Source organism: Drosophila obscura, unplaced genomic scaffold (assembly GCF_018151105.1).
Source record: "Drosophila obscura isolate BZ-5 IFL unplaced genomic scaffold, ASM1815110v1 contig_186, whole genome shotgun sequence".
Lineage (NCBI taxonomy): Eukaryota > Metazoa > Arthropoda > Insecta > Diptera > Drosophilidae > Drosophila > Drosophila obscura.
Window position 1 is genome coordinate 6,500,523 of NW_024542774.1, and position 64,725 is coordinate 6,565,247.

Here is a 64,725-nt window from a genome sequence, read left to right on the forward strand (position 1 = left end):
ACCTCAACCCATTAGTGGGATTCGTTGCTCGATTGAACACATTGTTACACGTTTATTCCGCTGATCTATTACACAGGCCATTTGTCTTGGCCAGAGGCTCGGACTCTCGAGACAATTCGAACAAATCCCGGTTCGAAGAACCCATTTTCAGTGGCACCCCACAGCGCGAACAAAAGGTAAACGAAGAAGGCAAAGGAGAGATGGGAAAACTGTGTCCAACTGAATGGAGTTTTTCCGAATAGCGGCGGCGGCGACGGCAGTGAACGCGAAATAACCTGCGACCTGAGCGCATTTAATGAGGGTCATAAAACCAAGCGCCAGGCCTGGAAAAACAGAGAGCAGAGCCCAATCCGTTCCAATCCACCTCCAGACAGACGGCAACGTGTAACCCGAACTAAACTCTGGGCTTAAGGAGCACGTAACAGGTGCGATGTCTGTCTGGCAATGAAATTATAATGCAGATTATAGCTAGGTAGCCATCGGCGTAGCCGGTGGAAAGAAAAGGACACCTTAATGGCCTAAAAGCTGACGACATTTCTGTTACAGTTTTACCAGTTTTCACCCGCTTTGATACTCCGCCATAGAAAACAAGAAACAGATCCAGAAACAGAACGGCACTCATTGAATCGTTTGTTTTTGGGAATTAGAGACTCAAGATTTCAAGATTTCTTTTGTGTGTTCCTATGCAAATGCCTGGGCGTGTCAACTTCTGACCCCAAAGCGAGGCATAATCCAAGAAAATACTACCAGGGAGAATACACAAAAAAAAAAAGAAGAACCTCCTCAACCCAGAGAGCAGTAGCGGACAGATGATGCGGCGGCGGCGGCACAACAATGAGAGGCAACAATGGAAATGCAGAGAGATTTTCTCTCGTACAATTTAAGCAGAGCTGCCTGAAATGCTCGACTTTCGACTCCTCTCGCCATAATCCAAACTAAATGTCTGACTTAATTTTGTTGTTCTACTGTCGGGGGGACTCAGGACGCAGGACTCAGGACTCGGCACTCGGGTTGTCATTGCTTATTCTCTATGCACTGAGAGGAATATATTTTGTGGAGCGTTGAAGTTGGAACAGAAAATTCAGATAAAAAGTGTTTTTTTATCCATTCAAATGGATTATAGGATAATCATGGAATAATATTTTATTTATGCTTTAAACTAGAATTATCTTGACTTCGCTTAAATTTAAATAAAATAAGTAAGTTTTCCACCTCACTGCGATGGTTCTTTAGGATCTTTCAATTGATGTAAATAATCTTTAAACATCAGATCTGCTGATGCCTGATATACCTCTCCTGATCTTGTCCTGGCCTTCCCTCATATTTCTCTTGTCATTTCTTTGATGACAGGACAACTTTTATCAAGCCTGCATTCCTCTCTCTCTCTCTTTCTCTCTCTCTCTCTATTTCTCTATACAGAATTCTTGTATCCCTTTCCTCCATCTATAGAAAGATATATTTTTGTGTATAGTTCGTTGACCTTTCCATCGTCTATTCAGGGGTTCCGTGTCGACTCTCTCCATCACTCCGCAAACTGTTTTGTGCCGTGTAATGGACCCGCTTGCCCACTGATGAATGACCGCCCAGCCGTGCCCCGTGTGCCCATCATAGGGCGTCATTCTCTATTCTCTGTTCAGTGAGCATTTGTCCTGCTGCTCCTACTCGGAAGTACTGCAGTGCCTCATCTTCTCTCCATTCTCCCCCCTGCACCCTCAATTGTGTCTACAATTCAACTTCAACTTTTTGATACTCATCTGAATTTGCATTATTTTCTCTCTCCCAACTGCTGTTTACGCTGATTCTGATTTTAATCTTTCAACTGCTATGCTGTGATGCTGTGATGCTGTGATGCTGTGACGCTGCCACTGCCTCCTGCCACTGGTTTTTCATCTTCTTTTCTTTATTTAGTTTTAATTTTTGTATATCCTGTACCCAGGGAGGTTTTGGGTATATTCGATATAAAAGATTATTTAAAAGTAAGAAAAAGTAAGTAAATATTAAATATTCACAAAAGCAATAGTGCTTTTAGCTACATATTTTAAGTTTAAATAAAGATACAACTTTTTTCTATACGGGGTATCCGTTTGACTTTAGAACCCTCCCTGGTCTTCTGCCTTGCCACCAAAGAGAGAGCTTCAATAATGGGTATCTTATAGCCCACTATAGTTTTCTCTCTTCTTTTCTTCTACCTGTCCCTGGACCTATACCAGTAACCTGTGCCTGCCGCATGCCTCATGCCCTCTGTCCAGGTGAACAGGTTCCATTTCTTTTGTTTGGTCTCCTTCACTTTCCGCACTACTTTTGCCTTAATTCATGACACTCATTCGCATTCGCATTGCGTTCTCCTGCAAAAAATGTATCCTAATTGGTTTTAAAATGTGATGTTACGGAGGTTTTTTTGTCCATTCCTGCTGCATTCCCATTGTATTTTGATGCTAGAACGAGTGGCATTTAGCTTTGTTCTGGTCCGGTCTTTGGCCCTTATTCAGATTAAATTTGAAAACAAAAAGGCGAATTCGAATTGATATGATCATGATCTCTGACCGTACGAGAAGTGCTTTGGTCAGATTTCATTGGCTTTTGGCGATTAAAATCAACCAAAGAAAAAAAAGAGCGCACTCACTCGCTTTTGTCTGCTCTACTGATTTTAATGTTCGATATTTTCCGGTTTTTTGTTTTGTTTTGTTTGCATCGGTTGTTTTTTTTTTTTAGCTTTTTTTATAAAGAATTAATTCCCCTGTCGCCTCAGTGGTTTACGGGGATTACCTTTAAATGTGAATACTTTTCCCCCGTAATTAACTTTATTTCCACTCATTTTCTGGCATATATGTATGCATTCAAGTGTTTAACTTAAACTTAAACATTATTAAAATTAAACAGAAATTTCTTTAGACTGATTCATTTTCATTTACCAAACCAATCTTTTTGGTGGAAATTCAGTTTTCCGTTGGGCATTTTCATTGGTTCTCTTTGAGTTTTGCGTTAACGTTTCATTGATTGTTGTTGTGTAGGTCAGTTTTGATGGTTTTAAGGTTTTTCGTTCTCTGGTATTAAATGATGCGGTTTACAGTACGCGATACTCCGAATAATTTTTAGAGAGAATGCTGGACTTCCCCTCTCCTTTACACATGCTCTCACGCGACGCTCGCTTGTGGATTGCTTTACTCCGAAATTAAACATTTAGCAGTTTTCTTTCAATGTTGCCCCTTTCTGTTAGCAATGTTTAACAGCGGAACAGCCAGAGAGAGCAGAGAGCCAAAAAAGAAGTCAGAGAGAGGGAGAGCGACTTTTGTTTGTGGAACCCATTTGAAATGTGTGTCATATGTTGGCCCAATGGTAGGTACTATGTAGTATGGGGCCAACAGCAAGAACCCATTCTATGTTAAAAGATGTTTCTACATGCACTTGAAACGAAAAAAAATGCACAAAGAATTGGTAATTTTCAACGGAGGAAATATACTCAAAACTCTTGAACATTTCTCCATAATAAAACCCACAAAATAAAATGAATTAATTAACAAAAGATTTAAAATTTAACGGCGACTCCGAATTGTTAACAGCAAAAATGCGCATGCGCACGCTCTCTCTCTCTCTCTTCGCTCTCTTCGCTGCTGCTCGTTTCGTTCCACACATGATGACATCCACAATCCACAAAACGTTGCATGGATTCGTACCTCGGAAAACGATTCATGAATTCTGTCGATTCAAACGTTTGCGGTACTTTGAAGCGGTGCGAAGCGCGCGACAGTTCCGTTCAGTTCCCGTAAAAGCGTCAGAGTCGCGTTCGTTACGTACGTGCTGGTGCGTGCCGTGCCTCATCGGTCTTTGTTGCAAGTGTTGTGGCAAGTGTTGCAAGTAAAGAGTGTGTGGCACAAATAAGCATCTGAATGAGAAAACCATAGATTGACCCCAGAAGCTCATGCTAGGCCCACTTTCTGATTGATGGTTAAGCGACAAAATCGTTGTGTTCTTTCGCGTTGGTCGTGCCACCATCGTCGTCGTCGCCATCATCATCGTCGGTGTCATCGTGTTGCGCCTCCGAGCCATCGTCGCGAGTTTGTTGTCCACATCTTCGTGAAGAGAAACAAAAAGCCAAATCTTTGTGGCAGTTCCGAGTGTCCCTTCTCCTGGCTGTTCCAAGTGTGATATGGCTGCAGCAGCAGCAGCAGCGTAGTGTGACTGAGTGTTAGTGTGAAAAAAAAGAGCATCAATTGAATTGGTTAGCTACAATCCCTTTGGGACATGCCACAGTGCCCAGGATCAAACAGGATGCCCAGCGGATTACACAAAGGGATTAAATAACAAAGTAATTTGCATACACCATACACCCGCAAATAAATTAAAATCCCGACAGGAGCCCGCCCGGCGGCACAAAACAAAACTAAGCATTAATTTATGTATGAAACTCTGAAGCCATACCCTGCCCCAAGGACCTGCCCCGTGCCCTGTGCCCTGTGGCCCTGCCCTGATACCTGCCGCCATTTGCCTCTCTGCTCTGAGCGGATGTCCGCTCATGTCCATGTTGCGAGTCAATGAAATTTTTAATTGTGCACGCGCGTCCAGGGAGAGTCCCTCTCCCGATTAACCACCCCAACACTCCTCCCCCCGCACACCTCTGTGGGTTGGTGGGGGCATGGAGCCTGCCTGTCGTGTCCAATGGGTCCGCCCCTTGGCAGCTCCATGTTCATGTTTCCCGCATATTTGTCATGCGTTTGGTTGAACGGATGATATGTTAGCCCGTTTCCTGCGGCTGCCTCCTTCTCTGTGGAAAGGTGTAGCCACAGGGGGGGCACCCAAATGTAACCCCAAAGTGCAACAACTGAAACGACTTTTCTTGTGCGGATTATGATTATATAATTATGACTTATGAGAGAGCGAAAATTCCAATTTCTGGACGTGAAAAGTGTCTCCAATACGATGTGAAAACTCTAGCAATTGAAACCATCTACAAATATGTCAGAAATATGCAGACAATCTTTGAGAATTTCCGCGAAAATAAATGAAATGAACAAACCATTTCCCATGTATACATTTAGCTCAAAGGCTTTAAGGAGAAACTAGAATCAAAACTTTAAAAAAGAAACCACCAAAAAGCCATTCTAGAAATCTTAAACTTAAAACCATTCCAGATCCTTATCCTTGCTATAAGCGGACTCATTCCTCTCCCTCTTCTCACAACAGCAGCATTCATTGTCCCCCACCCACCCTCTCTGCACTGAATCTTTGCTGCTTAGATAACTTTATTTACCAGAAAGTGGATTTCTTGTCTGCTCTTGTTTCGGCCCTTAAGCTCTTCCCAAATCTCGAACTTATTTTCAATTATCATGTCATCTTCCCCTCTGTTCCCCCACTCCCCCCTCCACCACTCTCCTCACGCATCTCCCTGCCACTGCTCGTGACTGCACTTGAACTCCGCTTTGGATTGTGGGGTGTAGTAAATTCGTACATCCCCCATGCCCCTTCTACCAAAAAACAAAAACAGAAAAAAAAAAAAAATTTACTATCGCCAGCGAACGACGCCAATTGAACCACTTGTCCGCATTCTCCCCCACCAGTCCACTGCTCTGTCTCTCTCTCCCGCGCCCTCGCACCCACTGTAACGGTTTGCCCACTCCTTCTGTATCCCACACCATCTCTTGTCCTGCTTGCTCTCTCGTTATGTCGTTGCGGTCAGTGGAGTGCCCGCTCGCCCGTGTGCCCTTTTGTGTGGTTTGTGTTTGTGTTCTTTTCTTTTTTATATTTTGGCTTGCACGCAAAAAGGAGACAGAGAAGTGGCCTCATGCGTGTGTCAAAGAGCAGTGGAGGGGGCTGGGTGGGTGGTAAAGAATACAAGGAGCAGCAGCAAAAAACAAGAAAAACAGCGGTTCCGGTGGCAAAGAGCAGTGGCAGTGGCAGGAGGTGGAGGTGGATGGAGGGAGACACATTGACCTCGCGCTTGCCGCCTGCAGCCTTAATTTATAATTTACTCTCAGCCTAGAACCCCTCACCTCCCCCCTCTTGCTCACGTACTTCCTTGGGCTTCCACTTTTTATTATTGTTATTATTATTTCTGTGCGTTTCCACGCGCTTTTCCTTTTCCCCCAACAACAACAGAAACAGAAACAACCACAAAAGGCCTCAGAGTCCTCTGCTCACTTCATCCTCTCTCGCCCGCCTCACCACTGGCTGCCATCGTCAACTTTTTGCCACTTTTGACTTTTTACACTTGCCGTCGGGGCCTCCAATGCGTCTACTTCGCTCAGCATACGTACACCCTGTCTGCGTAGAGGGTATGACTGTTTTCAGTCAGCATTCAGGCCCATCAGTCGTTACCTACCTCTCAAGATCGGACCATGGAGCCTTCAATGGAAAGGCGCTCTTAAGTTTTAAAGAATTTATGCACAGTTCTGTTAAATGAGCGATGGGATCTGCAAGGGTGTCAAAAGTTTTGGACAACCGAAATAATCATTTATTCCTTGCTTTCGCTTTTGTTGTTGCTGGAATGGAATCCTCTCCCTGGGATGGATCTACGCTCTTCCTAAAGCTCCCAAACGCTCTCCCTCTCCCATTCCATCACTATCATCATATTCCTCTTGTTGTTGTTTTTGCCTTTTCAACTACTTTTTTTGTGTTTGCGTTTTTTGCCTGACATTTGTTGTTTTTGCGGGGTTTTTGCTTTTGCTTTTGTTAGCTCCTGTTTTAAGTGCCTTTTTTTTGTTGTTCTTCCTTTTTTTTTACTGTCTGTGTGTGTGTGTGTTGGTTTATCATTGTTGTTTTTATTGTGGGTTTTTTCCTTTCGGGAATTTCTTCTGCTCGTGTTTCTTTTTCCCTTTCCGCTTTTGCTTTCTGCTTTTTAAATATTGGTGACTTTTGGCCCAGCGACTGTTGCTCATCCTCGTCCTGCTCCTCCTTCTCTCTCCCTTGTCCGTTTAGCGCGTTTCGTCTTTTTGTTTGTTTGTTGTTTTAATTAATTTGTAAATTTACTCGAAAAGATTTAAAGCAAAAGAGAAGCAAATTAGCCTGCGACCCCTACCCATCTTTGCCGCAAAAGAATGCAGATGTATGGCAGATGTCACTGGTGGAGAAGGATGAGGAGACAGGAGTTTAATGAGATGCGGGAGGGGCACATAATTGAAAGAAACAGGGAAATTAATTTACATTGGGAGACGTTTTGTGGTTCAAGTTTTTCTCATAGTTATTTTTCGACCAAATCCAAATGTTGAAGTTAAAATGTATCTTTACAAATTCTAAAAATTATTAAAAATGTAGAAAATATAAAAATCAAAATACAAATCCCCTACAAATGTGAAAAAAACTGAACTAACAAATATTTCCCATCAAAACCTGTATGGAAGAAATTACCTGCGCTATAAACCAACATTCTTTATAGACAGATAATATCAAATTTCCTTGCCAATCTCCGCTTACATATCGAGAAATGAAATGCGCCCAAGCAGAACTCGAGATACTTTCTTTCTACAGAAAATTCCAAGGTGGAAACACACACACACACACTCTGCCCCAGTTGGGTGCCAATTGATTGCTCCGATCCCAGTCACAGCAAAGACACAAAGACTGAAATTACTTTTGCAAACGAAATTTATTTGCAGCTGTTTTTCCGCTGTTTTTCTTAAGTATTTAACTTTTGAATTTCATAACCACAATTGAGGCAAAACTTTGTCATTCTCGGATTTGTGTCTGAAATATTGACAAATTTATGGTAACGATTGAAGGGTCGGGTGGGTCCCCCCCCCTGTAATGGAAAGGCATGGCAGCCAAGAGGAAGGCCAGGAGCAGAGGAGCCAAGAAGAAGCTCAGGGAAAAGCTGTGGAAAGCTTCGTCTGAGCAAAAAACAAAAACAAAAAACAAATTTCTGAATTAAATAAACAAAAATAAACTCCCAAATGTGCAATTAAAAAATTTTACAGTCATAACTTTTTATTATGGAGCATAATTCAGACTTTTTATGGAACGGCCCTGAGAACGTCGTGAGCAGGGGAGAGGAAGCAGAGGGGAGCTCCTCGTTTCGTGTTTAATTCCGTTTTTCGTCCTATTTCCCTCCCCCCACCGCCAATAAATTGTTCTTCCCTTTGGCACGCAATTTTCCCCACTCAAATTTGTTTCACTCGTTTCTACTCCGATTTCGTAGGATATATAATTGCATTAAAGCCCGCAACAGACCCGACTTTTATGTGTCTGCGTTTCATCATATTTTTGGTTTTTCGGTTTTCGGTTTTCGCCTTTTGGTTTTTATTTAGGTATTTTGGGGTTCCGTAGTTTGGGGTTATTCTAACTTTAGATTTTATCGCGACACGATTTCTGGTTTCGTTTCATATTTTTTTTTATTGCTGCTAAATGTCCGACACGTGGATGGATAGTGTACACTAAACTGTAGTTGGTTTTAGGATGCATCTTAATTGGAATTTTTACTGGGGACTTGGGCAATAGCTTTTGTGTTTTGGGGCTAAAAATGGTGTCACGTACCATGGATTGAATTTTCTTTTTTTTATGGAATGGAAAACTGATTAAAAGAATTTTCTATACTCGAAAGATTTTAATAGGAAAAATCTAAAAGTAAGGGAAAATTATAGAGAGAGGCTAGTCCTATCCCTATCCCAAAGATCCCTGCAATCCATTAATCAATTAACTGTGGGAATATTTCTCCATTGGTGAGTGAATTCTACTAAATTAAAAATTCGTTCCTTCGGGCTTCAATCTCATCTACCATCCTCTATAAGAACCACACTGCTCTTTTTCGTAATCCTCGGGACCGGGGTGCAGTTCTTTTCCTGGGTTTATTATATGTATAAACAACCAACTTGAGTGCTACGTTTTCCCCCCTCGGATATTGGTTCTTTGGCGCCACCAGAACACCCACGTGCACCCCTTTTTTGCTTTGTGCCTCCCTGCAGAGGCAAGGCGGTGGCGACTAGGCGTGAATTATGACCTATTGAAACCTCAAACAAGGCCCCAGCAGACCTAACAACACTCACACTCTCCCCTGCCTTCCACCACACACACACACACAAACACAATCATTTGCCACAGGACGCTATCCGTGCCTCTCCCTGTAACCCTTTCCCCCCACCACTACTCTCGTTGGCTGTCTACAATTTTTTACTTTATGACTTTATTCTGTCCTCGTTTTATGCATTTTTTATGCCGCTCCGTTGCGGTTTTCTCACTTTGTTGGTCGACAAATCCACTTCTACTCTACCCCCTTTGGTATCCCCTGCTAGCAGTCATCAGGGATGATGGCATGGCATGGCTTAATATACCCCATATTTCCCATTTCAGCCCCTCTATCGCTTAGTGTCTTTGTTTCTGCATTATTTATGCATTATTCAGTTGAAGCGACAATTATTGGATGTCCGTTGGGTGGGTGTAGGTTAATGTCTGTTGCAACATGTGGCAGCAAAAGAGCTAGTTGCAGAGGGAGTGAAGAAGATGCAAATGGTAGTGAAATCACCTATAGATGATGGACTGAAGTGAATGGTTGATCTCTGAATGGGTTGCCATTCATTTTATTTGATAATTTTTTTTTAATTTTGCATCTTCCTTTTGCACTATTTTGCTCTCCTTCTTCCCCTTTGTCACCACTTCTTCTTGGGCATTGTGCAAATTTGTTTAGGGACGCTTCTCTGACCATTGCCTGCATTGGTTGTTGTTTTGTTTGCTTTTTGCATTGGACTGCTTGCTGGTCACTCGGTGGATAACAGCAGAGAAAAAGAGGCAGGAGCACCAGAAAGGAACAGCAGCAGGTACAATGGGAAGTAGAGTGGGAGTAGGATGGTTGGGAAAGGCAAAAGGTGTACAATGATGCGAGGGGTTTTTCTTGTCGGCGTTTTGGTCTTCTTTATGGGGCGGCGGCTCCTCTAACGATGAAAAATGTTTTTGCCCTGTGCGTGTCCCAGAGCCTGCTGTGTGTGTGTGCTGTGCTCACTCTTTGCACACTCGCATACCACATCTACCCCACCCCGCCTGCTTGCACGTACGGCCTTTTGTGCATATGTCAGGAGCCTCACTTAGGAGCCACAAAAAAAAAAAACACACACACACACAAAAACAGGAAAGTAAAAAAACAAAAAGTTGTTTTGGTTAAAGTTAATCCCCATTAGAGGAGGGAGGGGTCAGGCGGCGAAGGAGAGTAGTGATGTAGTGGGTGTGGCCATCAGCAGGTGCGACGACAAATAGGCAGAGGGGGAGGAAGCGAGTGAAGCGACACTCAATGGCACTTTCCGTTATGGCCATAAAGTGCCTGGCTGGCTGTGCCCTCCCCCTTTGCCGCAAAAGTGGTCTACGGTCTGCGCCGCGTGGTGTCTGCTGCTGCTGCCACTTCTCTGCCACTTCTATTGGTGGGGCTTACGCAACGCTATTCTCTCACCCTTCTGACAGAAACAGAGAGAAAGAGTGAGAGAGACTATACATAATTAAGATCGCGTGCTATGTTTATTACGCCTAACTAACCCTAGATACTAAATCTAGAGAAATTTACATTTGTCGGTGGACAGCTGGACTTAGAGTGGAGAGAGAGAGAGAGAGAGAGAGTGGAAGAGATATAACGTCCCTCCGTGGTCTGCCTTGCCTCGCCTGGTTATATTAATACGGGGTACAAAAATAAGGAAAGCACAACATAGGTATAGGTATGTATGTAGGTAGTTACATATTTAATCTCTGCTCTAAATAAATCTGGTTTATGTTTTGATACCAAATAAAGTTTTGAAATGAGTTGAAAAGTAACAAAACAGAGAAAAAAAAATCCAATTAAATGCAACAACTTCTGCAAAAGATAAACTTTTCGTTAAGAAAAGATGAGAAAAATCATAATTTTGTACATGCGAGATTGCAGCTTCAATTTAAAGTTTAGCTTTTATGGTAATTAAAAAACTATGTAATAATAAGAGGTAAGCAAAAAAAAGTAATGAAAATGCAAAGATAAAGTGCGAAGAAATCCAATTAATTTCGCGGCATAGCCAGTTAACGTGACAGGTGTCTGCCACGGGGGAGGGAAACACAGAAGGAGAGAAATGTGGTTTGAGGAAGCGGAAGAAGACCAAGAAATCCTGTTGCTCCTTCCCACTGACTTCCATCAGCTGTGTAAATACACAGATCCATCTGCATAAACGCATAGACCGCCAATTAACACAGAAACACACACACACACACACATAGGGAGTGAGAGACAGAGACCAAGAAAAGAAAAGGACTACAGAGAGCCATGAAGACGCAACAAAACGCTTCCCCTCGTTATTGCTCCCACTCCCCACTGTCTTCCCTTTTTACTCCCTCGCTTTAAACCAGAATAAAAGGCGCCGCATCAAAGTAAACTTCACACTCTCCCTCGCTCGACCCCCCCGCTTTTAACCCCCACACAGCATCATTTTGGGCCAATAAAACATGCCCTAGCCCTCGTGTGGGCGTCTGGGGCAACAATGTCCCTGCCACTGCTGCTGCCTGAAATTGGAAGGGGGAGTCGGTCGCACAGCAGCAGCCGTGCAGCCAGCCTCGCTCCAGACTCTTTGCCTCCTACGCTCACTGGTGGCACATTTGAAAATAATTTTCCCGGCATTTGTTATCCGTACGAAATGTGCCAAGGATATGTGGCAAAAGGGGTTGGGGGGAGAACAGACCTCCTCTGTGGCTCTGGCTGTATTTTCTGCGTGTCTGCTTCTGCCTGCATCTGTGTGTGTGCGTGTGCGTTTGGCTGCTGATGCGCCTTTTGAATCGCCACGCGGAACAGTGCCTGCCTACCTTCCTATACTGCCTCTGCTCGACAAATATCCCACGAGTTTATCGGCTTCTGTACTGATGTTACCCTGGAATGTATGGGAATTCCGGAGAAGGGGTATGTGCGGCAAGCAAAGAGTGCTGTTGCATTTCGAATATGTGTTTGATGTTTAGAGAACAGAAATCAATAAAAGAGTATCTGATTCAAAGCACTTTACTGCGTGGATATATCGAAAATGGGTATAAATAAAAAATTAAATGAATATAAAAATATATAAAATAAGGGACTGTAATTCCATCTGTATCCAAGGTTATTTTAGTGTCTTTTATAATATATACAGTTGTATATAGGGCACTTTTTTTTTGTTTACAGGGTTCTGCCATTAGTTAAACCTTTGTTTTTTTTTCCAATTTTTCCTTTCAGTTGTTTTTCCGTTTTTTGTGTATTTTTTTACAACATTGAAAAAAAAAGAAGAATGGGAAAAGAGTAAACAAAATTCAGATATCCAGGGGCTATGTAGGGAGTAGATTGGGGAGTGCTCCATTAAATAAACAATTTTTTAGTCACAGATACAGGGATCTCATACGTATTTATATACATACATACATATATATGTATGGATGTATCTATTGCATAAAGGAGAGATATATGCAGATACAGATACGTACATACAGAGGCATACTTTATGGGCACACACACACGTACCTACACATGGGTGAAATTGTTGACATTGAAATTTTACGAGCTTTGGGAGCACACTGGCTTTTCCATTTTTCATGCCACACACAGGGGAATCGGCTTACAGCCGTAAGTATGCATGGCCCCCACATCAATAGCCTTATCTCCTTGTGTCTTTTAATTAAAGGAAGCAATTGTAAAGGAAAAATAGTCATAAAATGTACACAACGAAAATCGAGGAAAACAGGGAAAAATCCCTTTTGTTTTCCTGATGGAAAAAATGTACTTGATTTTATTTGCTTTCAATAAAAAAAGTAAATATACATACATACATGCATATGTACATATAAATAATTACATTTGCCGGAAAGAATGCCCAAATATGTGCCAAAATATTTAAGAAAAAATTGTGTGAATGATTTTCCTCGCCCCCAGGAGAAATTCACGTTTCACATTCGACAGATTTTTTTAATGGAACTTAAATGAAAACCAAAACATTTTCCAGTACATGAAATGTAGGGGAATATACAATTAGCTAGGAAAACAAAGGAAAACTGCAGTTTACATCAGTTTTTAAGGAAAGCTATTGTATTGCAGATTTTTTTTTGTTGTGCAAAACTGCACAGGGAATTCACAAAAAAGGGAACAAATTCAAGCAAATAAAATATTAAATTTTATTATTTAAATGAGCGATGCAGCGACTCCGCCCCAACTTCTGGCCCACTCGTTGTAACACCCACATAGCACTCCCATCTCCATGGCCTCTTCTCGTAAGAAAAGTTAAGTTTTTCAGCGAAAAGATGGTGGAAAAATTCTGTTTCAAAGGGCGACAATCTCAAGTGGAAGAAAAATAAAGAAGTGAGAAACGAGATTCCTTTGCTGTAGAGAGGGAGATAGGGAGGAAGTGGAGGATACAGAAATAGAAGTAACATTCTATTATTAACAATGCCATCCGCCCGTCCGGCGTCTCACGTTCCGGCAGGCTGGCGGGCGGGCGGGCAGGCAGGCAGCCAAGAATGCTGCTGCAAGGAGGAGGATCCTGCCACTCTATAAACAGCTACAGACGCCAATGAGTATGGTGATTTTCAGGCAGCAGGAGGAACGAGGCTAAGAGGAGTAGCAGGAGGACTGGGACTGGGACTGGGACTAGGACTAGGAGCATCGTGGACAAGGACCATCCATGACTGACAATAAGAAGAGCAATATGAAACAATGGCTGCAACAATGGATGACTGCGACAGACAGGCCGGACGGAACGTAACGGAAAGGAACGAGAAATGGCAGGACGACGTCATCATCTTCAACAAAGTGTTGACATCTTTTTGTCATTGTGTGCCATTGTGTGTGTGTGTAACGCCATGCCGGAGTTCATCCATCCATTCAACTGACGCTGCTGCTGCAGGTCCTTCCAGCAGCCAACAATCCTTGACTAACGCTATTCGTCCTTTTTAATTAATTTCACTTACTGCAGTGTCTGTCATTCTCTCACTCGCCCTCTCCCACTCTCCCTCTCTCTCTCTCTCTCTCTCTCTCCCTGTCAGTGCTGTCAATGTGGCAGGGTCCAGTTCATGCCTCACGCCTGCCGTCGCCCCCGCCTCAATGGCCCTTCTTCTTTTTGGAGTTTTCTTCATAAATTTATAAGCGTCACGTTGTTGCCACTCGCACATACTCGTATTTCCCACCTGCCTTACCCCACCCTCCTGCACACGTGCCTCACCTGTGTGCCCCAGATAGACACAAGACAGACAGGCAGGACCCACCTCTGTATGCCACACAGCAAGCAAAATGAAGAGATCAGACAGAGAGTGGTGTAGCAGACGACACAGATACAGACACAGATACATATTCAGATACAAGAGACAGCAAATCACTTATGCAAATTGGCTAAGAATATTTCCGAATATTTCCAGGTTTTCCAGACAGAGCAATGGGGTGGGCGCGGGGAAAATTCAAAGGCGAACTTGAGAAAATACTCAAAGAGAGTGGAGAATTTCATAGCGAGAAGGGGAAAAAAATCGAGTATGTGGCAGCGGAAAATCAATTGAAACACAGAAAAGAACTCGGAGAAAAGATTTTAAGGTGGATTTCGAACATTTTCCCCATAAATCTCCCTATATATTTTTTTGCTCCTCTGAGTCTCTCCTTAAAGAGCTGCCAGACATGGAACCACGTTGCCAGATTAAAGGGAAAACATTACAAAATGATACATAACTCTGCCGGAGATTATCTGGGGCACACTTTCACACCTTTTGTAGCTTTCGCTTTCGTCCCAGATAAGCAGCTAAGACACACACACACAACGTACTCTGCATGTTATCTCTGTGGCAATGAGTTTCCTGTGCCTCCCCCCCCTTTCCACTCTCCACCTGGCTACAGTTATTCGTTCACACCTGCACCTCAGTCCGTCCGGCCATTACTTCGTTTCCCCAAATTAAATAACCATCTGTAGTCCAGAATTCCGGGTGCTCCAGCTCTTGTTTCGCCTCTTCTACTGTTCCCTGCCACTTCTATTCCTCCTCCTGTGGGGGTTCGTCCTCTCATAAGTTATGGGGCTTTTTGCAAAGGTCCTCCTCTGTGTTTGTTTATGTGTTGGGAAGGTAGAAAATTAGATTTCGCCAAACAACAGGTTTCCATTATGTTTCCCCTCTCTGTCTCTCTGGGATCCCCTTGCATGCATACTTCAGCTTCCTCTACATTTCCCATTCCCCTTTCCTTATCCCCTTTATTTTGCAGTCATTTTGTTGTGCATTCTACTTCAGTCTTCCATTCCGTAATTCCATTTGGTCATAAAATATTTCTAGGGATTATACGTTTCCATTCCAGTGTGTTCCAGTGTTTTATGTTCCCAATACTATGTTTAACTATTCCCTTCCATTGTGTTCCAAGTGTTCCATTCCTCTATAGTCCAGGGCCATGATTTGCATTCGATTATTTTCCATATTTAATTTATTTTCCATAAGGTATATTTAATGTTTTATTCCATTCCGTTCCATTCCCTGCCTCTAAATTGGAGGGCGGCCTGTGCTTTTTGGGTCGAGAGTCGAGTGGCAGCAATAGGCACAGCATAAATAATCAGGCAACCTGTACCTGTGCTGTCCTCCTGCCATCCTTCTCCTTCGCCTCTATGGTGGCAATCTGCTGCAGGAAGGGGAAGGCTGGGTGGTGGTGGTAGGTGGCAGGAGTTGCCACTCGTCACTCACCCATTTCGCCATTTGCCATTCATGCGTCGTTCGCATCGTCGTCCTCGTCCTCGTCCTGGTCTCTCTCAGACATCATTCATACAAATGTCGGAGAGCCTCCTTCTACACGTTTCCTGTGCTGCTCCTCTCGTGTTCTGTCCCTCTAGTTTTCTTCTCCCTATCCTCGCCCCTTCTCTGGTTTCTCCTCCTCCTAATCCTCATGCTACTCTTGGCTTTTATTATTTATGTTACTCATTCGACTCGTATCCTGCTTGTTGATTGCTTTGCCTACACGTGTAGTTTTCTCCTCTGTTACGCAGACTAGAATGTCTGCTGCTGCTGCTGTTGCTTTTCCATGATTTTCCATGATTTTCCTTGCCTTTCCTTATTTACCAATTCTTGTGGCCCCCTTTTCAGTGGCCTCCACTCACTCTTCACTCCACTTTTTCTCCTTCTGCTTCTCCTTTTCCACCTCCTTATGAAGGGAGTGGCTGTTGGAGGGATTCGCCACGTTTCGCTTGTCGCGTAATATTATGAATGGCAGCTCATGCATTGTATCCACTTTATGCTACTTCCTCCTGCCACTGCTGCTGCTCCTATGGAAATATGAAGAAAATTGTGGCCGCCCTCTCACCTTTAACACGCTTTCTGGGGGCTAAAGGGAAGCCACTCGCACGGCTAGTAGTGAACGAAAGAGAGGAGTGGGAATGCCCGTAAAAGTGTCAATGTGTGAGCGCCCAACAACCCCACGCTTCAAATTTGTGTGTGTGTGTTGGAGTGTGTTTATATTAGAAGAATTGCCTGTAAGTCCTCTCCTTTTTGGCCAAAAACAAAATGTGGCTAAATTGCGTTCAAGAAAACGGTCGAATAGAGGTAGAATAAAGTAGCGCACATAAGAGTAACACATGAGGGGAAAAGCCAGAGAAAAGCGATAGGGAGAGAGAGAGTGAGGGTGAGGGTGCTTGTCAGAGGGTGAATGGGCATGGCAGGACATGTATGAAAGGTGATATTACTTAAATCTTTGCATTTAGTTTCCTGGAATTAAGTTAGATACTTCATGCCTTCAAGCTAAGACCGACGAATTCCCTCCCCTACTTTTGCTTTTTATTATGCACCGTCCCTGGGGTACTAATATATTGAGGTCGATTTGTTTTGGCTGAAATGTTGAAAGGTGGACAACAAATTTACTTCCTCGTACTTTATTTGTTCTCTTTTCTTATCCCACTCCTCTCTCTTTCTGCCTCTCTTCACCTCTCCCATTGCCCACAATCTTGTTAAATATGACAATATTTATTTATTTATTATTTACACTGCCATCGGGCCTGCCCTGCCCCTCGCCAAACATCAACAGAAAGGCCCCCAATGGAACTCAAAGTCCCCCACTGACTGCGGGTCATTATTCCGTTTGATTCGTCCGTTTGTGGAGGCTCTACTGTAATCTATCAGCGATATTGCAGCCAGGCTGTTTCTTGAGGTTTAAATATTTAAATCTGAAACTTATTGTGTTTTTCTTTCGGTGCAGCAGCAGGAGGAACAGGGTAGAGGTTGTGAAGCAGAGAAGCAGAATAAAGCGAATAAGAATTCGCAGCTAACAAAGGAAATTAAAATTAAGGCAATTAATTAATTAATTAAGGTAAAAATGAAATTCATTAAACGAGCATTTCCAACAGAAATATGTTTAAAAGACGATATGTTCGAAGTTATTTTGTATTAAAGACCAAGGAAAGTTCTGAAAGAAAACATGCAATTTGTTGGTTTCTTTTTTTTTCTCTTTTTTAATTGTTAGATATTTCTGCATCAGAGCATAGATTTAGCTTCATTTTCATTTCAAACAACTGTTAGAAGGAGCACAAAAGAGATGTAAACCAAAGCCCTCCACAAGCATCTCTACCCCCATTGACTCCGTCGATTTGCATTTCACATTCAACTTCTGACACGAAAATTCCACTTTGTAATTAAGGAAACTTGATTGAACACGTTCCTGCATGGAAAATGCAGATTTCTCCCAAGCATTTTCCTTCGAATCTGATCCACATGATGCACTTTACACAATCAAAAGATATATATGTACTATATATAGATCGTATGAGTAGGAGAGGATTGAAAGGTCGAATCCCATACCCGTCTCTGATTCAATTTGCAATTCGAATATATTTGTTGCTCTTGTGGCATGTTCCCCCTTTGCTGCATAAATGAAAACTAATTCGTGAAAATGTTTTTCATGTTTTCACCCATTTTCCTTTTCAGTGGCGTATGTCAGCGGATGGTGGATAATATCGAATCATATTGAAAAGCCGAGGAATTTCGTGGAGAAAAGATGAAAAAAACAAGCGAAAATAACAGCACGAACACGAAACAGCGGCCAGAGGATCCTGCATTGGGGAACAACTTATGAAAAACACTGGAAAATACACAACGCAACAAAAGGAAAATTGATTGAAAAACAAACGAAAGAAAAGCATAAGTACAGTGAAAAGCAACAATCCAAAAAGGAATAACAAAAAGGAGTACAAGAGGAGTCCATCGAAACAAAAGTTTGGAAAGCAGAAAAAATACACCTGGAAAATGGTTAGTTTTTCCACTGCACGGCAGCTGCCGCTTGGACTCTGCCTAGTTGTGGCCACCGTCTCTCTGATACTCTTCCAGGATGCGGTCCAGGCCGAACAACATCCGGCAAGCGCCGATGAAGGTAAGTGCTGAACAGAGTTTTACCGCTCTTTTTTATCACCCACATTCATATTTTCACATGGGTGTAAAATATCATTACTTATAGATAAATAAATGTAGATTTGACAATTAATATGAAAACAATTAATCGTTGGGCTTCGCTGAATCCTGACTTTCCAGCTCTGAATTCCAATTAAAGAATTTAATGAAATTAAACTTTTCAAGCAGAAATGAAAGGATCAAATATTCCACCTCTCCTTCAATACATCAAGGGGTTTTTAATGACATTTCATGGACACACAAAACGGAAATTAGACAGCAATGTCAATGGGTTTGTTGTTTCGTTTGTTTGTTGTGTGGCCGGCCTATCCCGACGAATCCCATTCCAACCTCAACCGAACCGAACCGAATCTCAAACTATGATTATGTTTAGTTTTTTTTGGTATTCTTTTTCGGTGGTTCCATTAGGTAAACGAAGGCGTAACCTCTCCAGGGCCAAACATCTGGCATCTGGGTTGCACCCGAAATAAATACATACACATTCACTTGGTCATTCAGTCAGTCATTCATTCACTCGAATTCGGGGTTAATTGCAAAGGGAAATGGAAAACAGTGAAATGCTGCTTCAATTTTTTGACTCGGGATGTATTGAAAGCTGGAAAATAACAGAGGGAAAAAGGTGAAAATGTCAATGTTACTGCTGATTACAAACATTGAAAAATGGTTTTCTAATTCAGGGAAAAATTGAACAATGGTGGTTGTTTGATTTTGTTATGTAAAATATTGTTAGGGATTTAAGGATTTGGCTTTAAGTTTAGATTTGTTTTAGCCATTAAAATGTGGCTAAAAGATAACTTGTCACATTTCAACCCTGCTAAAAATTGCATATTAATTATTTTTAATTTTCTTTTTACTCTCGCGTACTTGCCCATAAAATTTCAGCATGTGGTAATGAATGTCACAGTTGAGGGAACTCCTCCCCACCGTCACAGCCGCCGCCTCGTCACACCCTGACCCCTCGTCACTTGTGCAGGCACTCCCCCACTTCTAGCACTCTCTCTCTCCCCTTAACATCCAATCATCATTATTGTCGTTGTCGCGCAGCCCGAAAATGTGATTTAAATTCGATTATTCTCAATTATTTTGTTACATTCAATTCTTTTCTCTGTTTTCGAAGTACGACCCTCTACCCTGCCGCCACCCCTACCTCCTGTTACCACTATCCTATATATAAAAACAGTTTTTCCGTAATAATTTCAGTTCATGTTTTTATTGGTTCACTTGAGTGGATTCGGTCTGAGACTCTGCCTCACATCTCATCCCCCTTCGCGTGTCCCCGGCGTAGAGAGCAACGCGAGGCTGCATTTGTTTGATTGAAATTGATTTTGTCCGCCTGCTGTGGGGGGATCAGTCCCCGTCCCAAAGGCAGAGTCAGAGTCAGGGACCGACCGTATTCCAGTGTCGTATATAACATTTTTTTCAAGTACTTGTGCCGCTCTTCCGCTCCCCCCGTTCAGCCCACTTGACTCTGTAATAAAGATTAAATTCCCTTCTCAGTGGGAGAATCGAGCATGTTCCCCTTATTGCCAGGAGTGGAAGGAGCAGCACTGGTCTCTCATTGCCATGGCGTAGGAAATCTCTTACTTGCTAAGTGCTTTCAGATGCTGCTGCTGTTGCCTTTCAAGGGTAATCCTCTTTGTAATCCTCCCCTTTTAAAGTACATCCATGGGTGAATGCCAATCCATAAGATGTGACTTATTTATAACACCATTTCGAATGATTACAATCTTAATTGTAGGAGAGACAGAATGCACTTGCTCAAAGGAATCGAATCTTTAAAGAGACTCTCTCTATACAGAGGTTCACACATGTCCCACGCACTCACACACACACACACACACACTATTCTGCCTCTTCCTCACTCACTCTGCTACTGTTAAAAAAAAGGGTCGAATCCTTAACGAGGCGAGTTCCTATATCTAATCAAATATTCAACGGATAAACGGGAAACCCGTGATTTCATGGCTGCGATAAGCAAATATCTGCCATTCCACGAACAAATTACTTGTTAACAAGTGCATTTTAATGTTTCAACGTTTTTGGCCAAATTGTGGCAATGCCACATGTCTGTATATACAAACATACATATGTACGAGTATGTATGTGCCACAGGGTGGTGGCACAGGGGTTGCTTGTGTCCCATCGAGTGGCCACAACTGGAATTCATGTGTGTGGCTTATGGCATGAGCAACAAAAAAAAAAAACCATCCAAAAACAAGCCTACAAATGACTGCCCCACTCCACCCTCCGTCTTTCTCACTCTCCTCTCTCTGTTGGCCAATTGGCATGGAAAATTGTGAAATGGTTTTTGTGCTTTGTGTTTTTTGTGGCCCTTTTTCCTGCCACTAGCAGCACTGCCTCTGCCTTTGGCTCAGTTTCAATGTAATTTGAACATGCAAACCGTTTGACGGCGAGACTTTTGGCCAACAGAGAGATTGCTGCGGTAGTTAGTAGATGTAGATATGAGTGGGGTTAGAAGTAGATCTATGGATTAGAATTATGCCCAAAAAAGAATTATGTAGTAGGTACATTATTATACAACACATTGATTGTAGGTGGAGGATTTGAGGATTTCACATCGTTAGGGATATTTTCTCGTAGAAGAAAACTGCACTAAAACCCCATAGAAAATAGATTTTTATGCTGCCGTAACATGGATTAAATTCGTTTTGATTTTCCGTCTAATTTGGAAATGAAATTTGCATTCAATTTGAGCACACAATTTTCCACACAGATTAAAGTGTTAATTTTCCATTTCCAATCTAATTAAATGAATTTTTCCAATTTTCAAATGAAAGAATGGAAGGCCGGCCACCCCCCTGTATGTAGAGGGTGGGAAGGTACAAACAGACATCGATACCAAAAAAAAAAGGTCAAAAGTGCTTTGAATAAATTATAATCCGGAAAAAAAAGTAAATAAATGGTTCGAGCAGGAGAGGCGGTGAAGGGGGGAATAAAAACAAATCGTGAAGAGGTCTGCCGGTCCGGTCGCAGATGTTTTGACGCAGAAATAATCCATTAATTCAATAAATGTATTTCTGGGGATTTTTTGTCTGTTTGCCTCTTCCTCCCCTTGCCACAGCCAACATCCATTCCCCTTTCTTTTTTTTATGTTTGAAAGTCAAATATTTGCACAATAATTTGTGGAAAAATGAAGGAGCCAGGAATGGAGGGGGCCATTCGTATTCCTATCCGTATCCGTATTCCAAATCCGTGGGGCAGCATCTGTTGATGAAATCAAAACCAATGCCCAAAATACCCCGCTGCCAGCAGGCAGTCAGACAGAGGCTAAGCGTTCGGGCAAATACTCCTACGTACGGGTCCTTTTTTCCTATCATTCGGAAAACATCCTGGAATGGCCCGTTGCTCATTTTAATCTTTGATTTTTCCCCGAATATATTGGCAGAAACAGAACACGAAGGGGGGCAGGAGCTAAGCACACAAACATGAAAGCTGCAGGAAAAACATGGAAAATACTTGAAAAATTACTCACCCGCAACGCAGACGCTACGGGGGCAAAGCAGCAGCGCAGCATTTCGGAATGAATGAAAATGTGTGTGCGGAAAATCCAGGAAAATATACCATCTATTTTTTTTAAAGCAAACACACATATGCACCGCAGCCGTAGGGGTAACAGGAGGCAACAGGAGGCGGCAGCAAAGGCCGCAGAAGGCACGAATCAATGGGCTCAAAACATTAAACCGCTCGAGTTTTCATGTTATCCACCAACCCCCGCCATCGCCATTTTTCCAGATGTAAAAGGGGTCCCAGGTCTACCCGTCCTGCCTCCCTCATTCACCGATGGATGCATTTTCCGATGCTGATTCCTATATTTGCTCGAGATTTTTCCTGCTTGTGGAGTGTGTGGGGTGGCATGTGTGGAGTGTGGCGGAGGCGATTGGCGGCTGCCTTTTCGATTTGTAAATTGGCACTCAATGAATCAATGAATTTCGCCTCGATTTCGATTTCGTTTTAGTTTTTATTATTTTTTCTATGGCCGCCATAAAGAGAGCGCGAGGGTAGAATGAAAAGTACTCTCTGTAAACAGAGAGAGAGAGAGATATGTTTGGTTTGAGTGGTTTTTCTGTGTGTCTTTTGATAGCTCCTTTGCTTGAATCCTTCTATGAAATCTATCAATTATATTAATTTTCATTCTTCAGTTTATCTACATATATATGTATATTACCCTTACCTATTCCAACCAAAACTTAGTTTTCGATCCTTTTTCTACATATGTACATATACTTTTGGCCTGTATAGACCGTACCCTACCCCGTAATTTTCTAGCCGAGTGGAATGCTCTCTCATATTTTGTGTTTGTGGAGATTTTTACCGACATTTTTTTGGCATTCGCTTATAATGTACTTGACCCAGTCATTTTGGGAGGGAGAGGAGCTACTAGAACTAGTCTCTGTGGCCTGCCACCCATCCATCTGGTGGTAGGAGAGAAGCGGGGACTAGCCTCTGCCACAATAAACTGGTAAAAGTGCAGTCTCTGTCTCTGTGTGTGTCCCTTTCTCTCTCTCTCTCGCCATCTGTGCCTTCGGTTTGTCTGTGGCCCTGACTGTGGATTTGTGAGAAGTGTCCTTCTCTCCTATATCTTTAGTTCGTTTTCTGTACAGGGAAGGCGTGCGGTGTGTTTGTGTGGCATGCTCCATTTATGCTCAGATATACGGAATTATGCTGAAATCACGTTTCCACACTGCAGGGTATGGGAATGGTGGGGGAGAAACAGCAGGAGGAATGTCTGCCACACACACACACACTTACACTGAAGGTAGGGTGTGTGGGGGGGACGGGGGAGTGACCTAGGAGTGAGAGTGGGTTAGTGGATAAGAGCTTCCACTTTCCGCGCTCTGCTGCATATGAAAAATCTGTGCAAAGGAGCCTTAAAGAAAAGTGCTTCCTGCATAAGCGATTTTCCGCTTTCCCTCATTCTATCTCCCTCTCATTCTCTCGCGTGGGGCCCTTTCCTTTGATGTTCTTCATTGTTTCTTCTGTATATTATTATTATTTTCTGTTATTTTTCTCCATTTTTACTATTTTCATAGCGTTTCCAGTTCCAGAGTGGCAGAGGGCGAAAAAGGGCATGGAAAATCCAGAGTTTCTTGTATTTTGTGGGAAAACAATAATAATCCCTTGATCGATAGCTGGGTTCTCTTTTGTTATTTTTTCATTTGGTAATTTAAGAAAATTAAATGTCACGAAAATCTAAATCGGGATATGGAAAATTAATTTGTGTGTGGGGTACAACATAGTGGAGTATTAAAATCGGTTTTTAAGTATTTGCAGGGGAAGTTATGAATGTAAGAGATTTAAGATTGACGAAGCGAACATTTAAAATATCCTGTAAATCCTGCTTTGGAATCGTATTATTGAGGATAGATAATCCCTGAAATATAATAACCTTAAAGAAAACAGAGTTTATGTGACATAAATGGCATTGAAAATGAATACTTCTCTGGTGTATCATTAGATATCACATAATATGAGGGCAAGCTCCATAAAAATGGCAAATAAATAAAGTTCGTCCAAAAATTGTGGGTTTAAAAAACAACAATCTTCAATATTGAAGTATTCCCTCTCATCTTTAAATGTCATAAAATAGTTTGAAGGTTAATAGAATATTTTATGTCCTCCCTTTCCTATGAAATATAACACTGCCGTCAATAACATTTAACCTTAAATTTGATCGAAAATAAATTGGTAGATCTTTATGGATGCCTCCTCTAAATATTTAACGACCACACCTCTAAAGAGAGAGACAGAGAGAGGAGTCGCGTGTCATCTAATCTCCATCAAAATGGTAGCTGTGAATGTGAGTCCATCCATATCCATCCCATTCCAGCCTTCGAACGATGATGCCAATCAGCAGACAATTTTATTGCCCTGCCACAATTTCTCTTGGCTCCTCTTCTTGTCCTGTCATTTGGAGTCACTTATGTTCTACCTTCGTTTTGGACCCATGATAAATGGTGGGCGTCTCACTCTGTCTCTCTATCATTCTCTCTGTGTGTGGGAATGACATGGCAAGTGACATAGCCAAAAATCAAATCATTGTCGGAGAGTCCTCCATCGAATCGCTTTTCTCTCAAAATTAACTCGAAAAAGGAGAAAGGATGCTTCCCAAAATAATTGAGATTTATCAATCGTATTATCTAACCATCAATCTTGTCGAGAAAACTGATAGATGAGCCATTATCTGACAAATTATCTGACAGAGAAAAAGAGAGACAGAGAGAGATTGGATAGAGAGAGCGCGTGTGCTCGATGAGATTTACAAATTAGACACACTTCCTACCCATAAATATACCAGGCGATTGATGGGGTGGGCTCTAAACAATAAGACTGCTGCTTCCTTTCTGCCTCCCTCTCTTCATCTATTCATCTCTTCCTTTTTCTGTTTTTAAAAACATTTTAAAGAGTAAATTTCTGAGACGCCAAGCAAGAATATGCTTGAATATTCATGAATAACGCTTGACAATATACGAATAATTTACAAATTAGTTGCGCTCACCCTGCCCCAGCCCATGCACTCTCTTTGCTCTACTCGCTCTACCCTCCCCCACCACCTTAATTTGTTAATGAAGTTATCAACGATTCAAGCTAGTTTTCCCCCCTAGTTTTCATTTGCATATCTGCGTTGCCGTCTCCGAGCGACGTTGTTTATGGATCTTTATAATCTGCTTTTATAGTTTGTTTACTTAATTTTTTGTGTTGCTTTTTTGACATTTTGCTCCAAATTAAAAGAAAAAACCAGAGACTAAGGCAATATTTTACTTGAAAGAAGGGGAGGGAGCCCGCCAGTGGAGCGAGTAGTGGTGGCAGACAGGCGCTGACGTATAAATATTCACCCCCCTTGGCCCAGAAACAAAAAATGAAAAGAAAGAAAAAAAAACTTTGGAACGGAAGTGGCCGTGCGCCGCCAAAAATGAGAAAAACAAAACGAAAAACGGGGGAGATGGAAAACCCAAATGCAATAAAAACAAAAATAATAATAGGAACTAGAAACAACACAAAAATAAACAAAAAAATTTGATATTGCTGTTCCAGTTTTTCTAGTCGGAGAGAAGGAAAATAGAAAAGTGAAATGCTGAAAATCTAGCAAAAATATGCACATGAATTTAGTTTCAATTCCACATAAATCGGTAGAGCTTAAAGCTGTCAGCGAAAGAGCGAGACTGTGAGAGGAAGAGTTGGGAGAGAGCCTTGAAATTGCAGGAGGAGTATTGCAGGAGGAAAAGAGACAGAGAGAGTTCATCTTTGTATGTGATATTGTAATATTACACTGGACAAAAATTGTGAGAAACTGTGCTTTATATAACACGCGAAAAACAATTGTATGAAGTTACTTACATTGTTCCTTGTTGCTCCTATTTGCACTTCTCTGCTAGCCTCTTACATATCGTTCTTACTTCACTTTCACTTGCACTTCACTACACTTTTTCACATTTGTATCACTCGAAAAAAAATTGTGTGGAATTGGATTTTATATAATACCTTGTATAACAGTGAATAACACTCGAAAAAAAAGTTGAATTTGTTCATATTTTTATCTTCTGAGAATTTTACTCATTTGCCAGCCTTGCTCTTTTTAGTTACTACTGCTCTTCCATCCTTTTTTGTCTTCATTTCACTTGCACTGCACTTGACTTCACTTCTGCTTTGCATACTGCTTCCTCTTGTTCGCTTTTCTTTTTTGCCCACTTATTCCGGCTTGCTGCTTCTTCCGTCACATCGATTTGTCTCTCCATCCAGGTTCGGGTTGAGTTAATGGGTTGGGCACAACTATGAATGATATTTTTAAACACACAGGATTGCTGAAACTTCTATTGCTCTCTTACTCTCTGACATTGAAATTGCTCTCCAGAAGTCACTCTCATTGGAATAGCGTTATGTGAGCGTAGCTGCATCGCATCAAAGGCTGGTGGATGAGCAAGTGAAAAAAGATGACTCAGCAAACCTGGAAAGCAATTATGAATAAAACGATACATACATACATATGTAATTTTAATGCTCGCGCCGTTTCGGCGGTATGGTGTGGGCTGCAGGCCCGGCAATTATTTCTTTGACGCTGAAACTGTCGTCCCTTCCCCGCCAGGCAATCAGTCAATAGCACTGTTGTGGATGGTGTTTTTGTGTATTATATTTTGTTCTGTTTTCTAATTTTTCTGTGGATCTTGCGGCTGTTGTTGGTCCTCCCTTGGATTCTGATGCTGCAGCGAATTCTGTTGTTGTTGCTTTTGCCGTTACTGCTGCTGCTTGCGTTTCCGCGTGCTCCCTCGTGCGTACGCCTCCCATTCATGGGGCCCCCTAAGTGGCTGAAATGTTTTTGTGCGACATAATTAATGATCAACAAATTCCCCTGACATTTTGCTTTCATTTGAAGTTGACACACGCACACAGCGAAAACCGGGAAAACTGAAACCAAAAGTTAAAACTGTCCAAACACGCATACCACGCGCCCCTCCTGCTGCCTATTGATCACTCTCAACTTCATACATCCCTCAAGTCATGATCCACTGCGCTCCGGCTGCGGCTGCTGCTGCTGCGTTCCAGGCAATTCCCATTCCTATGCTGCGCTCTCTCTTGTGGCAGCTCTCCCCTCCCCGTCACTGACCGACAGTGAAATGATTTTGAGTAATTTATTTTATAGTCGCGCTGAAGTATTTATTATTTGGAAAAGCGCCGAACAATGCCATGATTAATTTTGTGCTCGCTGCCCCTCCTCCATACCCATTCTCGTGTGCGCGCGTGGAAGTGGAGCAAGTGGACGACCGCTCTCCCACTATTCTGTTCTCCCCTAAACGCTCCGTTCTTCTGACAAACTAATCCCTTGGAAATTCCTTGCGGCCACTTCTCTCTCCCTCTCTTTGTCTTCCTTGCTTCTGCCATTGATTGCCGAAAATGTTGTGCGTTGCGTCTGCTGCTGTTCCTATCTTTGTACCCATTGCCTTTGCAAACATTGGGTATGATGATTATGAGCAGATGTTTGGCAGCGCAAAGAAGAAAGGGTATTTGCAGTGCCATCTGTTAGTAGTCATATTTGCAGTCGTATTTTAGTAAAACTTAAAAAATCAATTAAAATTCAAGGGTACCACATTCGATTCGTTGCCTTCACTCATCTGCCATGCATTGCTCTCGCACCTACTGTACTGCTCTTGTACTCCCACTCTCTTTGAATTTTTTGTGCGCGTCTCTCTCTTGTAGCTGCGTGTTATTTATTCGATTTGATTTCTCCATCATCCTCCTCTCCTTCAGGCAAAACATATTGCGGCAAAAGTGGCCTTTGTATCGGTACTCCTCCCTCACCGCATATCAGCGAGTTCTTTTTCGTCCTGCCTTTGGGCTATAATTCAGAATCAATCGTTATGGTTTTGGCAGCTTGCAAATTTTTGCTTTATTATATCATATTAATTTTATGAGTCTTGTTTTTCCCAAACCAAAACCCCTACCTCCTCGCCTCGTTTGGTATCGTTTTCTCGTTGGTTTATTGCATTTAAAAGATATTTTTCATATCCCATGAAGCCTCATATTGGGGCATGGCCTATAGCAGCACCAGAGAAAAGGAAAGGAAAACAAAGGAAACGAGAAAAAGTTTGCTAAATTTCCTAAAGTCATGCAAACATTTTTTACATATATTGATTTTTTTCCCCTCAGAGTAGGAACGCAAGGGATCCATGGCGTAGCGGAGGGTGGGGACAGGTCTTGTTATGACAGGCTCAAATTGGGTGCTATCAAAATTATATATTATTTTGCATAATATCTTCTTTGGCTTCGGAGTGGAGTATATCTAGGATAGGTAATTTGATGCGGCATGAATTTCGTGTGGCACAACGATTAGGTTGCCACAGAGCGTACCTCCCACCCACCTTTCTGATGGTTGCACTTCTCTTAAAGCGAATTTAAGATGTGGAAACTTTTGGCCGAAAGTTTGCCAAGTTCTCAAGCAGCAGAGGGAAGCACTTAAGCACTCTGATTGTCTGAGCTTTGTCAAAGGTGAGAGAGGAGTGGGAGTAAGATTGAGAGTGGATTGGGAGAGCGCGAATGGAAGTAGTAGTGGGAGAGCCATAGTGGAAGTGGAACAGCGACAATGGAGTGCGAGTGGGAGAGCGTGAGCTTAGAGAGTGCCTGATGGCTGCCTATCTCCTAATGCAGTCTGAAAGCTTCTTCTTTTGGCAGGGCGCGACAGACTGCACGAAAGACAGGCTTATTCTTTTAGCGAAATCCGACAGTGTCAAAGAGAGGGGGCAGTGTGGGCGGGCTTAGATCATAATTCCATTTTGACTTTTTGACTCTTTGAACAACAAAAGAGAACAGAAACAGAGAGTCAGACGGCAGAGCACTTCCTTGCGGTATATAGAGAGAGAAATAGGCGACCCGCCAGACAGTTATGACCCCGACCCTCGACCCTGCCATAAACACGTGTAAATCCCTTTCATTATGAAAAAGTCACGATTTCCCGTGTCAATATCGTAAAAAGAAAAGCGAGAACTACAACACAACTGAAACTAAAACCTGGGAAAAAAGAGCACTTACCGATGGGCACACACGGCCACAAACCATAACCATTCCGCGCATTCCTTACGTTTTACCGACTTTTCGACTTCTTCGAACATTCCCTCGAATCTTCATTGAGCAATAAAATCGAAACTTAATTGTTGCTCCCACATCAGTGAAGTTTTCCGTTTGCCTGAGGTCTGGGATATCCGAGAGAGATATCTCTTCTATCTGTCCCGAAAATACCCCCTCCCCATCATTCGGCGCACTCGATTACCCCCCGAGAAACGATCTAATCACTTTTGAGTGATGGCTTAGGAGAGGCGACTCCGTCTCCGTGTACGACTGCGGGTAAATACATATGCATCTGTTGTATCCATCCGTGTCCGTTACCATGTCCGGCTATCTATCCCCGTGTGCGTGCGTGTTCTGTTTGTACTTCACAAATGTCAACAGAGGCGAATGCACTCTGACGTTCTACTAGTGGACAGGGGGCAGATAAAGGCATGGGAGAGAGGTGGGATACACCTCAAGGGGGCGCTGCATTTGATGGACAGCGAAACGAATGCGATAAGAGCAAGCGACTCAAGCTCCCACTCCCACCTTCGCCGCCTTCCAATTTCTAATTCACTTTCGGAGTAGGTGTATGGCAGTGCCTAGCCTTGGGGAGTAGGGGTGGTTGCACTGCCTAAGGTTCTGCCTAAGAAGGGGGCACCATTCCCCGTAGCCAAGTAATCCATCATAAAATTAGTTTTGCTGCCACAAATGCAAAGAGCGCGAGATTTTTCAACCAAGATTATGAAAAAAGAGCTAAGCCACTCGTCGGGGAAATGTTTGTTATAAATAATATAACTATATTGTGTGGGGGTGGGAAGGGCGGGCTTACATAAATATTAATATAGAGAAATATTTTAGGTACCTGTAGGGTTATGCCTTGGGCAGGCAATGGACGGCCATCGTGTACGGATAGATGATGTGGGTCAGACACGCCATCCGTGTGGGCTGGTTGGGGCGCAATTGTGGTGGGGGTAATAAAGGTTGAAACGTTCTCAATTGGAAATTGACGGGGGATGCCGAGACAGTGATAAAGCCCAAGAGAACTTGTCAGTCGTTACTTAACGATGTCCTAAAGTCACTAAACATTGCTTAATGTTACTTAAACATCAGCTAAGCGATTTTGGTATAAGTTTTTCCGATATTAAAAGATATTTTTAAGGCCACTTTATCGTAATATTTACCATAAAGTATTTGCCAATAAATCGTACCATTTCCTATTGAAAATCGTATTAAGTGGTTTATCCAAAGGCAGCCCCGCCATACGAGAACCAATTTCAATTACCAGGAACCCTCAAGGGAACAGCAGACAGAGAGAGATAGAGAGGGGCTCTTCCTGCATAAACAAACATAATCTAATGAAAATCAAATGAAATTACTCAGAAACAGAGACGTTTATGGCAGTATTTTCCATATTTTACAACTTCCTATGGCGAGGAAATAACAAAAGAACTTTATTAGGCAAGCCGAAAGGCAGTTAAAGGAGGAGTGTGGGTGTTGGTGTGGGAGTGGGGCGGGAGAGTATCGAACAGCATCGAAAAGAACATTATTGAAGCTGTCAGCTCTGACCGAACTAATTTTTGGACTTAATTTAGGTGAGCCTGTCCTACACTTTAGTCCACTCCACTCCACTCTGGGGCCCAAAGGCAATCGGCAATCGTATTATTGGCATTATGATTACCCACCCATTCCCATGCCCATCCTCCATGGCCCAACATGGGGCAACATCAGCAGCCGAGGCAACAGCAATTTCAACTTCCGCCTACGACATTTTGATGGAGGCGCCTAAAACTCGACAAATGCTGCCTGCAGGAAATATTAAAGCACAAATCGACGACGACAACGACTAAAGCTGTTGACTTGTTCAGCAGAGGGGCGAGAGAAGGGGGCGTGGTGCTGGCCATACTTGAGTCGGGTCATAAATGGACAGTCGCTCGCAAATTGTCATTGGTCACGTGCAGATAGAGAGAAGGAGAGACCCAGAGACCAAGAGACAAGCGTCAAGCGACTGGGTAAAGGGAGAGAGACGAAAAGACTTTGTTGCTGTTTTTATTTGAAAATATAGAAATAAAAGGGAATACGAACACAAAAAGAAACGACACAAAGGAAATATAAGCATGGAAAGTCGAAGATTTAGCTACTCTGGCCAGAGATCGAGAGATACTGGGAAGGTTGTGAAGGATATAGCGATACTATTTTAATAGTAAATAAAAAAATAAATCTGCTACATATTCCAAACTAAGTCACTAATTTTGAAAAATGCCCAAAATCGTAATACCCTACCGCAAAGGGTATCCAAAATCAAATAAGACACATTTAACGACAATTGACATTGCTGTTGCTGGACTTTCTGTAGCTACTGTTGTGGAAATTGCTACTGTTGCTGATGGCGTCATTTGAATCATTGGCAATTTGTCGTCGTCAATTGTTAGCCGGATTGTCGTTTGCTGCTGCTGTTCTCGTCCCATCCATCGTTCAGGTGTTCAGGCCAGAGTCTATGTCGGAATCTGCTCTGCTGTTTGTAAGGAACTGACTTGCACACCCGACACATATCATTCCATTTATAGATATTGTTGTGTTCGAGAGTAGTTCGGTCGCACTCCCTGCTGTTGGAAAGAAAGCATAAACATTTCGGATTTGATTTATTTACTGATGTATGGGCAAGTTTTTTTTTTCATTCTATTGTGCCATTGTTTGGCGCCAGGAAAAAAGCTCACACTGTGCGCTCATTGGAGTGCTTTCTCCCAGAGCGAGCCCCTGCAGCGCGCAACAACAAATGATCTGAATAATTACCTCATCGACATGCAGCTTAGGGATCACTTGAGGCGATTGTCAAAATATTTTCACAGTTGCAGGCAAAGCAAATAAATAAATCAATAACTTTGAAAAAACAGATCGATGGCTCCTCCGCGTTGGATGCAAATGCACGGATGACGGATGGACTGGATAATTGTTTGTGGCACTTGGGCGCTTTTGTTTGTTTTCTCAAAAGTTCTAAATGAGCTCTCCGAATGGCTGTGCACCCGGGGGGCATGCAACTGGGTTAAATGTGGATGCGGGGATGCAGGAGGAAATAGAATAGACTTTGGAAAGGGATTCGGTGTATTGAGGAAAGAGTTGATTTTTGAAACACTCTTTAAACCAAAGAATACCCTATAATCACACTGAATTTCCGTAGAATCATCTCAATTCTATTCGAAACCCACTCCAAATTCACTTTTATTTCTTCGAATTATTAAAATTGAATGGGAACAATAAAATTGTTAGCTTTCAGCTGGGAAATGAAATAAGGGGAGAAATAACTCGCTCATCAACATCAAAGATTAAATATTTTATTGAGAATTTCCAAGAATATCGAATATGCACTCCGACCGAACATGGGGCATATGTGACACATGATTCCCATATTCCACGAACTTGAATGAATTTTTCGTTGGTTCATAAATTGGTTGGGTTCCCCAGCCGCTCGAGGACTGCAAACGAAAGAATTAGTTCTTCAATGCAAGAGCCTCTGCATAGTATATGTCTCTGTGTTTTTGACGGATAAAAAGGGAGAGAAACAAGCAAACAACTTGGTCATATCATGTTGACGCCCACATTAAGTGGCACAATTATGAGGCGACAACATCGGGGCCACGGAACGAACAACATCAACATCTTGCTTCGTTGCTTTCTTGCCAGCAGCCAGGCGGTCGCTTGCCTCACTGCGATGTTCCGCTTAATTATAGAATACATGAGCCGGGAAATTTGTTGCATGCACCATTAGCAGCCAAATGTCCATCAGTCAGCCAACAGATCCAACGAAATTTGTCAAAATATTTCCCCGCCAATAAAAATAGAAATCAGAACGACACTTAAATGCACTTCCCCACCCATCCACTGACTACACATTTGTCTAGAGTCGTCTGTGGCGGCGGCGATCATTCAATCAATATCAATCCATCCAATTCGGAGCGTGTGACAATAAATCTCTTGGTGGCCCCGAGGCGAGGGTCAGAGAGGAGCCCCCGCCCCACAACAACTAATTTCCGCTATGCATCAAAAATCAAACAGATCGAAATAGATCTGAGAATCGGAATCGGAATCGATTGCAAAAGTTCAGAGTCATTTGTGATATGTTTGTTGTGCGTCTGTGAACATTTGTCCGTTCGGCTGATTGCAATTAGTAATTGAACTCTTTCTCTATGGAGAGCGGTGGCATCTCCTCTTTTTCCCCCCAGTCCATTTGTGTCTGTAACTCATTTCGTTGTTCGTCGCCTAATCGCTTTGATCTGTTGACCCAAATCCAAATACAAATTCCATTTTCATGTCGGGGCCATAACAAATTGCATTCGGGGGCCCTCAATGAATTATATCATTCATTCATCCGATTACCAATTGCTTTGCGTTGCGTCGCGTCGGTTCGATTTTTACTTTATTTTATTTCTGTGGCGCCTCTCAAAGCCCTCTCGTGGGGAGAGGGCCCTTAATTTGTTTAAGTGTGTTTATGCATATCGCTGGAGGAGGATTGCGATTGCCTAATGGCAAATGTTACTTATGGCTCCGAAATCCGGAAATGCTAACGAACGAAAGTGCCGAGTGAGTGGCAGGAATGATCGACACTTTTTGGGTATTGTTTCTCATTAAGAAATTCTTGTAATTTAGTGAGCGATTGAACCGCTTAAGGAATATTTATGGTTAATCCAATGGGCACAACCATGTCCAATTTCAGGCACATGTTGAGGCTGCTCAATTGGTATTCCTTTGGATCTGTGTCTTATACCCAAACAAGATTAAGAAATTTAATTAGAAACATTCCCGACTAGATCTTTATGTTTTCCGTTTCTAATTTGTTTTTATTTCTATACGAATAATAGTTCTGAATTGTACATATTTCCAGAATAAATATTAATACAATTGACATTTAAATTTAATTTGTATCATAATTATTGCAGATTTAATTCATCAAACATATTTTTTTCAATTCCCTTCACATTTTAACTCCCATTTAAGCTTTAGATTTGGTCTATTTCATTCCCCTCTCATTATATATTTATACAATTCAAATTTTATTTCTATTCAATTCCCATGTAATTTTAATACTATTACTACTTTTTGCTCAATATAATCCCATTCTATTACCCATTGCTCTCTCCTACAACCACAATTTCAATCCATTTATAGGCCATTCCATTATTTAATTTACATTAATTAACTTAAAATACCATCATTGTATGTATACACTCCACATTTCCTATATCCTCAATTTTCCAGATGCCACATACATATCCCCAAATCGCGTAATTTTCCTGTCAATCATTAAAAATTCCCATCCCCCATTTATCGAATAAAAATGCATTAAAATAATTGAATTTCGTTGCCAAAAGAGCGCGGAAGAGAGCCAGAAGTGGAAGAAGGTTCCAATGGATGGGGAAGAACCAGAATTGTGAGCGTGGGGGGAGTGGTAGGGAGGTACTATAGCTAATCTAGATAAATATTGATTAATATTTTGGAAAGGCATTCATTCAGCGTAAACGTTCATTGAATGGCTGGGGCTGCGCATGCCACATATAGGCACGTACGACAACGCCCTGTTGTTGGTGTTGCAATACGAAATATGGAAAAATATAATTTGTATAATTACAATGCCTCTTGATAATACCAAATACACATACCAATCGCTCCACGACACCCAAGAAAGAGGCAACACCCTGAAAATGGGGAAAGAGCAGTCAGCGTGACATCTAAGTATGTATTGTCGGTCTCCAATGCTCGTGTCACGAGCCCATCTCCAGAGGGGGGCCGCACAACTAATTGAAGCCGCAGTCCCCCCACCCTCTGGGCGGAGAGGCACGCACAGCGCCATGCCATGCCATGCCATCGATGTTGATGGCTGTGGAGGCGCCACTCGCTGTGCGGTGACACTGCTACGAAAACGATGTCTACGATGATGATGTCTCCATGTTGGAATCCGCACAATGGGACTGACTGGTGCTGTCGTCTCCGAAACCCTTTCAGCGACGACTGTGTTCCTCCTCTTATCATCAAAGGGAAATCAAGCTGTCAGTCAATTTATAGTTTTGTCAGTACACAAAAGCAAGGCAGCCAGAAAAAGACGGCAAGCGCGGTGTCAGGGTCAGGTCAGAGTTCACATATATTTCAATTAAGTGAAACCACAAAAGCGTTTGTTCACCACCCCCCCACAGCGCCCCAAAAACATCCACAAAGCCATAGAAATTATGCATTCACATCTCAAATATGTATAAGCATATGTAGATATATATCTGTATCAGACATTATCATTTGTTAATATGTATTATACATTTGCCTACCTTTTGCAGGACCCCTATCGGAGGTACTGACAGCCGTGGGCTCGGAGGTGGCGCTACCCTGCGATCTGCTACCAGGGACAATGATTGCGGACAAGGTCCAATTGGTCATCTGGTATCGTCAGGGCAATGTGAAGCCCATCTATACGTAAGTATCTAATTTCATGAAGATATACTTTAAAAACTTTATTAAAGATGAAGCTGCATAGAAATGTAAAGTTAAAGAATCCGTGGCTGTGATTTCTCTTGTGATTTCTTGTACTCCAATTTGTATAAAATCCTAATTATTATTTAATCATGGCATAGGCTTTACATATTCGCTAACTTAATGTACTTTTATCCATAAAATAAGCTACCGAATTACCTTTCCTTTCCTTGTTTCCCAATTTCCCTTTTAAAATATGCCTTAAATCCACTTCTTTACTCAATTTGAAGGATTTAAAAAAACCTTCTCTTTCCCCTCATGGGATTATTCCACAGTGACACCCCGCTAAAGTGTCAGCTGAATAAATTTCACTTAATAATTCTCTCTTTTTTATTTTGTTGTTGGCATTAGCCAAAGACCCAGAAGGAATACGGTTTCGATTCCATTGGGAATTTCAGCCAATTATGAATTGAGGCCCAGAGAGTAGGAGGAGGCAGACAGATACACTCATAGCTGGTAGGTCGGGGTGGGGTTGTATCATTATAAATTCTATTAACGTGAGGCATTTATGTTGAATTTAACGATATAAACAATATTTACACAAAAGAACCTACGTGCATCGATGGGGAGGGCTTACAGTGGAGACTCTCAATACTCGTTCCCCCACTCTCTCTTAACCTGGTTCCAAAACAATTTTTAACAAGCTCATCATCAGGCAAAATAAACGAAAAAGCGAAGGAAATACTCGTTTATTGTAAGGCAGTGTAAGGAAATGTCGCAAGGTTTATGGGTTGTAGGAAGGACAGGGGTGGAGGATTGAAAGGTGAGTGAGTAGAGAGAGAGAGGGTGAACATGTGAGTGAGTGTAGTATGAAAGCCACTGACTGACTGACTGACTGACTTGCCTGACTGATTGGCAGCTCAGCAATTCTGTTCAAAGGTCGCTCGTTGGCAACTAACTTTTTTTTTTTTTTGTTGATATTCCTTTTGCCATTTTCCAGGAAGAGCCAACAAGGCAGAGAGACTCAAGGCAGGAAAAGATGGAGGTGTACAGATGCGCAATAGACCAGAAATTGATTTTCTTTATTTTATTTTCCATTAAATTCATTTCTCTTTTTCGTTGAATAAATCGTAAAATAAGGAAAGAAGGATAGCTTTTAGATTCTTTGGATACCCTTCAAGTGGGATATTTTCTCGGACAGATATGGTATATATAGTCATCTGATTCCGTTCAAAATTGTTTTAGATATGAAGAATTTCTATAGAAATATGCCAATACCCACCCACAGACTCGTTCCCCGTATTTATCTGCCTTCTTGTAGCTCCAAATCTCGTCGCTCTTTTGCTGGACAAACACCTGGTTCAAACACGTGATACCCTCTTTAAAGAGTATATTCCGAAAAATCGATGGATGTCAAGTCAAAGTGTCAATGCGCAGGCTGTAGGGATGGGATGTGCATTCATGTGGTCCACAGTGTGACCTCGCTGGCGGCGATTGCAATTACCACAGCCACTCGAACGTGAGAGGCAAAGGCGGGAAAGTGTGTGGGGTGTGCTTCAGCTTTTATGACTGCATAAAGTTAGGTTTATGCAGATATCTCCTTCCTCCTCATTCTGCCATTCCTCTTTGAGTTTGTACTTTTCACTCGCCCGCATTTCTTTATTGTTTTCCATCAATTTTAATTTGCCTTTTCTACACTTCATAAATTTTTGTATTCTCCTTCTGTTGTTTCTGTTGTGGTGGGGTTCTCTTTGCGTGCTGGAAATTTCAATATGGCCAAAACGCTCAACAAAAGGTCGAGAGATTAATTGCATGAGAAATTTGTTTTCCAATTGCCATGGATAACCCATGGGGGGATAACCTCTTTGCCCATTTAACCCCACTTCCAGCAAGGTATGCTTACCGCTCTCTATCTCCCTCTCACTTCTTGGAACATAATTTAATTATCTTTCAAATCCATTAACAAATATCCCATCCATCTTGTGCCACTTACTTCTGTGTTCCATTGTTGGCTTTGGCTTTTCGAGTGCATTTCCCAATGTTTTTGTGGGCTTCAATGATAAATCATCCGGAGAGCCCAGAAATGTGGGGGGGGGGGGCCCTCATGATCTATTCAAAATGTGAGATAATCTTTGGTGAAAAAACGGGCGATAATCGAGCAAAGTTTTCACAACTGAACTTAAACTGGATTTTCCTCAACATCAATCTAAACTCTACGATTCTGGGTTGCAGTAGAACAGATTTTTCCCATAATTCACGGCGTGGAGAATTTAAAATGCTTCCATGTGGATTTTTATTACCCAAAAGTCGCCAAACGAAATTTTAATGTCTTGCGGCCTTTTTAAAGCTACTTAATGCCAGAAAAAACCACAACAACAAAAAAAGAAAACCAACATTTAATTCTCATGGAAAACAAAGTGAAATAAAAAGTATAAGTAAAACTGGAATCCGATTAAGCCGCAAGGCGAAACAGAACAAGCGCTAAATTGATCAATTAATTAATTCAACTATAAAATAAAAATGGAAAAGCGCGCTTCTGAATCAACGCACATCCCATTACATACAGATGTACATGGGGATGTACATATGTACATACTCTACTATTAAAGGAAAAAGCAAACAAATTCGCCTGGTTTCACTCGAATGTTTAAATCAAACCAGACACAAGAGTCACCCCCACTTAACTACACTCTCAGAATGGACAACAAAAATGGTGAAAAAGAAATGAAGATCAAATCTGATAAATCCGATTATTGGATACCCTCTTTTTTTCCGATTATTATATGAGAAAACAACATTGTTGAAATTAATGAATTCAAAAATATACCATGAAGAATTCTATGAGAAACAGAAAGACACACATCATAGTTTATGGGTCGGCTATTCTCTGCCCTGCAAGCCCTTGCATGTTCACAACTCAATGACGAAGGGAGGGAGGAGGGATAGAGAAAACTACGCAAAATTGTTTTCAGCTTCTGCTGGCTGATCTGTTTGCTGATAAAAGGCATAGCAAAACTCTCTGACAAAAACCGGTTTCTCATGCGATTGAGAAACGCTTTCGTCTGCCTGTTGCATATATGTATTTCCACAAACACAATGCACCCCATGTTCTCCACGACTAATGGGTATACAAAAATGTATAAAAAAGAGAATGAAAACCAATTTAAATGTGACCATTTAAAAATTCTAAAAAAAAGCTGGGAATAAAAACTGAAAGCAAATGGAAATCAAAAGTTCTGTAAATGCATTTAACGATTTAGTTCGTAGATAGAAGAGAGGTGGTGTGGTATGACGTGGGGGTGGGTGAGGGTGGAGGCGCGAGCCTTTGGGCCTGCGTTGACATTTAATGCGGCACTTTGTCAAAATGCATAGAACTCGGAGGCCATAAAACAAAAAACGTTTGGCCATAACAATAAAAACAAAGTTGCTTTTCGGTCATTCATTGCACTGTTATCTGTCTCCCTCTCACTCTCTGCTCTCCTCTCTCTCTGGTAGTAGTATCTGGTCTCTGGAGATAGTTGTGTGGGTCCCAAGGCGAAAGCTAATTAAGTATTCTATTTTTAGTAGATTCCCTGGATTTGACACACATTTCACTTGTCCCGTCGTTGTCTCCTCAATTGCTTGAACAATAAAATCAATGAACCAATGGCTAACACAATTTTGGCCTGGCTCTCTGGCCTGGCCATTGTAAGGTGTGTTTTTGTGTAAAACGTGTCAAAGGGGTCTTTTATTATGGAACTCAATTTGATGGTCAATTAATTGTCTCCGAGCACAGTGACGGAAGGTTTATTTTGATGGTGACCGTGAGGGGGGAACGCTGTGAATTGTAAGAAAAGTTTAACTAAGAAATTTATACTTGAATTAATTGGATGGTTTTTTTTCTTTTTGCTGCAAGATATTCCCTTAGCTCTATCTCAAGTTTAGAACGCGTTATAATCCATTTTTTGTATGTATTTGTGATTCCCTCAGCTCTCTCTTCTTGGATACTCCTTCGAAACTTTGCCTGACGGACCATTCAATCAATATCTTTGGCTATTTTCATAGTTCTTTTAGGTTCTATCTGTATTTTCTTGAGGTTATTAACTTAGTTTTCTTCTAGAAACTTTTTAGTTTTTTCTTTCCTTCCAAGAGTTTCCGTATGCCATTAAATTATGTTTTTCTTACCTTTTTCCAGCTTTGATGCCCGTGGACGTCCCCTGCATCAGGCCATACCCTGGGCGGACGACACTGTGTTCAACAAAAAGGCCCACTTCCACTACGACACAAATCCACCCGCATTGCGTATCAAGAATATTCAGACTGTGGATGCGGGATTGTACAAATGCCGCGTGGATTTCCACAAGTCACCGACACGAAATTGGCGCATCAATGTGACAGTTCTAGGTGAGCCTTCCTCTACAATCCCCGCTCCCCTAGAGAGAGCTGTAGAATTGACTTATTTCTTTCCCTTTGCAGTTCCACCCACTCAGCTCACGATACTGGATCATCATGGCGCCGAGATACGCGACCAGACAGCGGGACCCTATCTCGAAGGCGACAGCATCGACCTGACGTGTCTGTCCAGTGGGGGAGTGCCACCGCCGAGGGTCTCGTGGTGGCGCGAACATGCCCTGATCGACGACTCCTTTCAGGTGCTGCCCGACGGCTCGGTGCGCAATGTCCTGCGCCTGAAGAACATCCAGCGAAAGGATCTATTGACGGTAGGTAGTGACCTCTCCGGGTCCAGTGCCCTTTATGTGGTTGCGGCCTACTCCAAATATCGTAAGCCATATTTACGGCTGTCGCTCTGAATGGAACAAAGCCTCCTCCTCCGTTTCGGGGAGCACAATGCTTTTCTGCTGCTCCCTGAGCGCGGCTGGCCATTTATTTTCGGTGTGCCACAATGAGCAGTGGGCCCCCATTAATGACAGCGCTCCGTGTGGCAAGCGCGACCGCTGTGGCCGCACAATGGCTAATAGAAATCAAATGCAACGCCCTGCATTCCCTGGGTGGCTTGTGGTTGCTCTCTCTCACTCTCTCTCTCTCTCTCTGTTCTTTTCTGTTGCTCTGCTGTTGATTCTAAGCGGATTTCCCTCGGGCTCCATGTAATGAACATTATTGTTGCGCCGCACTAATCCCGCCATTCAGTTGGGTTTGCTCCTGCCCCATCCATCCAGTGGGTTCAACAAATTGTTGGCCTGCCAAGTCTTTTGTGCTGGTTCTAGTGGCTGGGAATGGATTGGAATCGCTTGAATGCTGGTCATGTAATACCGAAAGTTATTGGCTTAAACCTAAAGATGAGGAATGAACATGAATGAACGTTGTGAAGAGCTAGAGCGAGAATTTATAGGAAGTTTTCATAGGAATATCATGAGTGGAAAATACTGCAAGACATAAAGATAAGTGAAAAGAGCATAAAGATGACAAATTTTAGATGCCAGAACCCACTCAAAATTCAATGATGAGTAAATTGATGTAACATTGATTGATATCTACTGATTGATTGAAATATAACCTTTTTTTGTGGTTTAAAAGTGTAAACTCGTAGTTCGAATATAATATAAAAAAAATGATGCTATAAGTGAAGTATCGCTGAAGAACAATTAAATCAATATTTAATTCGAGTAAAATAGTAAAGTAGAAGCCTTGTTCTGCATTTTATATTGAAATTCGTTCAGAAAGTAATATCAAATTGTAATTAAAGCATTCTAGAAGAACCCTGCGAAAACACTGCATAAAAAATACCATAAATCAATTATTAAACATTATATTTAATTTCTAACGCTTGAGTTACAATCGATTTAAATGGAAAATAGACAACACAAGAACCGTTCGAGATCCATAAACACCTAGAGGCACCTCGATGGCCCACTGTGCGTGAGTGAACCCTCTTAAGACCCCCTACCTGCCTCAATAGGAGAACCGGGACTACAAAGATACATATTGTGTAACCAAATAGAAATTTATGACCTATTTTCCAATCGAGAAACGAGAAACGAGACTTCTGCTGGCAATGCGGCAAACCCCAAAAGTTATGCAAATATTTTGATGGCTCCGACAACGTTACAATTTTCGTTTTGGCCCAATAAAATGGCCCGAAATGTGTGTGTGTGTAGTATGTTGTTGTTCGAAATGTATATGGGCCCAGCGAGTATCGAATTACTAGCAACAGTCCGCCAGCCAACCACTAATATTCAGAAAATATTCGTAGCTGGAGAATTTATGTTATCGAATATAGCCGTACATTTGCGAACCTTTTGAACTCTTGTGTTTGGTTTCGATTACTGACTGTGTGTCTGGCCGAACAGAGAGCTTGGGGCATAATTGATTAGTGTTTGTGTGAGTCTCGTGTAGCAGCAATTAGAAGTAGGTAAATGTTGGACAGGTTGATTTATCATCTCTCCTCCCGTTTTATTGGATATTGTTATTAGTAATTGGACATCATTTTAATAATGTCTATATAAATCATTATATTTCCTTTCAGATGTACACCTGCCAGGCAACCAATGGTCATGTGGTGCCGGCCCTCTCAAAGAAAGTAATCCTCGACTTGAATCGTAAGTAAAGCTCTTTAAATATTTCCATTCATAATGAGGCACTTGCTCTTGTTTTGGGGGTTTGCCAAAACAGTTCAAGGACAGTCAGAGGGTGGTGGGCTGGAATGGCAGGACTAGTGGGCGTGACATTTCGCATGGAAATTAATGTAATTAAAGTTTTGTCATTGCCTCACAAGGACGCGCATGTCGCATGTCGCACGTCGCACGTCGACTGACTCTCATTCACATTCATGCACATTTATGGTTATGCGGGCGACAGAGGGTGGTCCGGTTTCCATGCTAATCGTATTGCGGGTCCCATGGCGGTGGCGTCCAATGATGGGCATAATAAAATGTGTGTAATAAATAATGAACGTTTCCATAAAGGTCGCCCCATATATGTGTAGCATGTACATAGCTGTGGCGGATATGGAGAGCCTTGAATATGAATTTTGTGCGCTGTGGTGGTCCTTGTGGGGTAATAACTGAATATCGTAAACTTAATCACTCGCCTGATGGCAGACCAATCGCCCAGGGGCTGAATAAAACTAATAGGATCGTGTGAAACCTTTTCTAACTGTAGATATTCCCCATCCCTTTCGTAGTTCCACCGCTCAATCTGCTGCTGCAGGGTCTGAATCATGCAGTGGTGGCCGGCACTCGAACCCATGCAACCTGCACTGCCATCGGAGCTCGTCCACCGCCGCATATAATCTGGTCGAAGGCTGGACAAATCCTAAAAGGAGCCACGCAATCTGTAAGTCATTCATATCACATAGAGAGCAGGTTACCCTGATAATAATAACGAACCATGATCACAGACCTCTGCTGATGGGAATACCACAATTTCCGAGCTAATGCTGATACCCGTACCGGAGGACAATGAGCGGCAGGTGGTCTGCTCCATCTCCCTGAGTGCGGGCATTACGTCGCAGCAACTGCACGAGGGTCACACCACGGTGATGACTACACTGGGCAATGGCAATACGGGACTGTACCTCAAGGATTCGCGCATGCTGAATGTCACACGTGCGTAGAGGTTTTCCAGGAAATTATTAGGCTGCATTAATAGCTAATTTCTCAATCATTTGTAGATGCACCCATTGTCATCCTGAATCTGGGAGCTCCATTGGATCCGAATAATCTGCTCAAAGGATCGGATGTCTATTTGGAGTGCGATGTGAAGGCCAATCCGGCGATAACGCGCGTTGAGTGGTATCACAGTGTGAGTAGCAGCTACATTTGTGTAGATCTATAGCTGAATATCGTAAATTAAAAAACGAAAAATTAAAATAAAATGAATATCGTACCGATTACCCCGGTAAATGAAATAGGATATCGTCAGCCAAATATCGTTAATTGAATAAAGTAAATGCAATATCGTAAATTCGATTTGGTAAATTAAATATCGTAAATTGAATCTCGTAGAGGCAATATCGTAAAGTTAATTGAATATCGTAAATTTTAACAAACTTTCTCGAAATGCTCGTACAAAAAGCGCACATCCCACATCACAACTTTAACGTTATCCTTTGTACTGTTTTGCTCGCACATACACACACTCACACACAAACACACACAGGACAAGCAACTGCACTCGTCGCGCGGCATAATCATCTCCAACCAGACGCTGGTGCTGCAGGGCATCTCAAAGTCCTCGCACGGCCAGTACTTCTGTCGGGCGAGCAACCTCCAGGGCAGCGTGTCCAGCAACGAGGTTTACTTGGACGTGAAGTGTAAGTACCACTCTACCAATCCCCACCCTCCCCCTCTCGAGACCACTAACTTGACTCAACTTAACATCAACCTGCACTTCTGTTTTACACCCCACACCCACACTCTCTCTCCCTCTCTCTCTGCACACCGTAGATCCACCCGTGTGCAAGTCGGACTCAACGATTATACGTGCGGCACTCAAGCAGACAATCAACATCACCTGCGAGGTGGACGCGAATCCACTCGATAATCTAAATTACAAGTGGCACTTCAACAACTCGCTGGAGAGCCTCATCGAGCTGCCCCAACTTGGACCGGTCCTGCTGTCGCTGAAATCGCCTTCCGGGTCCGGTCCTGGCTCCGGCTCGGACCTGGGCGGATATTATCAGCGCAGCAAGCGGAAGCACACACACGGACTGCAGCGAGGGCTGCTCCATGGTCGGCACGGACGCACGGCCAGCATCGTGGACATGTCGGCCATTCGCTTCGAGGACGAGGACTATCCGGCGGAGGGGCACGAGATGGACGGCTATCAGGACTATGGCGAGGAGACGCCCTACACGCAAATGGTCTACTCCAACATGGTGCACAAGAACCATGTGGAGAACAAACAGCCACAGCGGAAGCAGCTTTCCCAGCAGCAGGGCCAGCAGTCGTCGAGTGGACCTGGCGGCAGCAGCGACTCCTACAGCCCTGGCCATCACGCATCCAACTCGGCCAACTCGGCCTCCCTCCAATTGGTGGAGCGAAAGCGGCTGGCCGCACTGCACAAGCAGCAGCATCATCGCCAGGCCGTGACCATGCCCACCACAACGTCGGCGCCCCCACTGAACAACGTGTACAGCTACCACGTGGAGAGCTACGAGAGCTTCGGCGCCATTTCCTGCGTGGCCAGCAGCCCGATGGGCCACAGTCAGCCCTGCTGGTACCACATCCAGCCGGCAGGTGAGTTACCCGCCACTCGGACAGCAGTTCGTAGCGAAAAGATAAAGAAAAACACAGGCAAGGCAGGGAAAGGGATATGCCAGACTCGGTATCTGAACATTTGGATACCCTGCAAGATACATATATCCTTCGAATGGGAGCTAAGCGGGGCTGCTGTCATCTGTCGCATATACCCAAGGCATAGTATCAGAAGGAATATAAAATATATTTAATTAATTTCACATCGATTGGCACACAACAAAATACCAACGCAACAGCAAACATGTTTACTCAATTCGGGCTGTGGTTGTGGGGTGGCATGCCTCGTTCTCTCTGGCCAGTAGATAATTGTTGCACGTAGCCTCCACTCGTGAGGTGAGTGAATCTCTGCTCGTTATTTACATTTGGCCCACAGACTCCTCCGACTCCTCCACGCTATGCCATGCCACGACACGGCACAGCATGGCACGACCGTGTGGCAATTTAACGCGTTGCAATGTCGTCGTCTCATGCGTTGCATGCAGCCTCCACGGACGGTCCATACTGTCCGTTCATCTGGATGTCCCTGACAGCAATAAAAGCCATGTTTACCAACGCCATCTGCATGTTTGCTACTGCCCCTTCCGCTGCTGCTGCTGCTCCAGCTGCCTCTGTTGCACCATTGCAGCAAAGTGCAATCTGCGCGCACGGCGATAATCTGATAATCAAATGCAATAAATTGCCAACGCACAGCATTTATTTACAAAAAACCACCGCTGGCCATGGCCTGAAAACTAGGCAGTTTGTTTTGGCCTTTCCCTTCGGATTTTCCCCCCGGTTTTTTTTTTTTTTTTTTTCCTAAATTTTTTTTTCCCTTTAACCCCCAAAAAAAAAAATTTTTTTTTTTTTTTAAAGTTCTATGGCAGCCATGACATTTCCCATTCAGGGAATTTGTCCACCTGAGGTTCAGGGACTATTTCGCTGTCATTTTCGGAAACGGTTGGCAGCATTAAAAGGTTCTTTGAAGCTCCATTTAAGGAAATATCCCAGGAATGGTGATACAAAATGGCTGAAGAAAATACATCCATTTTTATTGGAGTAAAATCATCGGAAAGAGAAACTTAAGGGCAGAACATTCGAGTCGCAAATACGAACAGGATATTGGAATGAAGAGTATAGGGCGTGATGATGTTTGAACAGTCATTTGCATACCAAATCATAATCAAAACTAATACATGCCATTGTGTCCTGATTTCTTTGATAGACCTTCCCGAAGCTGTGAAGAACTGTACGGCATTTAATGCCACGGCCAATTCGCTGCAAATCCAGTGCGTGCCCGGCTACGATGGTGGCATACCGCAGTACTTCCATGTGCAGATATACGACGAACTTAATCGCCAGATACTCTACAATGCCTCGTACAAATATCCAGAGTTCACGGTGAAGCGTTTGCCCAGCGATTCCGTGTTTGTCATTCGAGTGACGGCTGTGAATGCGCAGGGGCCCAGCAAGGTGGCCCATCGATTGAGGGGTCGGACGCTTTCGGCGCCATTGTTGCGAACAGGTGAGTGTCGGTCTGGTCGGGTGTCGTCACTTCTCGCCACTACGCCACATTGCTCGTTGCTGCATTGTTTTTTCTTTGCAACGTGCACTTTTTGTCATTCAATTTTTCACAATTTCCCCCGTATCGGTTTTCTGCCTTTCCTGTCCATTCCGCAGCCTCGTCGACAGCGGTGCTGGTACAATTGACGCCGCTTCTGGGCGCCTTAGTTGGCGTCATTGCCACATTGATTCTGGTCGCCATTTGTGTGGTGATCTTTATCAAATTCCGCAGCAAGCGCGGTCACCGGCATGGCAATGGCGGGGATGCCACCACCACCGAGGCGGACAAGGGCAGCGCCGAGCCATTGTCCCGCAATATGGGCAGCCATTCCAGCCTGGAGGACAAAAATCCGGATGTGGTGCCGCAGGAGGCAAACAGCGAGGATGAGTTCCACCAGGAGGAGAAGGCCTTCGACCGATTGAATATGGAATCGCAGCGAATTTTGTATACGCCACCGACGCGCATTAACACTGCCTCGCCGCCGCCACCGTCGCTGTCGCCCACCTTCGGCAAGCAGGTGAGAATTCAAATGGGATTCAATTGTTTGGGGATTGGATTTCCCTATTCCCTACCTTGTCGCTTGCACATGATGGAAGGGAGAGATTTAAAGGGAGAGGTAATCGAATAGTAGGCATATTTTCGTGGGGCTTCAAGGGATAGAAATACGATATATAGAAGAAGATAGAGCTGTATCTGTGATAAGAAATAATTTTACTTAGGTGAGTGTCATATGTAGAGTTATACGCAAATATGTATGTAAAATGTATTACAATATGTAGTTAACCAACCATACACAACGACAACTGGAAGGGTAAAAAAGTGCAGCATACTTGCAGGCGACCATTCTAAACATTTTCATTCATAGAGAATATTCATTCAATTTTCTCCCGCACAACTATTACTTACTCCATCCTTTAATTAACACGACAGCAAACAAAATACTTTTACCCAATTTCCTTAATGGCGGGGTTTGTCTTGCATAGAACGAAACCTATTATTACACATTATAGACACTTGACCAATTTGATTTAGGGGGGGAGCAATCTAGGTAGGAGAAGCACAAGCCAAAGGGAAAACTTAAACGGATTCGTTAGGCAAATTAACCTTTTACTTGTGCGTGACATAATTTGGACCTGGACAATATTTGGAAGCGGAGAAAAGTTACGTTAAAGATGATACCAAAATTGTTCTTCAATTCTATTGAAGTTTCATAATTTCCCTGAACTGTCCACTGATTTTCTGATTTACAATCTGCAGGGTATATAGAGCTTCGTCCTGCCACAATCCTTAATTTCACATTCATGCTTCCAATTAGCCGAAATAAATTACACAAATTATTTTCTTTGTGTTTCTGTCTCCTCCACCGCTACCCTACAACTACCACTAACAAAGTTGCTGCTGTTGCCACCCTCCCCTCTCTGTCCGACCACATCCACTGCGATTCTGTAAACAATGTTGTATCATTGTTTGGTTTTTGAGGGGCAGTGAAAAAGGGGAGCAGACCATCAAATTTTGATGAGGAAAATGTTTTTGTGTGTCCAGTCGCCAGTAAAAGTTGAAAAATGTTTGGCTTTTGTTCAGTTTTTCTTGTTTCTCCCCGGTTGTTTTCCCAACTCGCTCTCGAATGCTTAACAAGCTCATTAGAAATTGTTGGTGTTTTGTGGGTCACTTTCGGAACTTTTCGATCAGAATTCCCCCCCTCCCTCCATAAATTTATTTCAGGAGGTGCGCAAAACGAGGCTCCCATCAAAGTTAAAGTTTTGTTTTTAATTATTCGTCAGCAGCAAATTTGTTCTTGTGTTTAATAATTACTGAACACACTATCAACTATTTTTGTTTCCAGTACGGTGAACTGTCGCTGACAACGAACCCCGCCTTCAGCCTGTACAACACACCGCAACGTGCCCCGGCCGCTCAGCGTCCCGTCTACACCGCTCCGCCACCGCTGCTCTCCACCCGAACCCCGCCAAATATCTACACTCGCATTCCGGGCCGTGGTGGTGCTGGTGGTGGTGTTGTCATGCCTGGAGGAGTGGGTGCCAGCAGCTATCACCTGCCTGCGTATGAGACGCGCACCTCACCCACCTCGCCCTACGGCTCCACAACCACCTGCACCATGCCCCTGCTGGGCGGCCAGTCCAACGGTTCGCTGCAGACCAACAGCAGCAGCGGTGGCGGTGGCGCGGCCGGGCTGGGTGCTTGCAACACGCTGCCCCATCCGGGCAGCCTACACACGAGCGGCATCTCGGCGGCGCTGACCAGCTCGGTGACCAGCGGCAACATCACCATCGGCGCCGCCCAATCGCTGCTCACGTCGCCCCGCTCCCAGACCGCCTACACAACGCTGGGGGGCGGTGTGGCACCAGCAGTGTGCGTGCAGTCGCCTCTGCTGTTGGGTGGCGGGGGGAACTATGAGACGGTGAGCTCCTGAGAGTTACCCAATGAGGACATCAAATGTCAGATAGTCTGCATAGGCGGCAGCAGTACGTGCACCACCACTGCGCTGGGCGCCGAGCGCACCACCATCGTCTAAGAGGAGAATCAACAGGAGCAGGAGCAGCAAACAGCAACAGCAAAGTGCAGCGGAGGTAACTGAATCCCAAAAATCTGTATTATAGAAATAAAGTTGCCGCTGACGTGGGTCTCGCTTTAAAAAACAAAACAAAAATTTAAAAAACAACAAAAATCTCTTTCAAAAGCGAAGCGAACAAAACTCTAACAAGACTTTCCGACTTCAAGCAGCAAAAACCACATTATAAGAAAGAACTCTAGATATAGGTTATACATACATACAGACATATATACTGGATATAGCAGTGTTTAGAGCCGAAGAAGTAAAAGCATTTACATACGAGTATATATTTAGTTTACATCTGTACCATAAAAAGAATTTTTGATGCCCCCCAACCCGGAACTTCCTTAACCAAATGTGAGGTTAGGCCCGAACGATCTTTGTGCGCAAATACTTCAGTGAACAAAAAAAAAAAAGAAGAGCTATGCTTGTGAAATGACACGAAATAAAATCCCGAACAGAACACAAAAACTAGTTTAAACTTCAACTAAGAGATATAGCGTAATCGGAACTAGATATGTAAGTGTGTATATACGTACGAGTATATGTGGAATTAGTAACTAAGAAGCAGGTCAGCTAATACTTAAACTAGCCACTAAACGTAGCCTAAACTCAATTGAACTTAGTTAGACCCATTGCGAATCTACGAAAAGACTATCCCCCCTGAATATATATATATATATTAAAATAAAATTACAGAATTTAATGGCATATCTTTATATAAACATAAATACATATAGCACAAAAACCACAAAAACCCCAGCAACAGCAGAGGAAACCACATTAAAGGAATCTGACAAAAACAAAAAAAATAGGCGCAAAACTAGAATATATATACATACATGTGTACATATGTATATCAAAGATACAATACTATATGATATGGGTATATAATTGTGCATGTGCATCGAATCATATTTTGTTAAATGTGAAATGAAATTTTATAAAAATCTGTTGTCGATCAAAAACCTTTATCAAGTCTATATAGAATATGAATATGATATATGTATGATCGATCTGTATGTATCCATAACCAAACAGTGTGCGCGTGCAAAGAAAACCAAACACACAAAAAAAAAAAACGCAAACTAAAGTTCAATGTGTCTCTACTACAACCACCACCTGCCCCAAAAACAATTTTCAAATTCAACTTCAACTACCGCTCTATCCTTAAGATCTTTCTATATATGTATATCCGCTACCCCATCACCTTCATGCCCCCTCCCCTCACAAAACATACAAAGTGCTTCTTCAATGACAAAATCAAATTGAATTGTGACTCGAATTTTAAATTGGAAAAAAACGTATAAAACTAAACAACAACAAATCTTAAGAATAAAATTAAATTTTGGTTTAGATATAGAAGCTAAGAATTTTGGACTCCATAAATACGAGCAGCATACTGGAATCAATATGAATATATATTTTCATAATCCTATATCTAATTTGAGTAAAAAAAAAGCCCTTGATTTGTAAGAAAGATGGATATTTATTTTTTGTTTGAAAATGATTTTAGTTTTAGTTTTTAGTTTTAATCTCCCCTGCCCCTTAATGTAAAGCAAATTCAAGTTTAATATAACAAAAGCAAAATATGAGGAAAATATGTGGAAAACAAATAAAGAACAATTTTGAACAAAATGTGTAACAAATAAGCAGAAATTTGTTTAATTATTTAGGGTAGTTCTTTGAAATTTTATTCATTTTACTTTTTGCAAATGAAAAGGAGTACGAGTACGAGTACCTTTTCCCTTTTCAGATTTAGTTTGGAATATTTTTCATAATTTGTTGATTGGGGAAAGAGAGAGAGAGAGAGGAGCCACAACAAGCAGACCATTTCGCCACAGGACATGAATTCGTGTACGCATATTCGTCCTTTTGGCAGGACACGCAACACACTTTGGGAATTAATTAACGCAAATCCCCCAGACGAAGTCAAAACTGAACTTGCAACACATGTGCATGTGTGTGTCTGAATTGTTGGATGGGTGGATATATTTGTTTGTTGTGTCCACATCCTGCGGCGAAACTTGTCACAGACTAATTTCGTGTCTCAGCTCATAAATTGATATTAATGAGCCTTCCGCCCCTCGCCACACACAGGCTGTCGGGGCGGGGCACATTCTCATTTCTTTTCGCGTACATTTAACATTTTGTTTTTGTTTTTGGTTTGGTTCGGTTCGTTACGTTCTCTGACAGTTACAAAGCGGCATGTAGATGGGTAATTTGAGCAGGACACCAGCGTCCTGTGGCTCTGTCGACATGAATACGGCACTGATGCGTGTGTGTTTGTTTGTGTGTGTGTGTCTGCTCCCTAGAGGGACTTTGACACATTTTGCTGTAAACATAAATTGAATGTTTAATTTGTGTGTCTTCCTTGAAGTACAATGTACATAAGAGAAAAATTGTTGTAAGCATCTCAGTATCTGTTTCTTGACCACTCGCACGGGTAAGGAGAAGAAAACTGAGCGCCCCGGTGCTGGCATCACTGGAAGATGCCTTCCCAGAGGACGAGAGGGGTACTATTTGCCATTGCTAAATATATGTACCTTGATCCGCGAGGACTTCAAAGCCTCGTAACTACACTCAGGCTCGTACACCCCCATCCGGACAACTAAGTGCCATATTGGCCAATGCGTGGCATCGTGAGGGGCCGGGTCCGGGGTGGGAAATCGGCTCTGCCCCGCAATTTTTTAGATTGAAAAGTTTCACTTTCACATGAAAACGACAAGTAAAGCCGTTGTTTATTAATAGATTATTGAGTACTGAATCAATAATCCCTCGCGCCCCGACATTTGTGGCCTCCTCTCCCGCCCGCAATAATTTTCCGGAATTATCACTGTCAATGCCAAAGATTCAATTGTAACAAACATTTTTGATGACGTCAAGTACAATGATTTGCTGCCACTTACGCTTTCCGTTCGAGTGTAATTATATTTGTGGGATTCCGCTTTGCTGGCACTTTCGTTTACCGCCATTAGCAAAGCTCTTTGCTCGCATTTTTGGCTTGTCACCAGACTTGACCCACCGACCAAACCGACAAACAATCAAGATCTCATTACTGCCTGTCCATCCGACCGGCAGTCCGTAGACCCTTGTCAGGTTGCTGTCTCTCGTTTCAGAAAAAACAGACAAACGAACATTCATTGGGCCGTGCTTGTACCGTGTGTGGAACAATGCTAATCCATTCGATATGGCATGCTAGCCCGGATTAGCTACCAATTCCACATCCACATCCGCATATTGCAGAACTTGTTCTCTGACAATTTGAACTGCGATTGGGTATAAAAGCTTTGGCCCGACTGGCTAATAGCATCAGTCAACGCACTTCCTCCAATCTTTGAGAACGTTCGTCAAACACAAAACCCCAAAATAAATATCAACATGAAGGTGAGGCAACCTCGAAGAATCGAAGCTTTAGTTTGGGGACTGTTCCAAGAGAACTCTAACATCTTATGATCCTTTTTGCCTGTTTAGTTCCTCATCTGCTTGGCTCTCTTCATCGCCGCCGCCCAGGCTCATGTTGTGACCCCAGCCGTGGCCACCTATGCCGCTGCTCCGGCCCTGACCTACGCTGCTGCACCATCCCTGGCCTATGCCGCACCGGTGACCACCTATGCCGCTGCCTATCCACGTGCCTACTCCGCCTATGCCCCTTCGGTCTACTCCTCAGCGTATCTGGGATCGCCCTCGGTCTATTCGGCATATGCTGCTCCCGTCACCACCTATGCCGCTGGTCCCGCTGTGGTCTCCACCTTGCTGAAGAAGTAAGCGCATTGAATCAATCAAATATAAAATGGAATTGTGTCAACGATAAATGCAAAATAACATTGTGAACAAATAAAATTAAAATTTGGAAAAAGCTTGAAAAATATTCGAGAACTGATAGGATTCTTCGGAAAGATAGGCACTAAATATGAAGAGATGCTCTGAAGGATTGCAATTCATTCCTTTACATATCCTACAAGTCTTGGTATTCGCTCAACAGAGCTAAGGATTCATGTTGCAACACACATAACTTCCAGGGCCACTCACAACATTCCTGCTGTTATGCCTGGCTAAGGTTATGCTTCCATTTGCCATGCATGACACCCCCGGCAGTCCTGCAGCTGTCTCGGGCTAACTGTTTACGGTTAATTCCTTGGCATAAATAATTTATTTAAAACTTGGTTTAGACGCCTGGCACGCCAGGCTCATGCTACAGCATCCGCATGCCCGTTAATGTTATGCAAATGAATTATTACTGAACGGGTCTAGGACTGTGACTGCGACAGCCACGTGCACACACACACACACACACACACACACACACTCACGCACATGAGGAGGCAGTCATCGTGTCGTCCTCATGACATAATCCTCGGCATAAGCACCACATAAACATGGATGGAAGTGCCTAGCTGGGCAGCAAAGTAATCGCACAAGTAAATTTATTGATTGCTTCACAATGCACTTATAGCAGAGTCGAGAGCAGCTCTTCTACGGGTAAAAGTATTCCCCCACATTTGATCAACTTCCGCCAAAACGATTATGCGCAACAACAAAAGTTTTCCTCGCTACATTTCCGGTGAAAAACTTTAGCCTAAATCACTTAGACCTCTTCTTTGAGGTCTTTGAACCACCCCACTACACCCCATATTCCCGCAGCCAAAAAACAAGGTTCGGCACGTCGAAAAATCACACAGTGGGTGGGACGAAAGGCAAGCCAGCTGGGGTGTTGGGTTGAGTGAGTGTGAAAACTTTAGAAAGTTTGCAGTCAGCAGCAAACAGCAACAGTCAACAGTTGTGAAATCTAGATATGTTTCCATTTATGATAAACGTTCTGTCAGGAGAGAGCCCGAGCTCCAGTCCGAGTCTTGGTGGGAGTGTCTGACTTCTGACAGAGTATTTTAAATAATTAATCAACGTTTTACTACAGGTCTTGCCCAGTAAATATTTAATTAGCCATTTTGGGCAATGACAGTTTCAAAAATTTATACGCACTGACAAATGTATTTGGTCAGGATTCTGGACTCAGATACGACTACCAGTAGCTCACTCCTGCTACGTTTGCTACGCAAATAAATTATTCAGAGAAAAGTCAGCAGAGAAAATAGAAAGGTTTCTTCGTGTCGAACGGAAATAGATGGAAATTGTGAATAAATTATTAATGAAAAACCTGCCAGCAATTAAGTGACCAAAACAACCAACTAAAGTGAAAGATTATGTGTGTAAATGTTATTGGAAAACAAACAAAGACGTTTGACTGTGAACAGTCATAGGGGGAATGCAATAGAACCCATTCGCATAATGATTTTCCGCCCAGCTGCACTTTAGTTACTCGTTTGTCTTTCAGCTTACAGACTACAGGTTACTACAGACTACAGGCAACAAGGACGTGCCATTCCTGAATGGAATCAACAATGTCAATGGTAAACAACGGGGTACAGTCCTTATAAAATCCTTGGCAGTCACCACTCGAGACGCAGCAAAATGTCCGGGAAGATGTTTGATATGCACTTCACCAGGACTTGGGCTTAATTACAACAGAACAATAATAAATGTATACGTACATTATGCACATAAAATACTCGTACATACACATATATACATATGTATACGACAAACAACTTTCAATGGAAATGGTGGGAATGGAAAAGGGAAACAAATATCGGATTATTTCTGCTTACAGAAAGAGCCTTTCCTCTCTGTCGCCTCTCGATTGTTGTTTGCTATTCGGTCCACTTCTTGGCTCCGATTTGCAATTCCATTTGAATCGAGGCATCCTCCCCTCTGGGGCACGAGAGTATCCTGTAGTTACAGCAGAAGGCGTGGGGCAAAGCTCTTGTCAAGTCATCGATTCCGTTTGCATTATTATTTCATATTTCTTGGCTCTATTAATGGGTGGGGGGTGAAATGAGAACAATTGCCATGGCAGCGGCGCAAGGATATTGCCTGGCACAAAGAAACAAGTTCCGATGTGATTGATAATTCAAACCGATGAGTCGATTGCCGGTGCGCCGTTTGAGTTAATGAGAAGTCTTTGATTTTATTAGATTAAATTGAAAATTTAGTTATGAAATTCTCAGAAATCTCACTGGATGAAAACTGACTTCATCTTTATGTAAGTATGCACATATGTACATGTGTCCATATGTATGCCGTTTGCTAAGTCCTTCGACCCGAATTACTATTTCATTATAAAATATATAAAGTGCAAAAGCTTTGTGTTCTTGTTTAAATTAATAAAACATTCAGCCGGGTTGAGCACACTTTACTGTGCAAACAAACTAAAATTAACTAAAAATTTTGCACAAGTGGCAACAGAAGAAGAAGCACCCATCAGCGGCAGCGGCAGCAGCCAGCAGCAGCAGTACAAGTAGCAGCCAGCAGCAGTAGAAACATTAAGCAAACAGCCGAAAAGTATGCTTCAACTTTGGGCATTACATAAATTCCACACACACACACAGGCACACATAAACACATCATAAGGAAGAGCAGGAAAAGCACATGAAAGCAAGCTGTAGGAAAGGATGGAAGGAAGCCAGCAAACAACGATAACATTTATCACGAAGACACTTAAGGCTGACTGAAAATGGGGTGAAATGCAGGAGGAGAGACAAAGAGACGACAGAGGCAGCCATGAGGTTTGTTAAATCAATTTGATAAACTGTCAATAATGAGAAATAATTTAATGCGTAGAGCCAGACTCCATGTCTAACCAACGACCCACGACCTACGCCTCCTCCCACGACCCACGACCCACGCCACCTCCCACTACCCTCTCTCGTAGCTCGAAAACAGATTTCCTCTGACTGCTCGTCATAAGCCATTATGAGGAACTTGAGCGGCCTCCTGCCACTCATTCGCACTCCTACCACTGCAGTGGTGGCTGCTCCTATTAGCACTTGGGGAAGTTGAGACAAATTTTTGGTTGCCTGGACAAGCAAAAGCCGAGATTTATCAAAGATATCATTGAGATGGACCAGTCAACAGCCAACAATAACGAAAAGTGTCAACAGAAGCGGGAAAAGTGCGAGATGGATGGGAGTAGGAGTAGGTAGGCCAAGAGCTGGCAAAAAGCAAAAGAAGCAGCTAGATAACAAGGCCAAAATGTCTTCGAAGCTGCCTTAAATGGTGGGTGACGTGGAGGGAGTCGACTGAATGGTGACGACAATGACGATGTCTGTGCGTGCGTGCCCCAAATCCTTTTGTGCGGGCTGTTGGAAACGACCTTCATAAAACAAACACGCCGATAATGAGAGAACAGTCGTGGGTTCTCGTTCTCCCTCCCTCGTTCTCCCACAAGAGTAAGCGAAATTCAGGCCCCATTTGGTGCCAGTCCCGATCCTGTGCCAACAATTTGCCTGCGACTGCCATGGCTTTCAACTCAACGGATGATTCCTTTGGCCCCCATTCCCTTTGCGAGTGCAACTAACTATGCGATAATCGGCATTTGATTTGGTGCCAGCGGCAAACTTTTCTCAAGAGTTCTTCCACCATAGGACAGCAGATTGGTAAGTCAACTCTGCCCCTGCTCAAATCCCCTGAGTTGTATGATAAAGGGTTACGTTGCCCCAAGGCCTTCATTAAATCGATTTGGTTTGATGAAATTTTAGAGGTTCACAAAGATGGAAGTTCTGTGTAGCTTTGTAAGGTAGAATGGTAATGATGTGTGCCACCGTCAATGGGATACGGGGGATTACATTCAAAGTTTGTTGTAAGGGCAGGCGACGGCGCTTACGAGGCTTATGAAGTTCCACCGGATAAATGATTCTGACTGCTGTCAACTTTATGCTATAGTTTCAGCCAGAAACTTTAGAAACTCTTTGGGTATTCAACCAGTGAAAGGTTGTGGGAGAGCTTCAGCAGTAAAATGAAGACGCAACGAAAGATTCTGCCTGAAAGATATCTTCCTGCTTAAGCGGTTGTCTTTATTTTCAAATTCTCTCAATACAGATGCCTAATCTAAAGCCAAAGTCAAAGGCCGAAGATACGCCACAGCGCATACGAAGGGGAAGGGAAACAGTAAGACAAAAAATGTGTCTATTTTCGTATGTACTCTTACTCGTATGTAAATTCCATCACTTTGATGCTCTCCACTCAAGGCAATCTCCTGGCATTACCTCCTCCTATGATATATGTCTGTAAAGCATACGATACGGTTGCCCCAACCGCAAAGATATCTGTTTACATTCAACTTTGCTTTGGTTTGCTTCGCTTTGCACTCGGCTTTAATCAAATAATTTTTACCTTTCTACCTGAGGAAGGAATTTGTTAGCAGGGAACATACTTTTTATTTGAACTCTTTTTGCCTTTGCCTTTGCCTTTGGACCATTAAGCCAGTTAAGGAGCGGAAGTCATGTTAGCTCCGGCCTGCCACGCCTGTCTGCCAGCCCCTGACTTCCTGTCCCGCACCCTGCTCTCCACCTGCTAAATTTGCATAAAAGATGCTTTTCACTTTTCCAGCAAAAGAAATGAAAACTCTTCCAGCAAATATCTCAGGTCTGCTTCCTATTCCCCCTCCACCCACCATGACGGGCTGCCCGGGAAAAGTGAAGAAGTGAAATATTTTTCGGAGCAACAAGGCAGCGAAACGAAATGAAAAACTAAGAGAAATTGTAAACTAAACAGCAAAGGAGGCCAAAGAGGAGAGGAGACACAAACAACAACAAAAAGGGAAATAGCAACACATGGAATTTTACATTTTATTTTTTTTCGTTTGGGTTTTTTTCATTTATTTTTTCGTATCTGTTTGGTTGCTGTCGTGTGGAATTAACTTAACGGAAACGGAAATGGAAAATGGAAATGGAAGCTGCTGCACACGACCATATGGCCGGGGTCATGGCGGAGCCGCAGCAGTAGCCGGAGCCCACAGATGATCATTGCCAGCTGTTGCACTTCACTAAGTATCTCTGAATCGGTCCCTTTGTTGTGGCTTCACCCCTGGGGCTCTCGTAGTCATCCACCATCCATCACATGGGGCTCTTATAAGCATCGCGTATGGTTGCTCATTAGGCACTCTTAATTATCCAATGAGAGCAGAGTGCTTTGCTGGAGCTCAGAATCCGACTCTCTCTGGTGGCGACGCGGCCTCGACCTTAGCACCTGCCAATAGTTGCAGCAGTAAATGAAGAGAGCTGTGAAAGAAGAGCACAAGAAAAAGTCATCAAGTTAGCTTTACCCAACGCCGTTCACTCACTTATGATGCTGAGTAGCATCCAGGTTAAGGTGGCAATGATCATCATCAGGTTGCTCTGAGACCTTTCCTCGTCTGATGCTACATTGTATAATGGAATTTACATCACTTGTCTTGTGGATGTCATTAGAGTGGATGACTGTACCTTTAAGATCTGTGACACTTTCATTGTTTGCCGTCGAATTGGAAAGCATTACTGTTCCCTCAAACCGTTCGTTGTGGACTGGGCTCTCTTCAATCGCTTCAAAATCCACTTTATTAGCCAGTCCCGAACAGCTGTGCTTTTATCTGTCGTTAAACATGTCGCCAGCCATTTTAGCATTAATTCTGTTTGAAACTCAGCTGTTTCTCTTTTAGTAATAGGAATTCTTCGAATCATTCGTCGAATGGAAATATTTATGTACAGCTTTGTCAAGGGGGTAATAAAGAAAATGTGGAATTTATAATGAACCCTCGAAGTTCATTGCGAAGCTCCATTTGAGAGCCTTACTTCTACGTTTTGGTGTCTTACTTGAGTGATGTCTCTTCTGAAATACCTATCCTTTCCTGTCCTTTCCTTTATCATTTACTTCAAGCTGTCAAACTTTCTTGTTCACTTTAGTCTCTTTCAATTGCATGTACCGCATTAATTTCATTCGGTTTTCTATTTATACAAACTCTTACCTCATTCGAGTTTCTGCCAGTGGCTTCTCATTGCCAGCCACCCTCAGTCCCATGCCTGCCAGCCTGCTCACCTTTACCAATTGCAACTGTTATTGGAGGCGTTGCTGTTTATCATTTGCCGCATTGCATGACTCCAGCTCGTATATCAATATCGGGATGGGGTGGGGGCAAACCATCACTTCGGGGCTGCCATTGACACGCCGAAATAAAGAGAAACCGAAAGAGCCACTAATAAAAAGCAAACTTGCATTTATGGCCAAAACAAACAAATATTATTGACAAAATTATGGCCGGCGCCCAAAACTACGAGTAAATACAAAAAAGCAATATAAAATATTGTTATAAAATGTTCGCATTTTGTTGCATACTTCGAGTTTGGTTGGAATGTTTCGTGACTTCGTGTGTGGAGGGTAGCAATAGGCGTATCGGGTGCCATACTTGCCTTGAGTTTACCCCCCCCCACTAATCGTTTTCGGCAAACATCCGTTTCGATTCGAGTACTGAATCCGCGCTTTGCTGCAACCTCGAACTTTGTACGTTTCGGTGCTTTCCGCCTTCGACATGACACCCGTATCCGGCGGATACGATTTGTGTTTGCCTGTTGTGGCAATCCAGATATGTCACGACGGGGGGAGAAGGAGACGACAAGAGATGCCACTCTGTTTAAATACGTTTTGTGTCTTTAGAAGGCTGAACTTCTGCTAATTGTACCTACACGTGGAGCAGATTTGATTCAAAAATAAAATAATGTGAATGAAAGCGCCTTTCACATGAAGGGTTGCCTTTGCCACACATCATTTGTCATATAAACGGCATATTCATCAACGTAATTATGAGCATCTTCCCCTCTAACATATCTTCCCTTTGAGGAGCCGCAAAAAGTGAAGCATTTCACAATCCGAGCCAAGTCAAAGGCAAGCACCATCAGGCTACAATTCAAAGAAAGCCACATAAATGCCTTCCCCCACAATCTTCTGCTGCTGTTGCCTTTTCAATGAATGATGAATGCTTGATGTCTCGCTCCCCCTTTTCACTCCAGTGCAGTGTGTGCGTGTGTCTGTGTAATCTGTGGCGTAATGAAATTATATATTTAAGCTGGCAATGGCTGAATGGGCCAGGATACTGAGCAATGGCCAGAAGCAGGCACATGGTGGCATGACGAGTGGAAAAAGGGCACACATTTGCATGCATAACTTTGTGCCATATGTTGCATAAAATGTTGCTGCGGAGGCCATGGCTCCTTAATCCTATTGCGAGCATTATGTTGGAGATTAGAATTAAGGACGCGCTCGCCACTGCAACAACAAGAGCTGTAACTGCTGGCGGATTATCTGACTGTTGCCTAACACTGGCAGCGTCATCATAAGAGAAAAGACGTCTCTCAGTTCAGCAGCAGCATCCCAAAATCACTTGGAACGTGCTGACACCTTGGCAACAAAAAAAGTTACCAACTATGCGCAGTGCTGCCTTTAGCCGAATACCGAGTCGAGACCGTACTCGTGTTTGCTGTCAAATCAGAATTTATTTTGGCAATGCATTCGATTTTGGCAATTTGGACCAGTCCAGTCCATGGCCGGTGGAAGGTGCTCTGCAGCACGTGGCACGTGAGCGGTGTCCACAAATATACTCGTAGATGTACAGAAAAGTATTGCAGTTTTCTTCGGAGTTGGGAATAAAGTGTTTTATTTCATCTACAAAAGTTGCAAGGAGAGTCCGACTTGGTTTGGCTCTAACGACAAAACTTCAATTGTGGAGTGCCGAAAAGACAGCTAAGCACACTACGAGGGCAGCAGAAGAGAGACTAGATCAGGTTAGAGCAATGTGAATAAGCTTAAAGAATGGAAAATTATAGTACGGAATGGCCAATAGCCAAAACAAATTTAGTCAGAAGGAATATATTGTAAATAATCTATAAATTAAGCAGTAATAATAAGCGGAATAAATAGTAACGATAACAAACTGAAAAAACCACTTAAATGGGGAATCCAGTTTAATCTAGAATTAAACAAAGAAGTTTATGATTTTAAGCAAAAGACCCCGAATTTCCATAAAAAAACAGACAAGCAAAAAATCGTGAATACGTTTAAACCACTGAACCTTAAATTCTATGGATAACCATGAAGAAATTACAGCACGACCACAAACTACATAAATGGCAGACGCTTTCAAGCGTCAGTGCAACAATTTTTAATTATTATTTGGGCGCTTCAATGAGCATTACGAAAAAAAATGCTAGAGCAAAAAAGTCATGGAGTGAAAGAGAAGAGGGAGACGAACCCAGAGATGTGTATGCAGATAGAGAAAATTGCTGCCAGCACTTTGGACTCGACTTTTTCTGATATATTTTTCTGGTACATTTTTTTCTTCCTTTTCTTGCCAGCATTTAAAAAAATTAAAAAGCAAACAGAAATTACACAAAAAAAAAAAAGGAGGAGAATAAAAAAGGAAGAGGAAAGGGGAGGAACAAACGCCAGGGAAATTAAGTCAATGTCCTGCGGGTTCAGTTGCGTTTTGGATAAATGTAATTAACCTTCAGGATCAGAATCATTGAGTTGGGTCTCCGTCTACACCCCGCACCGCACCCTTGAGCGACAGGCAGACAGACAGACAGATGGAGAGATGGGGCGAGCATGAGAGCTGAGATGGACAAAAAAAAAAATAATCTTGATTATTTCGTGTAAATGATGGGTTAACATATTCTCGCCATCTCTGGAAAGGGAGATCCTATCCCTATCCCTAACCCTAACCCAGAGTACATCCCCACATAAATGAGCGGAGAGTACTACGAGTGAGATTTACTCTGTGTCTTGAGCAATTCATCACTTTAAATAGACCACGAACCACATCGTTAGGGCAGTCGCCTTGCAAATTAATTACAATCGAAGCGGAAGGTGCAAAACTCAAGGGACGTCTGCAGCAATGTGGCAATCGGAATGAACGGGGCGTGGCGGAGGAGAGGAACACACACACAAATAGCACATCTAAGGAGGCAAGAACCCTAAATCGGGTGGCTGAAGCTATACGAGTTGGCCAACAATGGAAGCATTTGTGTAATTACCTTTGGTCACACTCACACACACACACACACAGATACAACCACACAGACTCACACATATGAAGATGGTCACACACACATAATTAACTCGATAATGAGGACAAAAGCAGTATCCGTGTGTAGTCAAAGCCAGCAATACCCCAGACCCAGAGCCAAACTCGGAACCCAAGCCCGGAACACCGCCCAAGTTGTCGCAAATGTATGTAATGGTGTGTTACAGTTGTTGTTACTGCGGTTTTCCAGAGGGGTTGGGGTTGGGTTGGAGAGGATAGGTATGTTTAGGGATACGATATACCCACATCTCTATTAGGCTTTGTTTGCCACGATAATGACTTCCGCTTCGACAGAGCCGAGAATGACACAACCGGAATTTGTAATTGCTTTTAAGCGTTTCCCCATTCTGGAACTGAATTTCCACTTGCCTTTGATTTTTAGCCAAAGGGAAAAAGCTCCCTCTCCCCCTCGCCTTCTGCCTGCTGAGGAATGTGCCCCCCAAACGTAGCTGCATGTGTGTGCTTGTCGCAAAGAATGTTTTGCCTGAAAATGTTATACGCATTTGACCCGAATGTCGTACAGGGAAAAGAAAATTCTAAAAGCGAGCAAAAGGTGTGAAAAACTATGCAGCAGGCACCGAAGACTGGGAGACGGAAGACTGGGAAGGTGCGGACACTACAAAGTGTTGGTTATGCTAATTCCCCTAATAGTCGAAGCAGGGAAGAAGCCAACATTGATATTTAGGGCTTGCCGTAATTGTTAGCGCCCATTTGCAGTCGCAAATAAGTATGGAAGGAACAGGAATAACTAAAGGGTCGAATGGTAAGGAGTACCTTCCATATCAAAGCTTTCCTAAATCTTCCCACCCAGTAAACTCTCCTCAAACCTCACTTACCTCTCTACTCATCTCTTATGATTTTGTATTATTTCATTAGAAGCTGAAATATAAGAATTCCAGAGAGAATTCCGCCAAGGGTTAGGCTTAAATATTTCATGATTAGCAGCAATTGAAAAGCACATTACCCAAGCAAGTCTAATTCCTCCAGAGATGGCACAGAAGGCACAGCAAACCTGCTCCACATTTATAGCATTTTACATTCCAATTGCCATTTGCCAGCCAGCCTGAAAAAGAGGGGCTAGAAGAGAGAGAACTGAGTGAGTGGTGAACCCCGTTTGATTGCGGTAAAATGCTAATTAACAGAGCATTGGACTCGCTGTGCTCCAGTTTTCCGAGGAAAACTTTAACCGACTGACAAATGACCCTGGGGACCCTGGGGACGATTGAGAGAAGTTGGACGACGAACAATGCCGCAGACTTAAACGCCTTTGCTTTAAAATCTCGTTTCTGAGAACTCTTTAACGTGGCCTAAATATTAATGGCCGCATTACGTATACGCTGCGAGAGCCCATGAGCCGACCTGCCCAGGGAATAATCGGTCTTAAATTTATATCAAAATATATATATTAAATATTCTCTTGCAGCGCAGTCGGCGCACTTTGCTTTAATATTTATAGCAATGTCCCTGGAGTACCGAATGGCTTTTGTGCGCCGTCTATTTGTGAAATTTAAGCACGAAAAAGGTTCGCATACTGAATGCCCTGGTCTAAGGAGCGTATAACCCGCTCCCGCTCCCCGCCTCTCCTTGGTAGCTGGCTCTAAATTTTCCAGCTCCATGGGGATTTTGTTTTGGTTTTTGTAATTTGTGTAGTGCTTCCTGCAGAGTGGGGGGGTGGTTTGAAATACCCCAAGGGCTCAAGTGTTATCAATTGGCTGTGGATTGATCTAATCAAAAAGTTTTAGAGGAAAGAAGATTATTTTCATTATTTTTGGACAGAGTTTGGAGCTTTCCTATAGAGCCTTTCTAACCTACAACAGCTAACATTTCGTTCGAATTTTCCATTGCCAAAGTTCTTGTTCTGATCAAATTAATTAAATTTTTTTGCACTTTTGTCTATTCCTCAAGGAGCACAACGGTAGTTGGTATTGATTACACACACAGACATCTATGTGGCCCACTCTGCTGCATGCCACACCTCGTTCGTTCTGCCGCCCCCTCTTAAGCTCGATTGCAGTTGCAACAACAAACCGCACAGCAGGATGGTCGCTCCTTGTTCGATGGGGGAAAGAGCCAGTGAAAGGGGTTGTGCATATTTCATAGAAGCAATGCATAAGTGACACTTGTCAAAACACATTTTCCACACCGCCCTGCCCCGCCTGTGGTGGTGCCATCATACCACCAATTTTCCCCGGCTTGCTTTGGCCAAAGGCAGAAAAGCATATTTCAAGTGTGGCACTTCATGTGCGTCAAACAGAATGGTAGAACAGGATGGAGAGAGACACACACACACACACACACACACAGTGTAGCACAGATTAAAAGTGGAAAAGAGAGGAGCATACCCACGATATACCCAGCCTCCTCATCAAAAGCGAACCGAACAGCGAACGGCGAACGGCGAACAGTGAACAGAAAAAGTGCTCAAGTCGAAAGCCCTCGAGTTGTTTTGCAACATTTGAACACGTCAAGTTTTTTAAGGTCAACATGTCGCTGGCAGGCAGACCAGACATGGCTAACACACAGCCAGTAGCTGCCGTGGGCACTGCAATGGCGGGGAGGGGAGGGGACAGGACGGGGCGTGATGAGTGGCCAATATTAGTTGGTCCAACATGTGAGTGGCCATTTTTATACATATGTCGCCCATCCAAGCGATTGTCTAGCTTTTAAAGCATAGTTTTTCACTTTTATTTTTCGAATGTATCTGAGCTGCAGGCATAAATATATTTACAGATTAACAATGCCCAAGGACTGCCCTTCTTATTGATATTCCTTTACCATGCTCCCTCTTAGCCTACATATTTACCCTGCTTAGCTGAAGTAGCGCCTAAATCCCATCTAAGAACTATTTTCTGCCTCGATATCTACTGCTTTTAAGCAGCAAACGCCACTGGCTCTGGTCTCCCCTAACGTTTATTGTTATTTAGCTTTGGGGCAGAGATCCAAGGCTCTGTCCCTTAGCCCTCTAGATGCCTTGTTTACTCTTTAGATGTTCACAGCTTTCTTTATACACACATCCATCCATCCATCCATCCATCCATATACATATAATAATACAGTCATATGTTCGTTTGTTTGTGTGTGTTGAAAAGGTTTTTTCAGAAAAAAAAAATATTCTCAAAAAGAATGTTAGACAAACCGCTTTGTTGGCAACAATTTGGGTTAAAACTTAAGT

At 42.9% G+C, this 64,725-nt stretch overlaps 3 protein-coding genes across 4 annotated transcripts; 2 read left to right on the forward strand and 1 right to left on the reverse strand.

Moving 5' to 3' along the window:
* The first annotated feature begins 3,722 nt into the window (after window positions 1-3,722).
* LOC111074038 lies at window positions 3,723-49,067 on the forward strand. The gene is made up of 14 exons (XM_022366659.2): window positions 3,723-4,306; window positions 17,812-18,253; window positions 35,166-35,301; window positions 39,473-39,681; window positions 39,754-39,998; window positions 41,762-41,834; window positions 42,419-42,570; window positions 42,635-42,842; window positions 42,908-43,038; window positions 43,396-43,549; window positions 43,683-44,474; window positions 45,697-45,996; window positions 46,152-46,552; window positions 47,879-49,067. Exons 2-14 carry the CDS (start codon window positions 18,130-18,132, stop codon window positions 48,464-48,466), a joined length of 3,513 nt encoding a protein of 1,170 aa, XP_022222351.1. The 5' UTR covers window positions 3,723-4,306; window positions 17,812-18,129; the 3' UTR covers window positions 48,467-49,067.
* A 2,818-nt stretch (window positions 49,068-51,885) lies between these two features.
* On the forward strand, window positions 51,886-52,464 carry LOC111074043 (cuticle protein 16.5). The gene is made up of 2 exons (XM_022366666.2): window positions 51,886-51,994; window positions 52,082-52,464. Exons 1-2 carry the CDS (start codon window positions 51,989-51,991, stop codon window positions 52,373-52,375), a joined length of 300 nt encoding a protein of 99 aa, XP_022222358.2. The 5' UTR covers window positions 51,886-51,988; the 3' UTR covers window positions 52,376-52,464.
* Window positions 52,465-57,278: 4,814 nt separating this feature from the next.
* Window positions 57,279-58,057, reverse strand: LOC111074041. Of its 2 annotated transcripts, XM_022366662.2 has the most exons (3): window positions 57,928-58,030; window positions 57,786-57,863; window positions 57,279-57,723 (listed from the first exon to the last, which is right to left on the reverse strand). In XM_022366662.2, exons 1-3 carry the CDS (start codon window positions 57,974-57,976, stop codon window positions 57,608-57,610), a joined length of 243 nt encoding a protein of 80 aa, XP_022222354.2. In that variant the 5' UTR covers window positions 57,977-58,030; the 3' UTR covers window positions 57,279-57,607. The 2 variants fall into 2 exon arrangements, with proteins under 2 accessions (XP_022222354.2, XP_022222355.2); XM_022366663.2 differs by lacking the exon at window positions 57,786-57,863 and having other exon boundaries at window positions 57,928-58,057.
* Between the last annotated feature and the right edge of the window lie 6,668 nt (window positions 58,058-64,725).

What these genes read in the sequence shown, in the direction of transcription:
- LOC111074038 (XM_022366659.2), top strand. Translation starts at nt 18,130, where the DNA reads ATGGTTAGTTTTTCCACTGCACGGCAGCTGCCGCTTGGACTCTGCCTA. An exon ending in GCGTTGAGTGGTATCACAGT is followed by an intron (nt 43,039 to 43,395) that starts GTGAGTAGCAGC and finishes AAACACACACAG; the next exon opens with GACAAGCAACTGCACTCGTC. An exon ending in GGCGCCATTGTTGCGAACAG is followed by an intron (nt 45,997 to 46,151) that starts GTGAGTGTCGGT and finishes TCCATTCCGCAG; the next exon opens with CCTCGTCGACAGCGGTGCTG.
- LOC111074041 (XM_022366662.2), bottom strand. Translation starts at nt 57,976, where the DNA reads ATGCTTTCCAATTCGACGGCAAACAATGAAAGTGTCACAGATCTTAAA. An exon ending in AAGTGTCACAGATCTTAAAG is followed by an intron (nt 57,864 to 57,927) that starts GTACAGTCATCC and finishes TATACAATGTAG; the next exon opens with CATCAGACGAGGAAAGGTCT. An exon ending in GATGCTACTCAGCATCATAA is followed by an intron (nt 57,724 to 57,785) that starts GTGAGTGAACGG and finishes CTTCTTTCACAG; the next exon opens with CTCTCTTCATTTACTGCTGC.